This window comes from Coffea arabica, chromosome 5e (assembly GCF_036785885.1).
Source record: "Coffea arabica cultivar ET-39 chromosome 5e, Coffea Arabica ET-39 HiFi, whole genome shotgun sequence".
Lineage (NCBI taxonomy): Eukaryota > Viridiplantae > Streptophyta > Magnoliopsida > Gentianales > Rubiaceae > Coffea > Coffea arabica.
The window spans coordinates 37979845-38051933 of record NC_092318.1 but is presented as its reverse complement, the minus strand read 5'-3'; the positions used below and the strand labels follow the sequence as shown (position 1 = coordinate 38051933).

Below are 72089 nucleotides of genomic sequence, written 5' to 3'. Positions count from 1 at the left end.
TTGTCCAAAAATCTGTAGCCTACCTCAAGCTGACGAATCCCTTTTGCTCAGAGTCTTGGTACCTTTTTAGTCAAAGAAAAATAAATCTCCTTACAAAATCTTTTCTGTTAAAACCGTATACAAGATTCCCTAAAACTGACAGCAAATTCAATTGTTTTAGTCCTACTTGCAACAATGTGTACTAATTTTCCAAGATAACATCTTTGGATAAGAAAACTGACCCCGAAATTCAGAAAACAGAAAGCACCAATTTGCTGCATTTGCCTTTCATGATGGGACCGGTGTTCTTCAAAGAAACTGAAGCTTTCGACACAAAGAGGAAAAATTTCTATCTGCGTGTTTGTTTGATAAAAACTGCTTAAATATGTATCAGTATAATATAGAATATTAGTTGAGCATTTGTAGGTGAACAATTGGATTTGTCGTAGTGTTGTCTCGACTCTTAACAAAATGGAGTCAATTATTAGATAAAAAGTGGTCGATTTCAATTTATCTTCCTTACTTTTTTTTTTTTTTTTTTATCAACACAGGAGTATCCGGGTCAATCTTTACGGGGCCCGACTAATTCCCTGCGGCCCGGGAGAGGAGGCCCCACTCCACACCGAGCACGTTATCCTAAGGAGAAGGAGCAGACCGCTCGAGCTATCCCATAGAGGCAGAAGACCAGCCACGTAAAGTAGCAAGTTTGTGGACCAAATGGCCAGTGGCTTATCTTCCTTACTTAATTGCCTAGATAATGAGGAAATATCCACTGACTTGCACACTTTTGCAGAGTGTTTGAGCCATTGTTTCTTCAAGACTTGCTAAGAACATTCTTGTTCTCTTGTCCAGATTAGAGCAATTGAGAAGTACAATTCAAAAGCTGAAAAGACGTATATATTATGCACAATATCGAAACTATCCTTTCATTTATCTCCTAATTTGTGGGAAATTGTTCAAAGAATTATGGAGAGATAAATGCTTCTAAAGTACTATATAACAATGGTGAGATGCTTAAATCGATTTAATAAAAACTTTCAGTATATAAGAATAGTGAGATGCTTGAATCGATTTAATAAAAATTTTTCTGAAACTATGAACTATTTCTTTTTCTGAAAATCAACCAGATAGCAATTATTTGAAATATTTCTTAAATGGTCCTTTATTAAGAAAAAATTATCACAACACGTTAAAGTGTTAGATAATGTTGTTACAAATGTTAATAAATAAAAAGATTTATTGGCACGATTGGGCAATCAAAAGGGTTTGCAAGAAAAAGGTTAAGTAATATACAAATAAATAAATTTTAAAATTAACTATTATAAAATCAATCTTGTGCATAACTGATGAAGTAGTAAAATTATGAATAATTTTCTTTGGTAGCAATCCAAAGGCTCTGTTGCTAAAAGAAAATCAAGGATCCTATTTTTCTTTCCCAACAATCTCTAATCGAAGTGAATGTCATTTATTAACAGTTTGATTGGCAACTGGGGATTGACGAATATCATTGTGTGAGGTTTCTAAGTGTTCTAAGCGCCGAAAGAAATTTGAACACAATATCTATCAAATTGGAAAACATGTTTGCCCAACTATGCCACCCAAACAGTTAATGCAAGAGCCCAGTTAGGTTTAGAAAGGTCGAGATTGACTTAGGAATTGAACTATGTGGTTGATTCTTGTTCAGGGCGCCAGTGTTGAATGATAAAATTGCCACTGATATGGAATATTTAATTTCTCAAGTGCTGTGAGGTTCACAATTGACAAGTGAGAGTTAGTGGGAAGTTGCCATTAAAATTGTTAGTGGGATGTTGCAATCTGGACGACGTTGATTGCAGAGCTGAGCGATCACCACAATAAAAGAGCTTTAATTCTTCAATAATAATTAGTGGGGTGCTTGATCCCCAGATTTAAATAGGTTAAAGAGATGGGAGAAAATTGATATTCATATTATCTACATCAAATCTCTCTTTCCATTCCCCTTTTTTCTGTTTATAGGATCAAGGACCTCTACAATTGTTAATAGCAATTGGACCGTATAGTGTCGAGATTATCAGAACAAATGTAGACATTAAAACAGTATGTTTTAGACACTAATACAATGTTTAATACAAGCTTTTACAAGTAAGGTTCCGTTTAATAGAACTGAATCTGAATTTTGAAGTCTGAATTCTGAAATCTGAATACTGAAACAATTAATTTGCTGAATTTTAAGCACTAAAAAGAAATATATGAATGTCTGAATTTTAATGTTAAACTTATTTATATAGTTTAATAAACATCAATAACTGAATGCTTAATAAGTTAAATTTGATAAATTTGCCCTTATATCTTTTCATCCAAAAAAGAAATAGAACCTAGGATTTAATTAGTTTAAAATTGTTAGGTATGAAAATGATAATATTTATTTTTAAATCAAATTAATATAAAAGATGAAATATATTATATGACGAGTATGGAGAAGATGTAAAAGTCATTAAAAAGGGAGAAAAAGAAATAGAAAATCATTAGATAGAGAATATTAGGTTGTTTAATTAGATAAGAATTTTGAACATAATTAACAAACAATGGTAGATTTGGTAGATAAGATAAGGTAGTTAAAGTAATTCTATTGATTCTTATTAGAATTAAACATTCAATTAGTATTCTTGTGTTGAAAAACATATACAGAAGTTCAGCACTACTTAACAAGTTCAGCAAATGGATTTTCATTTATCAAACACTCAAAACATCTGAATGTTTGCCAAAGTTTAGATTAAGCACTTTTTGACGTTATCAAATAGACCCTAAGAAAATTTGTGTCTTTTCTGCATGTTATTGTGTTTAATGTCTACTTTTTTTACTTTTAGTGTATACATTTCTTCTATTAGTGTCTACGGTGAAATTGGTAATAGCCACTGTAGAAGTCTTGATCCATATTTGTCCGTCCATGTTTCAGACTGACTCAGTGTAGCATATAAATACAAAACCCAGTTGTGATTTCTTAGAAATTACTACTTGTGCCTCCCCTGAGATTATGTGACAAGTTTTATGTGCTATGGCTATTATCCTGATTAGACAAAAGTAGATAAAACAATGAATGAAGAAATGTATTAGATATCTAGATTTCCAATGGCAAGCAAACTTTCATTTGGCGGCCCATAAGTACATTTCTCAATTGACCCTGAGTTATCAATACCAAATCAAGTTCGAGTTTATTATAGTTTAATATTAAAATTCTTTTAAACTTCTTTTGTTATTGTTTGTAATATCTGGAATTTATAATAGTTTTGTGATAAGAGCTTAATTTTTGTTTTCGGCATTTAAAAAATTAATGATTAGAAAGTTTCAATTGATTTAATTGTGAAAAAGTAGATACCCTGTTAGTATTTAGTTTTTCATATAGGTTGCTTGATATAGTTTTCTATTTATTTGTCTAACTTGTTTAGCATCTATTCAATTAATTACATGTTGTAGAGGAAGATAAAAACAAAAAGGAGACATCTAATATTAACCAAGCCAGAAATTTTGGTGATGACAAAAGCAACCATAAGAAAATTTCTTGGAGACTAATTTAGATTATCTAACGTAGAGTTAAAGAGTCCCTATAAGGAATTATAACGGAAAAAAAGTTTGTGAATGAATTTAATTGTATTAGTTGTATTATTGTATTTACCAGATTCATATATTGTTCTTATTACTTGTCATGTAATGTAAGCACGAGTTAATCTTATAACGTTATTATTACTCCCACTGAAAAATATTTCCTTTTTGTTTCGGTAATAAAAAGTTTGGATGAGTTCGCTTTCAATCACCACTACGGGTTAATATATGTTTTCGAGATCATAGGTTGCCTACAAAGGTTCTTACAAATTGTCCGCTAATGCAACCCTTACATCGACCGCGGGATTTGAACACACAACCTTTTGTGAGAAAGTGATCCGTTCTTATCAATTGAATCGACTTGTGTTGTCATTGAAAAACGTTTCTAACTCTGTCATTGTATGTCATTAAGTGTCCATATGTTGAAGCTCCATATGTCTACTTTCGTTCTACGCCTGTTTGAGCCGGAGTGCCGGATGTTACCACAGGATTCTACCACGTGTCATAGATCTATTCAACCAACTGCATACACAAAATATTATATAACAGTAGCAAATGATTCAATCTATTGAGGTTAGAGAGAATCATCTGGAATGTGGCTTCCAAGTTGATAGTGGGAAAGATCCAAGTTATGGAGTTGCACCAGATGTGACATCCCAGCAGGGATTTGTCCAATGAAACGGATGAAATTCAAGTCCAGTACAGCACTGATGAAATTGATTAGGAATTTGACCATGTAATTGGTTATTACACAAATCAATTTCATCACAAACATTCTATTGAGCTCTTTCATTTGTATTGTGAGTGCCTGTATAACCATACTGGTAATTGTGCCATGGTGTTAGTGTTTTGACAACAACAAAAAAGACATTCCCTGAAGGCCACTCACATTTGCTGGAATAGGACCAGTTATTGATTTGGATTGTAAATCTGATGTTTCGAGATTGGTAAGGTTCGCAATGGTAGGTGGGAAAGGGCCAACCAAGCTGTTGTCTGGTAATGACAATGGAGTCAATTTTTACACGTGTGTACGCGATAAAATTTTAAGTTTGCAAAAAGACAAGAAAAATATATGATAAACATGCAATATATAAATTTGAGAAAGATATGAGTACAATTTCCAGGATTTTCTTAAATTTATAGACAGATTCCTTCGATTCTTCTCTTCAAATGCTAATCCAAAGAATTCGCAGCTTGTTTTTGGATTGATCGTCGATTCCTTCAAATCTTGATATAGAAGATTTAAAAAACTTGATAAACTCGAATATTTGAAGATTCAAGTCTTGATATGAGGAAGATTTGAAGAATTTGAATATACAGAACCTTTATAACTTAGAGTTTCAGAAGACTTGAGCGTATGAGATATATGGTGTCTGGATTTTGGTGGAAAAACTCCCTATTTATGCTATAGAATATAGTAGAATCTGAAAACATGTATGCTACTTTACTTGTCTTGCAAGACATGCAATCATATAGAGATTTCACCACTTTAAATATTGTCTCTTCATTTTATATTTGTTAATAAAGAGATAATATTAATTAATATTTCCTTGATTAGCCAAGCTTATAAGGATATATGACGTGGCACCATTTAATTAGACGAACCTTTGCAGTATATAAGACATATACATGGATCAAATAAATCTAAATATTATCTCTTTAATAAGAAACAAATATTTAAATATTTATCCATAATTTTGCCAAGTCATAGAGACATGTGACATGGCATAATTTGATTGGCAGAGACATTTTAGTAATTTTGATTGGTCGAGACACCTCAACTTGACATGTAGTGGAGTATAATTGGCCATTTAACAACTAATTTTCCAATTGTGCATGACATATGGCAACATCCCGTTGGGTAGAAGTAAATCATAGAAATGATTTATAGACTAATGGTAATTTTCCAATTTAATTCAAATTCCATTGTCTACAATGTGAAACAATTTGGTATTTGGCCTTGCACTTGGTTGGTTGTAAGGTCTAAAAGTTCCAGTTGGCCAAGATTTGAGATCAGGGATGGAAGAGGCCCCTTGAAACTGTTTTCTTTCGAGTCAGAGACGTTGTATGGAGCACAAAATGGTTTCCAATTGACTCAGGAAGGCGACCAGTGAACTGACGTCCATCGAGCAACAAAACGTTCAAGGACTTCAAGCAGCCAAAGGTGTTGGGAAGTTCTCCAGAAAATTTTGTGCAAGTGAGATCTAAGTTCCGCAACACAAATGAGGCACTACAGTTGAAGTATGGTAAACTTCCAGTGACTTGAGTTCCACCTAGTAAGAGTTGTTGCAATTTTACAAGATAGGAAATACGGTTTGGTAGCTTATCATAAGCTTGTGTCTGACGGAGATTAACTTCGGATTAACCATCTTGATAACGTTGGTATAATAACCCGGGCCTATTGGGCTATCAATAACTTTGGACCCCTAGAACTTTGGTCCTAGTTTCAATTCAAAAAGTTATTGGATTAGTCCAATGGGTCTAGAATGTTACAGAGGACTTTATTTTAACTTTAAGAAGACTTTTCATCTCTTGAGAAAATGTGAACGGAAGATTTTGGAGGCACTTGTTCGATTGAATAGTGAATATACGAATACTCCAACAACTCCGACGTCACCGATTCTCGCCGAATATACGAATATCGTCCTTTTTTTTCCCCTTTTTATCTTTATGGCTCCAACATTATTCCTAGGTCCAATGGTTTTTTTTTTTTTTTTACATAAAAAGGGATTTTATCGAATAGAACATGAATGTATACAAGAGTAGAGGAATCTGCCACACAAAAGTACTGCTACAACCAATTAAGCTATACAATAGCACTGCTACAATGAATTAAACTCTGATTATGCTATCAACATTTAAGGAAAATCTCTTGGAGAAAATCCCAACTAAGGCAAAATAACCAGTTGTCTCTTGTACTCAATACATTCCTTCATTCTGCCACATAGCAGCGAATCTCCTTTAGCACTCTGCGTACAATAGATTTAGCATCAGAAGCTTTATATTGGAACACCCTATAATTTCTCTCCTTCCATATATAATATACAGCTGCTCCTAGTTCCAACTTCTTTACTGTGTTTATAAAGCATTCTTTCTTCCAATGACAACTGAGCCATTCAACTTCAGTATTCCATTCATAAGTCCCTCAATATTGCAAGCAGCATTGCTGTATTCTTGACCAAATATAAGCTTCATACTCACATTGAAAAAAGAGATGATTACAAGATTCATTTCTAGTACAACATAATACACATTTCATTTCAGTCATAATGCCCCATTTAACCAACCTGTCCTTTGTGCCTAATCTGTTCTTGCACAACAACGACAAGGTCAATGAATGTTTTGGGATATATTTTTTGAACCGCACAAGATGATGCCAATAGACCTCAGCAGCGAAATGATTCAACACTTCATTTGCAGATTTGATAGAGAACAAACCTGATTTACTAGGCAGCTATTCATTATATCTGACATTCCCTCGTTTAATGACTGTCCAGAAGGAAGAAATTGTGCAAAATCATCCACTTCAGCTGTTCTCCTCCTACCAGTGGGAATCTTCCACTCTCCATTTTCAATGATAGAAGAAACCTTAACCTGTAGCGTACTTCCAAACTATTGCACCATATTGGGCCCATAAGCTGTCAACAATGGCCCTCTACGGTGCCAATTATCATATCAGAGATAAGTATTTTCTCCACTTTTGATCACTGAGACAATAAAAGGCTGTATAATAGGTCTGATCTGAAGGAGTTTATGCCAAACCCAAGAACAATGGCCCTCTAGGTCCAGTGGTTTTAATGAGGCTCGTAGTGATATATATATTTTTGGATAAGATGGCTCATGGACTAGGAGATATCACTGGTTTCTCGCTGGGGACTATTATGATTAATCATATGTAGACAGTTATTCGAAGTAAAGATCCACAGCATGCTCTTCTTTATACTCATTTTCTTACCTTGGTATTTGAGAAGAAAGCGGTTGATCTCACACATCTTTCCTCGTCCTAGATTGATCCTTCAAATATCTTTGGAAAGACTACTTGTCGTAAGCTGAAGATTACCACAAATTTTGGTAGAGCTCTAGTCCAAGGTGAAAGGTCTAGTGGCACATGACCTCGAGATAGCGAGGGCCCCCAGCAGTAGCAGCAAGGAGAGGGCTTGTACTCCTCAACAACCCTCTTCAGTTCGAGCTTCTTCGTCTTGGTCATCTCCTGTTAATACTTGTCCTACATGGTAGAAGATTTGGGATAGGGTTACAAACGAACCGAGCGGCTCGAGTCAAACTCGACTCGAGCTCGATCAATATCGAGTTCGAGCTGGCTTGAATCGAAATCGAGGTCGAGCTCGATCTCAAAATATTAAGCTCGTTAGCTCACAAGCCGGCTCGCGAGTTCGAGTATATATATATATATATATATTATTTTTTTTATTTTTTTATTTTAAGTATATATATATATATTATATTTTTTTATTTTAATAGTAAAATTACATATATATCCTTAATATTTTATTATTTATTAAGAAAAAGAATATTATTTTTATTTATTTTTTAAAAAATAAAATAATTATTTTTTATTTTTTTCGAGCTCGAGCTTGAGATTGAAATTGTCAACTCGTCGAGCTCGAGTTCGAGTTCGAGTTTAATGAAATTATGTCGAGACTCGGTTCAATTAGGTTAAAACTCGACTCAACTCGACTCGTTTGCAACCCTAATTTGGGATAAGCTACTATGCGTTGATACCAAGGTTGACCAAAGCTTTTAGGAGAATCAAAGGAATGCTGAACATCTCCAGAAGATTGAACGATATCTTGGGATCCGGGCTCCAACTTCACCGCTGCCTTAGCAAGGAGATGTAGAAGTTCGCGAGGGAGAAGAGCATCATCGTAGTGACCGTTGGCTTCAATCTTTTTTATTTTACTTTTATTATTACACTTTAAGTTGTTTGTAGCATGTTACTAGATTTGAACTAACGCTACTCACTAGATTTGAACTTTGTCTTTTCATTTCTTTTCTTTTGTGTCTCAAGTTGGGGAGGACGTCATTACATGGTCTTGACATTCATTTGCTTAAAAAGCGGAGTATTGCATTTCAATTTATTTTTTCTCAATCCTTCACATTGAGGACAATGTGAATTTTATGTGTAGGGAAGGGGAATAGGTGACTTTAAATTTTTGTGGATATGTGATGATGTTTGTTAAACTGAATTATGTTTGAATACGATTTGGAAATACTGCCTTATTGAAGTTTTCTCGAAAATTGAGTTTACCAGTAAAGAGTTTCATTCAATTATAATGGAAGACTCTATATTTTCAAAAAAATTTCCATGTGATAAAGTACAAAAATTTTTGCATTTTTGCATTTCACTATGACCCAAAAGTTTGAAAATGGTTAACGAATTCTTAGCTTCAAGGATTTAACTCCCCTTCTTGTTGGATGCTGGAATATGCTTTTAAAGAATTTATCTTCCATGTGACTTAGAATTAGTTATTATGTGATGAAAATTTTTGCATTTTAGAAAGTATACTTGATAAAGTACGGAGGACTAAAGTTATTGATACAGTCAATTTAATAATACTCTTCCTATTTTATTGCTTGAAGAGAGATTGGGTACTCTGTTGCTTCAAAAAAAAAAAAAGAATTTTACTGCAATAATTCTTGTACTGAGTAATTGAGAGTTTTCATCTAAAAATGTCAATTTTCACGTAAAAAGGTACTCAAATTGGGAGTACTTGAGTGACTTGAGTATGCAAATGCTGAGTAACTGAGGGTCTTCACTTAAAAGTATTGATCTTCGTGTCAAAAGGTATTTTTATAACTTAAATATTTGGTCATAGTACATATGATTAATTCCCTCTTTAAGCTTGTGATTTTTTTTTTTAAAAGATAATTGTAAGAGAGTGTTAACCATCTTTTAACTATATGAGTTGCTTACTTGTGGAGTTAGGATAAGCTGACAGATTGAATTTAAGTATAATTGGCTTTCTTTTACTAGATATTATGAGTATTTTGTGTAATTTGAATGATTGCATATTAGTTGGCACTAAGTTATGAGATTTACAATTTGAAAAAGCATATATTTTGGCACACCTGAGTCATTGGTTGAGTTATTTGTTGCTAATGCTTGAGGATAAATAATGATTCAAGTGTGGGTAAATTTATAAGGGCTAATTTCATGAATATTTTCTTCGGTGTTTGATATTGTTTTTGAGTCAATTTATGGAGTCAAAAGGTATAATTGCTCGTTTTGGCTTTTAAATTGCATCTTGAGCTGATAGTTGAAGTAGTTGTGGTTTTATCATTTTACTCACAAAATCTCTTTGTTTTTGGAGGATAAAATGATCAAAATCAATTGAGAGTTAAATGGTGGGCTTATAAGGTGATGATTACAAGTTTGAGAAGTCACAACAATGGTTAAAAAAAGTGGTGCAACACAAGTATTTGAAAGGATGAAGGAAGAAAGTCATAGAAAATAGGGGAAGAAAAATCCTTGAGGGTTTGTCATTGATTTTGGCGGTTTCTGTAAGGGATTATGAGTAGAAACTTTAATTGGAGGAATAAAACAGAGGAAGACAAACTGCTGGAAGAACCCTCAAGAGATTCCTCACAATCCCTTCACGGTTTCTTAAGAAACTCTCGAGGGTTTCTTATCGGCTACAAGTTGCCAATTTGCTTGACTTTTTGTTTCATTTTCCATCCTTGATATAACATAAAGTGACGATTTGTATCAATATTTTGGGGTTCTAGGAGCTTCTTTTCTTGACTCTTGGACAATAAGAAACACATCACTGAAGGAGAAAGGCTTAGTTCTTGGCAAGAAGAACAACTTTTCTCTCTAACTTAGAGCAATTTTAAATTTATCTCTAGTTTTCATTTCTTTGGAGAGACTTGAAGAACTCTTAGTATAACAATGTATTTTTGATGGCAATGAAGATGATGAAGTTTGGAAATCTTTTTTTTTTTTTATTTGAATGAGAATTTCTTCCTCTTTATTTTCTTTATTGTTGCATTAATGCTTAGTTACATTGAAAATATGAGCTGCTTTTCTTTTATACCAACTATGTCTAGATAAATCTTCTTGTTCAAGGAATAGATAAGGCTAATTGTGTTTTGATTATGGTTGAATGTAGTTGATTATTGATATACCTTGAATTTGCTACTTTACCTATTCTTGTTTTTAACACTTGTAAATGCTTGATCACTATTTGCAAGCTATAATAGTTGTTGCTAATTTATGAAAGCAGTTGACAATGATGGAAATAGAATAGGTGGAACCTAAGGTGGATATTCTTAACACACGAAATAGACACACGAAAGTAATGGCACACTTAGGTGGATATTCTTAACATTTCTTTTGCTTGATTAAGTCTTCACTTGTGATTTCATCATGAGTAAGAAAATTATAGTGTTGACTATATTTGGTTCAATGGCAAAAGCAAGTCCCGATGGCTTGAGTAAAATGCATCTATAACAAGGCAAGAACAACAGTGATAATTGGGTATTTCATCCATAGTTAGATACATTTAGTGGATTTTACACACAAGGACAATTGTATTTACCTGAGTTTCTTCAAGTTTATTAACTTTTCTTTGCATTGTTATACATTGTTGCAACTTTACTTTAGCTAGATATTCTTAATTAGTTTAGATAATGGAATGAACTAAAAGCCTTAGTAATTAGAAGTGATCCTTATTGGATCGATCCTAACACCCTTGTTCTATGAGTCACAGCCTGTATTCTTATAGTGAATAAGTGAATTAGGTTAAAAATTTAGAGCGCATGCTAGAATCTCATCAAAAGATTCAATCTGAAATGCTAAAGAGCTATGACGTTTGTTTCCATGATGTCTTCTCTTCATTTTGGCTACCATTAACTACTTATACGTTTTGTTTTTTCTGCTAACTATCTTTATAAGGCTTTATTACAATTTGTACTCATGTTTTACATTGAATGTACTTTATAGCGGTGGGGTAACACTTTTTAAATAAGAGTAATCACACTTAACAACTGGGAAACATGGAGCAGAAGAAGGTTTGAGCAATTTCTGTTCCAGCATTTGGAGTTAGGTTAGTACTGAGATCAATGACCAGCTACCTCACAATAAATTCAGTCAAGATTTATGGTTTAAATTTAATAATTGGAGATAGTACTTATAACTTTTGGTTCTTCTTCGTACTTAACTTGAAATCTAGTAAGCTGGATTCCAATCTTGTTAGTTAAATGTCAGATATTCTTTGGCAGTGATTTCTTGTCTAGTTTTACATTTCCAATTGTTGAATTGCAATTCTAATTTCGTACTCATTACACAAAACGCACTCATTGCTGCGTTATGCTATTCCTTGTGGGATTTGAGGCGTTTCTTGATTTCCTTTGGAATTAGTTTTCTTGTTTAAGTAAATGTTTCATGCAAAAGTTAGTAACACTTCAGGAAGCTTTTTCTTTTATATGCTAATGAAGCTTCTTTTTTTTTTTTTTAATTACAATATTTGGGCACATATTGTGTGAACATGAATAATAGATGGATGAATTTGCCATGTCCAAGTAATGAGTATAAAGATCGTTTAGAAGGCTATTGAAGGATATACTCAATAGATAGCTCATGAAGAGAATTATAAAGTGTGGTGTTGTCAAAATGGAGCAAAGAATTGAGCAACTAGAATCAGTGCAACATGGAAGACAAGGACAAAGCAAAGATCTACTTCACAATCATCAAATACCATTCTTTGTATTCTGAAGGTAATAAATTGTTCATGGCTAATTGTTAGTTTCATTAGATGCTGATTTTTGGGACTTATTCATGAACTAGTGTTTAGGTGCTAGAGTGGAGTGTAAAGGAATTGGGTGACTGGTCATGGATGGTTGACTTAGTATGATGAAAACAAATGTATGTTGAATGTTTGAAAATAATTTGAATGAAATGGGCCAAAGTGTTATATTGTCCAAAATAGCAAATTGGCTTGTTGGAAAAAGTTTTCCTGCATATGTTACTTAACAGCTAAGTTTCTTTTTGTGGTTGTCATTACTAATTGAAATAGCATAATCATGCTTGTAGTTTTTGTTGTGGCTGTCATTTTTGCTGGGATGATCAAGCAATGAAATTTGGGTTGGTTCTTTTAGTACCTTGTACTTTGTTTTACAAGAACTACTCTCTTATGTTCGGTTGTTAAAGCAGTGTTTTAAAAATATTATGTTTCAAGATTTGGGATAATGTTACATTAGAAGCATGCTTGATCCAAACAAAATTCTGGCTATTGAAGTGGTTAGAAGTTTGGATCTAACTATTGAAGTTGGGAAGACATTATTGGGATCATATTGGTGTGAAATCTATGTAAAAGTGCTTCCGGTCATCTCTCTCTGTTTCCCGTCGTGCTGTCCCTCTGCTCCTACAACTTCTTCTTCTCCAACTTTTTCTCTTCCTTTTTTCCCTTTCTTTCATCTAATTTTTTTCTTTATTCTAACATTACATAGGGATAGATCTTCCATTCATTTTCTCTTCACTCCTTCAAAACTTTTTCTCTCTCTTGCTTCTTTTTTTTTGCCCTTTCTATTCATCATCTTCTTTTCATTTTTTTCTTTGCAAATTTCCTTTTTTTCTTTATACATTTATGAATTCATATTTACTATTAGAGTTTGTTTGAGAGACAAATTTATGGTGGAATATGTAAAGACTTTTGGGAGTAGCAAAAGAAAATTTTAAAAAAACCACAAGAATGAGTCATGGGAAAAGAAAAAAAAAAATGAAAAAACCTTGGTTCCTACCGGTTCTCTTGATTTCTAGCCAAACCTGGTTTTTAATAGGAAGATTGATCGATTGTTCGTCAGATGATTTTCTAGACAAACTCGATCCAGACTCTTGCTTGTTTTCCAGTACAATCGGTTGAACCAACTAGTTTGATCCGAGTTTCAAAACACAACGTGAAAAACCATGAGCCATATTGTTTTCTAAGAATTGTTTATATGATACGAACCCCGTCGAAGACAAAACTTGTATTCACATGCCTCGGATCTAGACAACTAATATCGAAGGTTTGGCAACGGAAAACTTGACCCTAATTAACCCTAGAAGTCACGAACAATATTGATATTATCTCAACCCGTAACCAATCGAATTAATGAACCAAATTTGTAAGGTAGAGGAATGCCACAATCAAGGTGGATACTTAATTGATAAGTTCGATCGAATACTCTCGAGAATCTCAAGTATTCAAGAAAGACTCTCTTGGAGAGAGAAAGTGAATAAACTCACATAATTTTTTATAAAATTCTCATTTACTCCAAAAACATTGGAAAAGACTAGGCTATTTATAAGCACAACCCACAAATCTACAAATAAACTACAACAAATTGGAAACAGAAAAATTGCAAGAATTCGAAAAATGTAACGTATATCCTCAAATCCACCACAAAAATTGCAAATTTAAGCACAACCCATATCAAATTTAAACCCAAATTTCACAACAAATCTGAACTTGCCGTTGGATTCAAGTATTCAAGTATTAATTAAACTTAAAATGCTATAAGTGAGGCATTGCAAATGGAAAAGGCTCACCTTTATACTGTTTGAGAGTCGCAATGGGACGGCAATGCTGGCAAATGTTGGGTCGGCAATGGGGCTGCAGTGGGTGGTCAAAGGCGCAAATGGGTCGGCAATCTGGTGGTTGAAGAAGCTATGAAAACCGGCTGCAATCTGGAGGGCTTGCTTCAGCGAGGCAGAAAGAGAATGAGGCGTGGCTTCCGGCGGAGCAGAACAACAGAGATGGTGGCGCCGCTCCTCCTATTTCTGCCGTCCGGCGTTTGGGCAGCACAAAATAGGACAAATGGTGGCCAGCTCCAGTCTGTGGATGCTTCGATGTGCAGAACCAGCTCTGTTTTCTTTGTTTTACTGTTCGACAGCCGTTCTGCTTCTTTGACTCACTTTTTTTTTTCTTTTTGAAATGGGGTCTTCGCGGTCGGTGAGGTCACACTGAGCTCGCATTCCGCGAATGCGAGCTCAGTGAGCTTGAGCTCGCATTCGCGGAATACGAAGGCCCCATTTGTAGAACAACCCCCAAAAACCGCCCCAGTTGTAGAATGCCTTTTTTTTTCATCATAAACTAAGAATTCTCCCCATTTGTCTGTAACACTAGCATGAAATCATGATCTTTCATCCCTTGACTCAAAATCTTTTTTCACTCGCATAGCATTTGCATCAATTATACAGCATGGCGGGACCAGACCCAACAGAAGCTAAGGAATATGGCCTCCTTGACATGGTAGATGACGATATTTCATGGATTCGAGGCAAGGTCACATATTGTTTGCATAAAAATGGGGAGTCCAGAGACCCCATGTGGAGATTTGTTGGAGGAATTACGTTTGCTTTCACGAGAAATTACTTGGCAGGCAACTCCAGGGATTTGCAGGCTATTAGGGATGGACATCTAACAGCACCTATAGAGCTACAAAATGTTGATTTTCTTGTATAGAAGTGATTGAAATACTTATACAAAATGCAGCACTTGTTAGGCGCAGATCGCTGCTATCTTAGAGAAATACTTGGTGTTAGAATATGAAGAACAGGTTGTCTTTAATTAGATCTGAAATCTCAGTCTATTGGTCTCAGCGGCACTCATTCTCATTGCTGAGGCAGACTTTTTACATGCCAGGAGCGAGAACTATCATAAGAAGTAATTATCTAATGTTCAGATTCAACATATATAACTAAGTAGATAAGCAAAGTCTTGTTTTCGGCTTATGCAGCCCCTTGTTAGGCTCAGAATTAAAAAGTCATGATGCTGATGGATTGCCATGTCGTCATGATGGTATTAATCTTCGGTCAGCAACGTTGTCTCCGCGACAAGTCTTCACGGCATTAATTGATCATGAGTGCTAGACTTGAATCCTTGGAGTTCACGAAAACGTTACCAACACTTTAGTCCCAAAAAATAAAATTTATAAGAATACCAAACAACAACTGAGTCTTCTTTCTTTATTTCTTTGTTAAGACGTCTAGTCATCTATTTTTTTTTTATTAAAGTTCTTTAGAATGATATTGTAACCTAGAGGTCACGAATTTGAATTATTAAAGGGGTAAATGAAATCACTATTGATCCTTAATAAAAAAAAAGAACAATATTGTAATCGAGAGATCATAGTTCGACTCATCAAGAAATAAGTAAAGAATTACTATTGATTCTCTTTTTGAAAAAAAAAAGAATAATGTGGTGGCTTTTGTGATATTGCTATTTAATGATTACTAGTAGATAGTGTAATCTCACTAATCTTTTATGAAATTTAATTCAATGTCATAATTTACTTGTTTTTTTTGGTTGAGTATTTGTGCAACATATCGAATGCCAAATTGCTAATTTGTTCATCTTCTTATTTTCTTTCATCTTGGATACTCCAACACCTTTGCAATTTTCTCAAATTTGCTAAAACATCTCAATTTTCTCTTATCTAACTTTGATATCCCAATCCTCTTTCCGGACTTTGCAACTGTCCAAATCAATAAGTCTTGAGTCTTGCAATTTTGCAAAAATAACTTATTGACTGCGGTCTGTCTCATCCATTTTGGATTATCTCAACTAGAATTTTATCGTGCAAATCCATGGAAGTTGTGCTCGTAGAATAGAATTAGATGCCTTGTTATCTCACTTTCTCATGACTCATGATCCATGACATTGCTGAGTGGTTCAGCAACCGCAAGTCAACGGGTCAACCAACTAAAAAAATTTATTTGAAATGAAATGCATGGCCATGGAAGACAGTTCACTATTACAAAATCCATAGAAATTTTTCTTGGAAGAATCTCAGCCTTTTCATGAAGTAGCTGAGGAGTAACGCCAACGCAAATCAGGAATAAAAAAATACTTAGAAAATTTTTCTTGGAAGAGACCTATGCATTGTAACCCAAAAGTTCTTTCAGTCAAACCAACTATTGAATCAGGGTTGACTTGGTGCTTGACTCTGAGTTGCATGTATTCACTCACACATAGCTAAATGGGTTAAGTATTTAAATGCAATGGAAGTAATAGATATAATTATGAATTTTTCTAACAGGAGTTTTACACTCGTTGGTATATCTATGACTAACTTATCATATTAATACACACACCACATTTATTAGATTCCTACATTTAAGTTTTTTAAAATTAATTTCACTTTTTCGAAAAATTAACATTGAAAAGATGCTTGTAAGCATGCGTTAGTCAAATCCTACAACTATATACGCTCAAAGAAAAGTTAGCTATGAACTCATTGTACTAAAAACCCAACTTATCCACATATAAAAGCAATTGAAATCAGGGGCGGAGCCAGAAAAAATTTTCAGTGGGGGCGAAAGCAATTCTAAAATTTTTTACCTACTTTTTTTTTAGTTTTTTAAGGAAAAAATATTCACCAACAAGTACAAATGATGCATACATTTCACGAAAAATATCAAAAAACAAACTCAAAATTATTAATGTAATAATAATAATAATTTGATTTCAAAAGCAAACTAAACCATTTACAATTGCTCATGACGAGTTTTCATATTTTGATAACGGTTTACAATCTTTTCATTTTGAATTTCACGAAATATATTTTTCTTAATATAAGTAACTAAATAATTATTCATCCAAGTGTCTTCCATTTTATTTTGTAACCGATTCTTCACTATATTCATTATTGAAAAAACCCTTTCTATGGTAGTTGTAACAACAGGTAAAATAAAAAACAACTTTAAAAGCATATAAACCAATAGATACATAACTCCAGGGGACACACTTGAAATTACATCGAATTTTTATAGACATTATAGAAATTTAAGGGGGACAGTGGGGGCCTATAAACCAATAGATACACAAAACTCCAGGGAGCACAGTTAAAATTACATCAAATTTTTATAGGTATCATAAGAATTTAAGGGGCTCCACTGTCCCCAGTGTAAATCCGCCACTGATTGAAATTAAAGTCTTAGATTTAAATTTTACTTGTATGTATTTTTTATTTGTTTTCCCTAAGAACAATTTTTCGTGTATTTGTGTGGGAATCAACTTTTGAGTATATTCATATTAACACGCATCTATTGGTACATGTGAATTTGAACTATCCATTGACGTCGGTATTAAGAAACCGGAAAAGTAGGATTATATTGGCAATTTCTCATCTGCTTGCTCAGCCCTGACGATGCAATGGAAGAGAAAAGGCTAGGATGGGATTGCGACAGAACTTACTACCAAAAAAAAAAGAAAGAAAAGTGACCTGAAAAAGTTTCCAAGTTCGGTAGCCAAAGTTGCATTTTTGTCTCGGGTTTTAAAAATTGGTACAGCAAATAGTAATATTGATTAACATGCTTTTAAGGTATTAAAAGCTGAGAAATTATTCATAAAGTCATTGCACCACTTCATCCAATAAAAATTAATCTATTAAGAAAGAGTAGCTGTTTTTCCAATATTTGCACAATTTAAAACACCTACACTTAATTGGAGTGTTAAATTTTATCCCATTTAATGTTGTTTTTAGGCCCTCAACCTCTATTTCTTTAAAGGGCTTGGCTAATGAGCATCTCGGGGCACTCATTAAGATAGTTTCGGGTGTTTATTTTTTTGGTAAGAATGAAATTAATTCAGAATGTAAATGCAGAGGGAATAACAAATATAAGTGTGTGTTCAAATAATAAGTTGGAATATTTGTTTTTGCAATGAAGCAGACTTGCCAGAAAGCTGGTGTTTGGCATTTATTAGCAGTCGAAAGACTTCCTAAAAAAGATTGATTCAATAATTGAATTTCCATGATGCTTAGCAGCGAAGCTAGAAGTATAGCTCATCCATTCCCATATACAAATTAGAATTTACTGGTTATATTGTATTAAACAGTTAATTCATTGTGCTTTCGGTCTGGATAACATATTAGTCTAAACTCTTTAGAAAAGTTACCATTTCTATGATCTTTTTCCCTTAAAAGCAATCTTCTACTTTGACTTGTTTTCCCTAAACAAAAAAGGTTTATGCTGAGTTGAATCGACTTATATCGCTTAAATTCCTAGGATTCTATCCATCAAGAAATTACATAAAAAAGAAAGTTACTTCATAAATAATGCTATATGATTGCAAACAAAACCATATGTTCTCAATTACTTTGATAGAATACATTCGATTCCTCTTTCTCTTTGGCAGCTTAATTATCCAAACTTTTATGCTCATAAAAAATGGTACCAATAAGTTTCGCTTTTTTGGATTATTCTTTCTCTTTTTTTTTTTTTTTTTTAAGAAACTTCGTTTGCTCTCTAACATAGACGGGGGATGGGCCTCACAAGTTTCATTTTGCACAAAATTATTTCTACATATATAAATATGTTGAAATAATGTGTAAATAAGTTGTATATAGAATATAAATAAGTTAAGATTCTAAATCTTTATAAGGCTACTACTTGTGCATAGAAGGGCTAGTGAACCAAGTCAAAGTACTTTTGGAGCTAAGGATCAACTTTACTCATAATTATAATCAAGAAAATTAAACTTAATTTTTGGAAAAGAATAGATTATGTGTAGTTACATTTTATCCATAACTTAATAAAATCTAATTGTAAACATATTTTTAATACTTTACCCTCTTTTTTGCGTATTTTCATATTCATCTTGTTATTCTTATGAAAAATTTAAGAAATAATAATATTTTAATAGGAATTTTAATCTTTTTTAGGAGAAAGAAATTACAAGAACTACAAAATTACAAAAAAAAAGAATTTTAAAATGTTAAAAATGATTGTTATAAAATTTAATATTCAATATTTTCAAAATTTTTATATTCTAAATCATGGTTAATGTGGTACAATTGACTCAATTGCTTCTTTCCATATAAATATGTAATATTTCCTAAGTTGTAAGGTTAGGAGAGTCATTTGACCATCGATGAGATAAGCATTGAACTCCAAATAACTTATAAGGGAGGTAAGTGATATTTTTAAAACTTTAAGGGAGGATAGTGAAATTGTCAGAAACCTCAAGGGAGGTTTCTGAAATTATTCCAATAAAAAAGCGTATGCTGAGTTGTTCGACTTATATCACTTAAATCCTTCGGATTCTATCAATCAAGAAATTACATAAACAAGAAAGTTATTTCACAAATAATGCCATATGATTGCAAACAAAACCAATGTTCTCAATACTCTGATAGAATACATTCGATTCCGCTCTCTCTTTTGCAGCTTATCCAATCTTTATGCCCATAAAAAATGGTACCAATAAGTTTCACTTTTTTGGATTATTCTTTCTCTCTTTTTTTAAGAAACTTCACTCACTCTCTACCATATATGGGGAATGAGCCTCACAAGTTTATTCTTAAGTATAAATATGTTGAAATAAGGTGTGAATAAGTTACATATAGAATATAAATAAGTTAAGATTCTAAATCTTTATATAGCTACTATCTGCGCGTAGAATGACTAGTGGGCCAAGTCAAGAGTACTTTTGGAGCTTAGGATCAACCTTATTCATAATCATAATCAAGAAAGTTCAATCTTGCGCTCCCAATTCTTTGTTTACACATCCTTATCCTTCTGAGAATTAGTGCATGAACTACCATGAAATAACACTCCCAACAGTATCTTTACTTTTCCTCCATCTTAAGTAATTAATATTCACACTAGAAATTACAAAAGAATGGACCCACGCCCCAGCAAAGTCGTTGCAGCAAAGTCCTTTTTGGATCCCTTATATAATGCGACCAAAATCCGAATTGCTGTACCATCAAATTGTTCTTCAGATCATCAACTTCACGCAATAAACTGATTGAGTGTTCCCACTTCTTCACTTTTTTTCTCAGGAGGAGGAACTTTTTCTCTAGGAACTAGCTAGGAAGGCATTTACATTAAGCACCGTAAAAGAGAGCGTGGAGGCTGGACTGGACATTTTCAGTCAGTCATATACTGTGAGTCTTCCCATTTCTTCACCTTTTTTTCTCAAGTATGTTTTGTTTCCCCTTCTTTTGAATTTTAAGTATATACATAGTATGCAATCCTTGGTTAACTCAACTAAGCTAGAGTTTTTCTCTTCTCTTTTTCCTCAAGAAACTGTAATGTATCATTGCCTACAAACAGACCGAAGGGGGGGGGGGGGGGGGCAAGGCAGCCACCCCCCAAAATTTTCTAAAATCTCTGCCGGGCCTATTTGTTTTTAAGTAAAATAATATTACTTTGTCCCCAAATTTTGTAATAAATTATTCTTTAGCCCCTGCAAGTTTTCTTTATTAAATGTATCCTATGATTAGCCAATTTTTAGTTAACTTTTCTTGTGATTGGTATTAATATTAATGTTAGTAAACAATCATCTGCAGCTAGTATAGCTATTAAATAGCAACTAATCAAGAAAACAATAATTTGCCTCTATGCAAGTGTCTATAACAAAGCAACTCTTAATGTAAGTTTTGACTTGAATTAACAAAGGAATTTTCTTAACGTAAGGATACTCAATAAGACAGTTAACTTACCACATGAATACACACACTCACATTTATTGACCTCCTGTATTCAGATTCTTCTTCGGATAAGTTCGGGTCTTATTAAAAAAAAGTTAGCACATGAAACTATCTTAACAAGTGCCTCCGGGATACGAGTTAGCCGAACCCATTAAAAAAACTATGAAAACTAACTCCAAAATGTAAGATTGACCTGGATTAAAAAAAAGAGCAGGATTATTAATTAAAAACAAACGCAAGTTGTAATATTAGAAATAAAATGACTAGAGAGTCTAATATATATATATTTTTTTTGTATTTTGTCTTTTACAACTAAAAATATCTTATTATTATGATTTGTTTGGTATAACATTTTTTTTATTATATGTTTGACTATTCGCCTTCCTATCCTAAAATCATGGGTCCGTTGCGGGATGTTGAAAAATCAAGGAATTAGCAATTTGGCCTACATTACCGCAACAGCAGAAGAAACTATTATTAGTTACATCTGGCCTTTATTTTCATTACATACTCAAGAAACACATTCACAATATATGCACGTCAAATGTAATTGTTGCTATAATAATTATAGCAACATATCCTTTTGTGATGCAGATATATACTCAATCTGTGGTTTTTCATTATATCAAACAGCAATAATATAACCAACAGCCTTTGGATTATTGGCCACCATCAAAGATTTTAAGTTTTAATAGGGTGGGAGGTTAAAAGTTCAAATCTTGTCTCTCATCATTGTGCCATTATATGTGGTTTTTCCAGAAAAAAAGTTATCTATAGAGTAAATATTACCGTTTGATTAAAAAAAAAGTATCATAATGGGTATTATAATCCCTCTATGGTTGTTGGACAATTCAGTATTTAAGTAGAAGCACTACTAGTATTTCAAGTAATGACATTATAGAGTCTATTTTCTATCAAGTTTTCACTTTACATGAAATCATAAATGATGAAATGGATATTTTAAAACATTAAGAAAGTCATGTTAGCAATAGGTGAACCCATAGGGAGGTTGTGTGTAATTTACCTTACTATAGTGTCTACATCCTTAAGGCAAAAAACAAATCTGTCTAAAATTAAATGCTGCTGTTGTCTAATATCATCTTTTTGAGATTCTAATGTTAATTTTATTTTCTGAAGAAACGATAGATTGCTAATTCTACAATTGTCATTATCACATTTAGTCAAAGTATTTTTCTTGTAATGCCGGACATGTGTGGAATTTAATGAGTTTGTATGATATCATTAATGTTTCTCATTTTTTTTTCCTCTTTTGAACTTTTAGGAGAATATGTCGTCAATAATTGATGCAAACTTACTTTGCAAGAGCTTTGTTAATCAACTTAGTGCACTGAACAGAAGGAGATGGCACTCAGCTTTTGTGACCATATATTGTTCAAGGGCCTTTGAACAAGCTCTCGCCGCTCGAAATAGCAAAGTTTTGCTTATTCCATCACAAAGAGCAACTAAGAAAACAACCAAGATTTCAAGCCTTTGTGACCATGTGATAATCAATGTCAAAGATTACCCCAACTTTTACAATACTTATCAGCCAAGCCTCACAAAGCTTGTCAAGGAGAAAAGCATTCATCAGCTTAACGAATTAGGTGGTGTTCTAGGTATAGCTACTTCTCTCAATACAAAAATTCAGCATGGATTAAATTTTAATGATTACGAAGATATTTCACGTAGAGTTGAAGCTTTTGGTAGCAATACATTTCGTAAACCGCCCAAAAAGGGATTCTTCCCTTTTGTTTGGGAAGCTTTTCAAGATCCTACAATTTCCATTCTTTTGGCATGTGCTGCATTGTCTCTTGGTTTTGGGATAAAAGAGAATGGTCCAAAAGAAGGATGGTATGATGGTGGAAGTATTTTTGTTGCTGTATTTCTTGTTATTTCTGTTTCAGCAATCAGTAATTTTAGGCAGAATCGACAATTTGAGAGGCTTTCCAAGATTAGCAGCAATATCCCAGTTGAAGTAGTGAGAAATGGGAAGAGACAGCAACTTTCAATCTTTGAAATTGTTGTAGGAGATGTTGTTTACTTGAAGACTGGTGATCAGGTACCTGCTGATGGATTATTCTTGGAGGGGCATTCCTTACGCATTGATGAATCAAGCATGACTGGAGAAAGTGATCATCTTGAAGTAAATCACAGTCAGAATCCATTCTTGATTTCTGGCACTAAAGTAGCTGATGGATATGGTCAAATGCTTGTTACTTCTGTTGGAATGAACACAACTTGGGGGCAAATGATGAGCTCTGTTAGCCACGATTTTAATGAGAAAACCCCTCTTCAATCTCGCCTCAATAAGCTCACTTCAGCAATCAGTAAAGTTGGCTTAGCAGTTGCCTTTTTAGTTCTTGTGGTGCTTTTGGTTCGCTACTTTACAGGTCATACAAAGGATACATATGGAAATAAAGAGTTCAATGGCAGCAAAACGAAGGCTGATGATGTGATTAATGCTGTTGTGAAAATTATTGCTGCAGCAGTAACAATTGTAGTTGTTGCAATTCCAGAAGGCTTGCCTCTGGCTGTAACACTTACACTTGCTTATTCGATGAAGAGAATGATGGCTGATCAGGCAATGGTGAGAAAGCTTTCTGCTTGTGAAACAATGGGCTCTGCTACAACCATCTGTACAGACAAAACAGGTACTCTTACTTTAAATAGAATGACAGTTACAGAGTTTTGGCTGGGCAAAGATTCAATGGACAAAGATAGCTACATTTCCATCTCAACCAATGTTCTTAAATTGCTACACGAAGCAGTGAGCCTGAACACCACAGGAAGTGTTTTTGGGTCAATTAGTTCACGAACTGAGGGCCTCAAGTTCTCAGGAAGTCCTACTGAGAAAGCAATTCTATCTTGGGCTGTGATGGAATTAAATATGGATATGGAAAGAATAAAACAGAATTGCTCAATTCTTCATGTAGAAGCATTCAATTCAGATAAGAAGAGAAGTGGCGTCTTGATGAAGAGGACTGCAGATAATTTGATTAATGTCCACTGGAAAGGAGCTGCTGAAATGATACTAGCAATGTGCTCGCACTACTTTGATGCTGAAGGAGAAGTGAAATTACTAGATCATCTTGAGAGAGAGAAATTTGAAGAAATAATTCAGTGCATGGGTGCCAGCAGTCTGAGATGTATTGCATTTGCTTACAAGCAAATATCAGAAACTAGTGACGACATTGGAGAAATACAACAATCATTAGAAGATAAGAACTTGATCCTTTTGGGTATTGTAGGCCTGAAAGATCCCTGTCGCTCCAGTGTGAAGAAAGCTGTGGAATATTGTCAATATGCTGGTGTGAAGATCAAAATGATCACTGGTGACAACGTATTCACTGCAAGGGCAATAGCCACTGAATGTGGGATACTTAAGGTTAATCAAGAGGCCAACGAAGGATTGGTGGTGGAAGGTGTGGAATTTCGCAACTACACAGATGAGGAAAGGATGGAAAAGGTTGATAAAATTGTTGTAATGGCAAGATCATCTCCTTTTGACAAGCATCTCATGGTGAATTGTTTAAAAGCTAAAGGTCATGTTGTAGCAGTGACTGGAGATGGAACAAATGACGCACCAGCATTGAAAGAGGCTGATATAGGACTTTCTATGGGGATTCAGGGAACTGAAGTTGCTAAAGAGAGTTCCGATATTGTCATTCTGGATGACAATTTTGCTTCTGTTGCCACAGTTCTTACATGGGGAAGATGTGTATACAACAACATCCAGAAATTTATTCAGTTCCAGCTGACTGTGAATGTGGCAGCTCTGGTGATCAACTTTGTAGCAGCATTTTCAGCCGGAGAAGTATCATTAACAGCAGTTCAACTCTTGTGGGTAAATCTCATCATGGATACTCTTGGCGCCTTAGCTCTAGCAACAGAAAGGCCAACGAAGGATCTCATGCACAAGCCTCCAGTTGGGCGTACCGAGCCCCTCATCACCAACATCATGTGGAGGAACTTAGTCTCTCAAGCCTTGTATCAGATTGCAGTTCTTCTGACATTACAGTTCAGAGGTGAATCAATCTTTGGTGTCAGCAAAAAGGTAAACAATACCTTGATCTTCAACACTTTTGTTCTTTGCCAAGTGTTCAACGAGTTCAATGCAAGGAAGCTTGAGAGGAAGAATGTGTTTGAGGGGATACATAGGAACAAGTTGTTCTTGGGAATTATTGGGGTTACAATTATTCTTCAAGTGGTGATGGTGGAATTTCTGCAGAGGTTTGCTAATACAGAGAGATTGAATTGGGGGCAATGGGGAGCCTGCATAGGAATTGCAGCTGCCTCTTGGCCAATTGGCTGGATTGTTAAGTGCGTACCTGTTCCAGAAAGACCAGTGTTCAGTTATCTCATGTGGAAGAACTTGAAAGGAATGTAGTATGATCCGCAGTTTGCTCAACGTTCCATCAAAAAATTTCTTATTGGTTCTTTTTCTTTTCTTTTCTTTTTTAAAGAAAAATATTTCTTAGTGTGTTTGAAGTAATGTACTTTTGAAGTTCATTCTTGTTAAGGTCAATATTTACATTATCAATGGCACAAGAAATTTGTTTTCACTTCTGTTAAAACTATCACAGAAACTTATGGTGACTTGCTGGTTTATTTATGTAACTGCCCCTTCGTACAAGAATCATTTTCCAAAAGTTTCTCCTTCTTGCAAGTTTAAAAATGAAAATGAAAGAAATATATGGAAATAATGAGTTACTTACATTAGGTAAAAGATACATTATTGTGATAAAATATCAGCTAATCAACTTGTTGGAACGTAAGAAAATGAAATGGTTATTGCAAAACAAGTGGCCTCTTGTGGAAAGATTTTTATGAATATTATTCTCTGTTGGATAAGATAAGGTTGAGAAAAAAAAGTACAAGGCAAAGCTTATTTCCAGTTAGTCAATTTAGCTGGAAAGAGACTTCAAACCATCACCTAATTAAGGTAAGAAAATATGCACCATAAAATAAATAACTTAATCCTGTATAATGGAACAGAATTCTTGATTTTTTGTGCAGATTTTCAAAAATTTGTTAAACAAAATTATAAAGGTTCATACTAGGCCTGAATTCATAGTAAAATGGCATCATTTTGGCATGCATTCATTTCACCTGTGGCTTCATGGCTGCTGCATTCATTACAAGAATGGCTTTCACATTATTACTAGACTTAGTAATACTTGTGTTCCTTCTGTCCTTTGAAACCGTTGGCAGCTAAAATATTACTACAAGATAAATATTAAATTGATTCCCCCACCAATTTCTGGTAATTTATGCTAAGATTGCAAAATTCAATAGAAATGTGGAAAAGAAATACAAAGGTTGCCACCTAATCTGATAAAGTGGAAAAGGGTGGATAAGTGCCAAAATGATATCAATCGGCTGGTTGTTGGTTTGTTAACAAAGTCTTTTAACTGAAGAAAGAAGACACAAAGATAAACATATGAGGAAACAAAATACGGAGATGAGACCGACAGAGTTAATCAATACAAGTGCCCTTCATTCTGCAGATCTAAAACGATATGAACCTCGTACGTTTCCTCCTCGCCTGATCAGTCCTTCCAGTAAGAGATACCAAACTATCAACATAATTTAAGGCATGTAGCGAATTCAGAAGACCATAAACATTGTACTTTTTAATCCCACCTCCTCATTCATTATCCAAGAGAGTGCATGAGGCCAACTGTCCATTGCTGGTTTCAACAAGGAGTTTATCATTGTCCCAAGAACAAATTACACGGTATATACCTGAAAAAGGCCCTATTGAATATCTCTTAATCCAAGATTTTTCCGCTCCATTGTCCATCATCAACCATACATGAATGATTTGGCCTGAATTGTCTATTCCATGGCCACCAAGGTATTCTTCTGGCAGTTGGAATATTATCAAGGCAAGTGACTAGTCCAAGAGAACAAGCGTTTGTCGTTTGCCACTGATATCTACATCTATATCAGGATACTTAATTTCTAAGTACCTGAGTGCTGATGTCAAAAGAAAGGATCTACTCATGACATTCTGCTTAGGAGGCACGCCAATACAAGGATCCGTTCCATAAGGCGGTTACATTCCCATAGCATGATGCGCGGGATGATGATGTCCAATTCTCTCCGAAAATCAGTATTGAGATTGTAAATTTCGACTCTCCATTTACAAGCAAACCAATAATCATAATCATAGATGTGGAAGATTTTGATAATCTTGTAGTCATTAGTAGTTGGTAATACCCAAATCCTACATTCTAAATAAATATGATATTTAGTTTAGATTTCTAAGGACACATAGATAATCGAGTAAACATGTGTCAAGGTTACAATCATATATATAAAATGATGTTCAGTTTCGATTTTGATAGGTTGTTGAGTTGTCTATTCTCATATTCTGTCAAGTGGACATTTTGTCTTCATGCCACATGACAAATTAAATTGTAAAAACAAGTACGTGTATTTATATATTTGTGGATTTTATTCTTTTATTTTTTGGCAACAATTAATTATAGTTCTTTTTCAGTTCCTTATTTATAGTCAATTTCATTCAATCTACTAATGGCCTACCTTATCTAAGTTTATATTAATTGTAGGGTTATTATTACTTTAGCTACTTAACATTTGGTGTCACTATCAATTTCGTCCTATGGGGGTGAAGTAATTAAAAGATAATGTGCTGAATTGAATTACCTATAGGAGTGAAGTGACTAAAAGATAACGTTAGAGAGTAAATTGATTGTAGTAATATGGTTTAAAGGGGTAAAGTGATAATAACCCTTAATTGTATCTTCTTTATTTTTTTTGTTTCCTTTTAACCCTCTTCAATCACGTTTTCTATTCCTGTTACTGGCTTGATTATTTATTACCATTGCTAAAACTTAGATAAAATATGCAATATTAATGCTCACTTAGATAGTTTTTCCTCTTTGCAGGTTACTAAGTTGGCTATACTAAGAAAAAACTTTAGCTATTCTGGTTTTTTGCCAAATGGAAGTTTTATCTTTTCACCATGTAGACAAATACTGTGATTGCTTATATATCTTGGTGGATTTTATTCTTTTTTTGTAACAACTAATTATAGTCCTTTATTATTTTTTTATTTATAATAAATTTCAAAAAATCAATTAATTACCTACTTTATATACATTTGCATAATTTATGCCTCATTTATTTTTTGTTAATAGCTTTCCTTTTTTAATTCTCTATAATCACATTCTTTATTCCTATTATTGAATTGATAATGTATTATCATTATTCAAATTTGGATGAACTTTCATTTTTTTTATCATTCTAATACTTTTTATTTATAGCAAATTTAAAACTATTAATTCCCTACCTTATATATGTTTACATTGAATATGCTTTTCTTTTTTTAATCAGTCATCATTATTTTTTAAAATTTTCTTCAATTACATTAACTATATTTCTATTATTTGCTTGATTATTTATTTGTAATTCTAAAGTTTTGAAAATGTTCATTTTTCAACGAATTTATATTCCCCAACTTTAACATTTTACTCATAAAAATCCACTTAAATTGTTTAAATATTCACTTCTATTAATTTTTATCCTCTCTTTTCATTGGAATTTAATTTAGGCTAAAATGATATCCATATAAACATAGGATTGTAAAAGTTATCCCAAATTAATTTTTTGGTAGTTTTTAATAATTTGATCAAATAATAAGTTCATTATCTATTAGTTTTCTTTTTAAAATTCTTTTTAGTCGTGAAAGAATTAAATATTAAGTGCATTTATTTCCTAATATATCTCTTTACTCATATGTTGACATACCACCATTAATTAGAGTAAACATAACTGTTTCATGAGGTAAGATTTGATTGAAACTAATTTTTAAGTTGTTATTAACTATTTTTTGTCTATTCAATTTAAATTCTTGTTTTACAATTTGTGTATAAAAATTTTATAAAATAGTATTTTTAGTTATTTTATATCAATTTTCATTCAAAAAATAAAAATGTTAGAGCATAAAAAGTGCCCATGCAAATGCACGGATGAATAACTAGTTACTTATAACAAAGAATTCAAATCAAGTACAAATAGAAAATATGCAACATGAGTGCAAATATTCAACTAAAGACCTGATAGTGGAGATTGTTTGAAACTATGCCCAAATCAATTTCATTAAATACTACAAGTTGTAAGAGTATTCAGCATTAGCAATAGCAAGAGAATCAAAATATCATAATATATACTTTAATGTTTTGATGGCAGACAGATATTTTAACAGAGTTTTCGTATTTATCATTCAAAAACTCAATGAAGTATATTTGAAAAAATGAAATGAAGAAAAGCTAATAAAGAGAATACTTTTCAGGAAAGGCTAATTAAAAAAAATGAAAAGGAGCTAGTGACGGGCTTTTGGTACAAGTGCAAGTTGAAATCGAAAATATATCCATTTGACTGCAAGTATACAAGTCAAATAGTAGTTTAGAACATATATCGTGTCAATCACACGAGGAGCAACTATTGCAAGAAAGAACATAAGTTTATTGCATGAACACATATTGAATCACAAATAAAAGATAGCTAGAGAAAGTGTAGCCAAGTTGATGAACAAGCTCCCAAGATCTTCTATTTCTTCAACAAAATGAGTTGTACAATGGATTCTCCAAGTGTTTCTTACAAGTTCCTAGTTAGAGAGAATAAGAAAAAGCTATAACTAACCTCTTTTTTTTTTAGAAAAACTGACTTTTAACTAATGACTAAGAACTTTTTCTTTTCCAATGATTCTTACATATATAGTGTTAAGAGAGTCAAAAAGTATTTAATGATATGACATAAAGCTTCCTTTGCACTATTCTAGAGATTCTTAAGCATGTGCAGCCGAAATTCTGTGTTGGAATTGAGCTGGAAAATAGTGTGAAAATAGGGCAAGTTGTAGAAAAACAGAAGCCAATACACAACTTCTGAATACGTGACCTGAGCTCGCATATTCTGAGGGTGTGTTTTCTCTTCAGGCTCGTTTTTTTGCTTCCTTTCTGTCCAGTTCACCTCTAAGATCACAACCAAGATGTCCATGTTGATGCTCATGCATTTTACCAATAATACTTGCATGTGATGCTCTATTTCCTTTCCAATTTGTTGTTGAATCATGCACTAGTGGCGCTTAAATGAATTTGTCTTGATTCAATGCTTATATCATGTCTCAAATCCTGCAATTATAGCCAAAATTGCACATTAATCTATTCAAATGAAACTCATAAAATTTAGAGTCTAGGAGAGCAAGTTACACCTTAAAAATCCTCATTTGTACCAAAAATAAACATATAATCCTAGTAATAATCATATATAATACACACTTATCATTATGTAATATGTGTAAATAGAATTTCACTTTAAAATGGTCAAAGGTACCAGAGTTGATGTTATTCGATTGTCATGAACTAATGAAAAATATTTAATTTAGAAAAAGACTTGTACTAGATACCAAATGAATGTACCAATAGAAGAAGATAACATTTGCATAACACAAACTTTTGTATAGGCACTGATATAAAATAAAGTTTACTAAGAAAAGTTTTTCATACTAAAGAAAAATATGTAAAGTGCATTATTAATCAAGGTCTAATTCAGAGCATTTAGACATAGCATGATCAACAAAGTGAATAGAAAAGTGATATTTGTATAGTTCACCGTTTAATTATACATTTCAACAATATGGAAATAAATAATCGCCATGGAATTATAAATATTTCTTTTCATGCAAGATAGATGTGTATCATATGTATTAGGACTGCAAATGGTTATTTGGATTTCTATTTTTTTGACCTTTGGTAGTATATGTATTCTTAAGAACCAAAAAATGTCTATCAAATTACGTTTTATGTAATTTTAAAACAAAATAGAGATCGTGATCCTTTTTTTTTTCTTACACATCACATCCAATTTATGGAACCAAGTTATGTTGGTTACCATGCTAGTAAAAGATGGTTAGGCACTATTGAATGGTCTATTATTCTCATCTCACTCATATCTTCCTACATTCATCATCAAACTTACACAACCTCACATTGGATATTTAACCAAATCAAATTCTTATTAATTATGCTCGACCTTTATGAAGATTGTCATAACGAAAAATGATAAAATAATAACAATCGTTGTCAAAGATCTGGTTGCTGTTGTCTTCTTTATTTCATGTTTTTTTTCCCACAATTCATACTTTGGCACTTTTGATTAACTGTAAAGGAATTGAAATGGCTTTTTCAATTATTGTAGAATATTTACTTTCTTATCTGAAAAAGCTAATTGTTTGGTTCTATCCCATGTTTCCAAACTCAGATAGGACTGATCAGTCCGATGGACGAATCGCGAACCAATTAGGCATTCGGTTCGAGTTTTCCTCGAAAGCCGATTGTCAAAAACTCTGTCAAATCACGTTAAAACTAGGGTTTGATAAAAAATTGATAAAACCGGCTAAAACCTGATTTTTTCATTTTCTATTCTGATGGCTTTTTTTTTCCTTTGACTCTTTGACCATATAAAGAATTTCATACCTCTACAACTTTCCAACAATTGAAAAATCGAAATGAAATGGTGGATGTCAAGCAATTCACTTGGACAATTGAATTGGCTTTAAATCTTTAATGTAGCCGAACATTTTCTCCACATTGTAGCATGATTTACGCCATGGCCATACATCATTTTCTTCTTAACTCTGCTGTCATTTATAGAATATGGAGGAAAAGGAGGAGAACCCTTCTTCTTTGCTTGAATATGAGATCAATTCATGGCTTAAACTTGTTCTTTTATTGAATTTGAAATGTTTCATTAAGAACCCAAATTAAGAGAAAAATTCCATTCTCTTAATTCTTTAAGTTCTTGAAAGATTTCATATTAAATAGGAAAAATAGAAAAAGAGAAGAGAAGAGAGAGGAGGGGAAAAGAAAATAATGAAGAAAATAGAAAGTTTTCTTGGGTGTTTATTTTGTGTGATGAAAAAAATAGAGTTCTGATATAGAGAAAGACGAAGAAAAAAGAAGATTGAGAGAGAGAGAGAGAGAGAGAGAGAGAGAGAGAGAGAGAGAGAGACATCAGGAGGTGGAGCAGACTGCCAGAAAGAAGGAACAAGTAGGAATGGCAATAGGGTAGGGGACCTTTCCACCAACCTCCACCCCGTTGCCCAACCATACCCCCGCCCTCTTTCACCCGTAAAAAGTTTATAATTAATAAAAATATATAGTCAGTAAAAATTTAATTAGTAATTTCCAACAATAGTGCTCTGCAATCCTAGTCCCAACTTCTCAAAATTCAATTTTGTCCTCTTACCCCAAGATAATCCTGACCATCCATCCTTCAGATGGACGACACGTAGCCCCCCTATCCACCGTCCATGTGTCCGCCCTGAGCATCTTACACTGGAAGTAATTTAATAGGGCCATAACACTAGTACTTAATTATGTCCCGGCCTGTTTTTCAATATGAGAAGAATTTTACCCAATTGCCTCCCTAGGAACAAGATGGATTAAGTTTGACATTTGTTAGCATTGATGAATACCCTAAAAGTTTATGTTAAGCCTTTCATTATTTTAACAAAGTGTAAAATAACCTAATATATCTTTCAAGTTACATTTTTACCTATAAATTTTAAAATTTTTGAATTGAATCCTGTTGAACTAAATATAAACTTATCAAATATGTAAATAAAGTTGTAAACCACCAATTTAAGGATAACTTTTATATATTATTTTGATTATATATTATTAATATATATTTATGACATCATCCAATTTGACCCCTAATCTAACCTGTTGAATCCATTGACCTCTGACCCCTGAGTTCAACCGAGTTGCTATCCAATTTGAGTTTCAAAACATAAGTTTTGTCCAACCCAAAAGGATCCATTGACAACAAAAATCCCCGTTTCGAATCTTTTGTCCCCAAATTAGTCTCTGTCCCCTCTGTTCCTTTTTTGTATAGCTGCCACGTCATCTTTAACTTTTTGATAACCCAAACTCAAACAAACCGATAATAATCGGTTGACAAGTTTACTCAAATCCAATTCATCCAATAACTCAAAACTTTTTTTCTTTGGATAAATAAAGTGATTCTGATAACTCAAAACTGTTTTTTTCTTTGGATAAATCAAGCGGTGGTTCCTTAATTAGAATTCCTTCAACTCTAGTTTATATAAAGAAGAAGATTGCAAGTCTGCAACATTACATCCATCAATTGATCCTTGAACTACTTATTCTTTTGATTCAATTGCTCACCAAATACTTATGATATCATTGTCTTTAACTCTGTGTACCATGTTGGATTATGTCGTTTACTCCCGCAATTACTCACGATAATCGTGAGGGCCTATTATTTTTTTGTATAAAGGTGCACACCAACTGCTTGACGTATTGTTTGGTTCCAGTTTTGAATGTATTTTTAGTTTAAACCATTTTTATGGATAAAGATGCATTTGCAATTCGAAGTGCCTTCAGCTCTACTGATGGTACAGAGATTTTCTTTGGATGAAGTAGGCGATGGTGACAAGAAACATGTTGAAATGGACTCTATAATGTTGAGAAAAAAGGTGATTTACTTTACCTGGATAAAGATGAAACTGATTGTTGCTTGTTGATCCTTTGAGCATTTTTGTTGCAAGATTAAAGATATAATGAATGAGTCAAAGTACTTGTTAGGGTTTAAGAAAAAGATGATTTGGGGTAAAAAATAAAGAAGAGTTTTAGTTGATTTTCATGTTTACGACCAACAAGACTTCTTTTGTTCAAAAAGAAAATAAAAAGTTTTGACTTATCCGTTTTAATTGGTTTTGAGTAAACTTGTTAACTGATTATTATCGGTTTGTTTGAGTTTGGATTATCAAAAAGTTAGAGGCGACGTGGCAGCTGTACAAAGAAAGGACAGAGAAGATAAAGACTAATTTGCGGACAGAAGATTAGAAGCGAAAAATCCCTGCCTCTTTGCAACTCCAACTGCAAATCTTCATGCGCCCAATCCCTTCATCTCAGTGGCACTCACATCCGCTCATTCCTTTCCAATTTCTACCATCTATGTACTAATCCTCATCACTTCCCTCGCATAAAAAAATCCTTATCACCTCCCTCATCCATAATTTCCCTCCAACTACTCTCTCCATTATCGCAGCTATGCCAACATATGCTCTTTCTCTTTAGCCAATCCCTGTTCACCATAGTCCCATTTTGGCTTCTCCTTCCTCACTTGTCATTTTTGCTTTCTTTCTCTCTCTCTGTGCTCTGTCTTCTCACCTCTACCCTTTACCTTTCTTTGGCAACTTGGCCTTTGATACAGAGAACAGTGGAAATCCCAAATTCTTGATCTAGGAACTATAGATTTGATGGAGAAATAGTTCGAGGACCAAGAATGTATTGTATTGCATTGATTAGGAGAAAGATACAAGGAGATTATTCAATGAATAGGGATTCAATTCATCAACCAAAAGCTTCCTCTTCCTTTCTACATTTCTTGCTTTATAAGCAAGTTGGTTATTGCTGCTAACTAACTACTGACGTGTACTAATTAATTGCTGATGTCAGCAAGGTTCTTGACTAACCGACTAACTAACTGCAACAACTTTCTCCTGATTACTCTTTATATTGGTCAATATAGCATACAAAATAAGCAATCAAATTTATCAATTAAAATCAAATGCAATAAATACCCAGGTGGAGTCCTCTCCAAATGGTCCTTGTCCTCAAGGATAGAAATTGGGAAACTGCTTTTGTAAATCTTGTAAAAATTCCCAGGTGGAGTTCTCTGGAAAGCTGTTGCTCCATTGCACCAAAACCTGAGTAGCTGCAACTCTTCGTCTCTTGACCAAGCACCTGTCTAATACAGCAATAGGTTCCATCATCAAATGTCCTTGATAAGTGATTCTAGTAGGATTGTGAGCTTGCAAAGATCCTGCCCCAACCTTTTTCTTAAGAACTGAAACATGAAAGATATCGTGTATGCGAACATATGAAGGCAATGCCAATTTGTATGCTACTGGACCAATTTTGGCCAACACCTGGAATGGATTGAAGTATCGTGGGGATAATTTCTGGCAATGATGAGCCTGCAATGAATGCTGCATGTAGGGCTGAAGTTTAACATAAACCCAATCACCTATAGTAAACTACCTTTTTGATCTGTGTTTATCCGCCATCTATTTCATTCTGTGCTGAGCTTTGGTCAAGTTGTGTCTTAACGTATGAAAAACTTTTTCCCTAGCATGCAGGCTCCTGTCAACAGATTCTAACAGTAGTGGCCTCACGTAAGTAGGGAATGTGAGTGGGAGGTGGTTGTCCATAAACTATCTCATAAGGAGTGAGCTTAATAGAGGAGTGATAGTTGGTGTTATACTAATACTCTACTAATGGTAGCCATAAACTCCAATCCTTGGGATGATCACTAGCCATACATCTAAGATAATTCTCCAAGCATATGTTAACTTCTTTTGTTCGGCCATCACTTTGCGGATGGTAAGCAGTGGACATATTCAACTGAACTTGCTGCAACCTAAAAAGCTCCTACCAAAATAAGCTCAGAAAGATTGTATCTTTGTCACTTACAATAGTTTGAGGCAAACCGTGAAGTCTATATATATAATCCATGAACAATTGAGCTACTGAGACAGCAGTGTAAGGGTAAGCTAAAGCCAAAAAAAGAGCATATTTATTGAGCCTGTCTACCACGACCAGAATCACTTTCTTACCATGAGACAATGGCAAGCCTTCAATAATATCCATGGAAATATCCGGCCAAATCTTGTGAGGTATAGGGAGTGGTTGTAAAAGACCTAGATATGCTGTGTTTTCTAACTTATGCCTCTGACAAGTGTCACACTTTGCTATATACTGAGCAACATCCTTATAGATGAGTTTCCAATACAAAACTTGTTTAAGCCTTCTGTAGGTTACCTCTACCCCAGAGCGTCCTCCTTAAGGACTAGAATGCCACAGAGCAGTCAACTTGTTCCTCAATTGCTGATCTTGAGCAACTACTAATTTGCCCTTTCTTCTGAGTGGTCCTTACTACCAAGAATAATTTTTTATTTGTTGAGCATTGTTTGTTACCTTATGAATCAACTCCTGCATTTGTGCATCCTGCTACCAACTTTGTTGTATCTCTTTAATGAAAGAAGTAGTTATGGTAACCATAACACATAACTGACCATTCTCTTGAGGTCTTTTGGACAAGGCATCTGTAGCTACATTATCACTCCCTTTCTTGTACTGCACTTCATAGTCAAACCTCATTAGTTTGGCTATGCATTTTTGTTGTAATGGGGTGTGCACTCTCTGTTCTATCAAGTATTTCAAACTTTGTGATAAGGGTTAATTTTATGTATTTTTAAGTGCATTTTATTAGTTAATTTTGGTTTGATTATTTATTTTTATAACTAAAATAACTAAGATTTTGGTAAAAATGTACATTTTATGTTAAAGTGCCTAACATTGTATTTCTATTGATTTTAATGGTAAAAACTTTATTTGCATGCAGGATTAATGATTCAATTAATGATTCAATCACCAAAGGATGTCAATTGAGGAGAAAAGTGGATAATTGGTGATGAATTGAAATGATAAAGAAGAAATGAAGTGAATTGAAGAAATACAAGTGAACACAACTTTGACACATTTTCGTATTTTGACTATATCTGGAGCTATACATATTGGATTGAGGTGATATTTATACCATTTTGAAGCTAAGAGATAGATCTAAATTTCGTATGAAGACATCAAAGTCCAATTTAGCCGTTTTCTCAGTCAAACAGTCGAAATACCAAAGTTCAACACTGCTGTCCAAAGTTGAAAATAGAGCTCTGACCAGGCTTTGGTATTCTAGTCATATCTTAGTCCACAGAGCTCCAAATGGGATGATTCTTGAAGAATTGTAAAGCTAATGCATAGGGTTACAACTTTTGTGTTTTGTACAAAAGCTAGTTTGGTCTCCATCATAGAGAAAATCGCAGCTTAAGTGAGGCCAAAAGTACAGAATTGAAAACGCGAGTCAACAAAACGTGGCTTGAAGCCGCATTTTGTCAAGTCGCGTTTTGTAGCCGAAATTCTGTAATTTGCTCAGTCATTACTCTTATGTTCACACCACTTTCCAGCTATTCTTGGTAAGGAAATTCGGCTGCACATGCTTCAGAAGACATAAGGAAGAGGTATAGCCAAAGTTCCAAGTCAAAAAGCCATTGTTTTTTACTATCTTAACAAAAGGAGATTTGAAGAATTATAGCAGAAAATTTGGACTGGTGAGAAGAGGAGCTTTTCATCAGTTTATATACAGAGACATTTAGGAGGTCTGACATTATCATACGGGAAAAGCTTGAAGAGTGCAGAAATGTAGTTCTTCCATTTCCTTAGTATAGGATAGTTTAGCTAGTTAGTTTATCCATCTTGTATTTATAGTTAGATTTGGATAAAGACTAAGGAGCAAAGATGGAGAGGTTGATCTCATATGACAAGGGTGATATATCTTCGACTACTTTCTCTCTTGTATTAGATTTCATGTTTAATTATAATACAAGTTGGTTTTGTGTTTTTATCATGTTTAGTTAAAGTTTATGCCTAGAGTATGGATGAACTTTCTATATTTTGTTAGTGACGTTTATTTGGTTATTTGGTGATATTATTTTGAACAAGTTATTTATCACTTTTGATATTCTAATCATAATTAACTGGCCATTAATTGTGATTATCTAAAGGTGTTAAATTTGCAATGAGAATTGGAATTTAATAGTAGTTCAAGGAAGTGATAAACTTAAGTAGTACACTCACGATAGTAGAGGTGCACTTTTGTGGCTTTAGTGACTTGTTTCATATAATTTCAAAGAAGAAATGAACTTGTAATTAATATCATAACCACGAGAGTAGGTATGACTTAATTACAAGTATAGTTGATTCACTTTGAGAGTAGGTTTCACATACATTAGGAAATTACGCCATAACTAACCAAGATAATAACATTAACTTAACCGGTAATTTCATTTGCAAGAGTAGTAAGAAATTCCATATCTCTAGGAGTTTTTTAGTATTATTTTCATTAATTTTATATTTATGGTAGTCTAGATAATAAAGGAGTTCAAAAAACACCGGTAATTGCAATCTTCCTTGTGGGATCGATCCTTAATACCCTATACTCGCTCACGATTCGTATACTTACGATAAATCGCGTGTAGGATATTTAGGAATTTATAAATGTAAAACTTAATTGGGACGAACTAAATGTTATGTGTATACCCCGCGCACGTCACTTTGGTGGTCTGTCTTAATGATGAAATGTCTTCCCATGAAATAAGCTCTCTATTTCAATATTGCAGTGACTATAGCTAACATTTCTTTTTCATACACGGATAAGGCTTGGTACTTGGGATCTAATGCCTTATTAAAGAAGGCCAGAGGTCACTTTACTTGCATCAAGACTGCCCCAATTCCATTTCTAGATGCATCAGTTTCCGCAATAAAGTTTTGTGAAAAATCAGGTAGAGATAGAACAAATGATTGACTCATTGCTTCCTATAACTGTTGAAATGCCTTAGTAGCCCTATCATGCCATTGAAATTGGTTGTTCTTATACCAATCTGTCAGGGGTTTAGTAATTTTTCCATAAGAATCCTCTTAGCTCCTTGACACTCTGAGGTATTGGCTAGCTCATTATTGCAGAGATTTTCTGAGGATCTGCCTGAACTCCTTCTGCATTAATGACATTGATAAGTATATATTTTACGTGTTTTAAGTGTGTTTTATTAGTTAGTTTTGGTGTGTTTTAACTACTTTTATAGCTAATTAACTAAGAATCTAGTGAAAATATGCATTTTATGGTTTAAGTGGTACAAAATTGCATTTCTATGGATTTTAGTGGTGAAAACTTCATGTTTTGTAGGTTTAAGGATTCAATCATCAAATGGAGTGACTTGAGAAGATAATTAGATGATTGATGATGATTTGAAGCAGTTTAAAGAAGACATGAAGTGCAAAAGAGGAAATGCAATCAAGAACAAAAGGAAGCAAGTTTCACAGTTTTGACACATTTTCGCATTTTGACTATATCTTGAGCTACAAGTATTGGATCGAGGTGATCTTTATACCATTTTGAAGCTAAGAGATATATCTACATTTGGTTTAAGGATTTAATCATCAAATGGAGTAAATGAAAAGATAATTGGATGAATGATTATTTGAAACAGTTTAAAGAAGACATGAAGTGCAAAAGAGGAAATGTAATTAAGAACGAAAGGAAGCAAGTTTCACAGCTTTGACACATTTTCGTATTTTGGCTATATCTTGAGCTACAAGCATTGGATCGAGGTGATCTTTATATCATTTTGAAACTAAGAGCTATATCTACATTTGGTTTAAGGATTAAATCATCAAATGGAGTGACTTGAGAAGATAATTGGATGATTGATGATGATTTGAAGCAGTTTAAAGAAGACGTGAAGTGCAATCAAGAGCAAAAGGAAGCAAGTTTCATAGCTTTGACACATTTTCGTATTTTGACTATATCTTGATCTACAAGTATTGAATCGAGATGATCTTTATACCATTTTGAAACTAAGATATATATCTACATTTGGTATGAAGATATCGAAGTCCAGTTCAGTCGTTTTCCTAGTCAAAAAATCGAAATATAGAAGTGCAATTTCAGGGTCGAAAGCTGAAATAAGGGATTGACCAGTCATGGTATTTTGGTCATTTCGTAGTCCACAGAGCTCCAAATTAGATGATTCTTGAGATATTGGAAAGCTAAATCAAAGTGCTACAACTTTTATGTTTTGTACAAGAGTTAGTTCGGCCTCCATCATCACGAAAATATCAGTAGAAGTTGGACAAAAAATAGAGTAAGAATGAAATCTGGTCAGAATTAGCAAACCTGCAAAAAGAGCAAAATGGGGGCTTAAAACGAGGGCATAGGCTGCATTTTATACCCGCGTTTTAACAGATTTTGGTTGCAACTTACTCTGCAACTTGTGCTCTTTTCACACAAGCTTTTTGACCACTTTTTTCGTAAAGATTCCGGCTAGAAATGATCAGATGATGCATGGAAACTTTGAGAAGCAAATTTAGAGAGTTTCAAGAGTAAAAAATGACAACTAGAAACAACTCATTTGGCTCTTGAATCCTCTATATGTAGAAGCCTTTGGAGGACATTTTCACAACTTTGGAAGGCTAGAGAAACTCCACAAAAATGTAGTTTTCACTAGTTTTTCTTAATTCATTAGCATAGTAATAGTATAGTTAGAGTTAGTGTAGTTTATTTTTCTTGTATTTGTCGCTAAACTTAGATGAAGTTGAGAATGGAGATGGAGAGCATGGAGCTCAAGTGACATGAGTGACATTTCTCCTTTATTTCTTGTATTGCATCTTATGTTTAGTTATAATACAAGTATGGATCTTTCTTTCATTTTGTTCATGTTTAGTTAAAGTTTATACCTAGAGTTATGGTTGAACTTGCTATATCTTGTTAGTGATGTTTATTTGGTTATGTGATGATATTATTTTGAACAAGTTATTTATCACTTTTGCTTTTCTAATCACGATTAACCGGCCATTAGTTGTGATTATCTAAAGGTGCTAAGTTTGCAATGAAAATTAGAATTTAAACTAGTTCAAGGAAGTGATAAACTTAGGGAGTACACTCACGAGAGTAGAGATGCACCTATGTGGCTTTAGTGACTTGTTTCATGTAATTTTATAGAAGAAATGAGCTTGTAGTTAATTCATAATCACGAGAGTAGATATGACTTAATTACAAGTATAGTTGATTCACTACGAGAGTAGATTTCACAAACATTAGGAAGTTACGCCATAACTAGCCAAGGTAATAGCATTCACTTAACCGATAATCTCATTTGCAAGAGTAGTAAGGAATTCCATATCTCTAGGAGCTTTCTAGTGCTATTGTTATTAATTTTATATTTATGGTAGTCTAGATAATAAAAGAGTTCAAAAAACATCGGTAATTGTCACTCTTCCCTGTGGGATCGACCCTTAATACCTTATACTTGCTCACGATTCGCATACTTGCGAAAAATCATGTGTGGGGTATTTAGGATGTTATAAATGTAAAATTTGACTGTAAATGAGCTAATTTTATTTTTATACCCCGTGCACGTCAGACATATCCCAAGTAATCGATCTGCTACTGTGCAAATGCACATTTACTCTTTTTCACCTTCAGATAATTGCTTCTCAAAATCTCAAATACAGTTCTGGGATGTTGCACATGCTTCTTCAAATTACAACTATATACCAATATGTCATCTAAGAATACCAATATAGACTTCCTCAGGAAGTATCTAAAAATGTCATTCATCAAATTCTGAAAAGTTGAAGGGGCATTAGTTAAGCCAAATGGTATAACTAAAAACTCATAGTGCCCATCATGAGTTTTAAAAGCTGTTTTTCCCATATCTCCGGCCCACATTCTGATTTGGTGATAACTAGACCTCGAGTCTAGTTTAGAGAAGTATCTTGCACTAAACAACTCATCAAGCAGCTCCTCTATTAATGGAATGGGGAACATGTCCTTTACATTAGCATTGTTTAATTGTCTATAATCAATACACGTCCTCCAGGATTGATGGGCGTAGGGTATACATATAACATTAACCTCATCCTAATCAAGTTTTACATTTATAAACTCCTAAATACCCCACACGTGATTTATCGCAAATATACGAATCGTGAGCGAGTATATGATATTAAGGGTCGATCCCACAAGGAAGATTGCAATTACCGGCACTACTAAACCTTTTCTATTCTTTGTGTGACAGCCCCACCTCCCCCTAAGGCGAACCAAAGGGTTTAGTGGACCGCCTGCCCAGCTCTCGCCGGGACTCAGTCGTTCACTTCAGTTCTTAAGTAAAACTAGAATAAAATCACAGGAATAAATATAGCCACAATCCAAAAATTGAAAGCGAAACTTAGATACATTTCTATCTCAAAAGGAAGTACCAATATCGAATATACAAAGGTTCTCAATTCGTCATACATCCAACCCGTGCCAAGCACTAGGGCGAGAACCATTACAAAATTCAGAGATTTAGACTAAGCTAGTCTACACAAGGCTCCCGTTCTGACTCGCCTTCCCCTGTTAAGGAAAACAACTAAATGGATAAGCTAAAAACTCAGTGAGGTTCCGAACACATAATCAAATAATCAATCCAGTTCAAGAAACATTTACAAGGGAAAGCGATAACAACACATTCATTAAAAGGATACGGGCTCACATGGTGCTATTCGTTTATTCGTTCGTTCTCCTGTCATTCCCCTTATTTCTCCAATTATTTGAAAATGCATTTTGATAAGTAAAACCCTTCATTTCATTCATTGCCACTCGTTCATTCATTCATTTCATTTCACCCCCTTCCGAACGTTGGCCAGACTCCACCCGACAACAAGGTAATACTCGAGTATACCAAACGTTTACCCATGGTCACTAAGTCGCCCGATCGAGTCCGCTTCTGGCTCGAGTCGATCAGTAACGAAGGGCAGGACCCAGTTCAGCCAATGGCTTACATTCATACATATATAATCATTCAATCATTAAAATTTTCACATTCATTTAGGTCGAGTGCGATAAAGTACACACTCGCCTAGAAAACTCGTTTTTAGCAATCATTGAAAGCATTTAACATTCAATCAAATATCCATAACATGGAACAAGGCATATTGTCAAGAGTAACATAACAACAAGGAACATTCACCTATTTAAGCAAAATAACGTCCAAAGTTTCCTTCCGGATACACTCTCAATCACCAAGGTATCCTAATATAATCAAACGAACACATTATGCTTCAACCATCAAAGATGTAAGTGAGTCAAAGACAAGTCGAATACGTACTAGTACAAAGTACAAATATGATTTTGGTAGTAAAAAGAGTATATTGAAACCAAATGACATAAGTAAAATATTTGTAAAACTTAGGGGGCGTTTGGTAAGAGGGTATCGGAATGGGGTTATGGAATAAACCCCATAACTCATTTTTGGTTTACTGGTATTGGAATTGAAATATTGGAATGATATCTAAAAATTTGTCATTTCTCCATTCCTGACTAAGTTCGTGGGTTTTGTCCAAAACCCAAATCTTATTCCCGGTCCCTCTTCTTCCTCTCTTTTTCATTATCTCCGTCGCCTTTCTCCCCCCAATTCTCTGCCCTAATTACCCCTTAAAAACACGACAAGCTGGAGCTTTTGCCGTGGGAAGAAGAAAAAAAATGAATGAAAACCACATCTGTGCTACTAGAGAGGTACGCAAGTTTTCTTCTGTTTGTTTTCTTGTCCCAAGTTCTCTATTCTCCAAGTCCATAAACAAGAATAATTTGTGCAATAGTGGATCTTCTTCTGCTGATTCTCAATCTTCCATTTCCCTTGTAGATTGCTCCTTAAAAGGTTTGTATCTCTAGTTTCTTTAGATTTTTTGCTCTTGGGAGCAGTACGTACTATGCTTTCTGTACGGTCCGGCAAATTTGCACACTTTTCTTATTTTGTTTTCTCTTCTGATATTAGCAGTTAGCAGATCTTCATGATTCTTGAGCTTTAGTGCTTCTTTTTTGTTTTGTCTTCCACTATTGACTTTGTGGGGTCAAAATGAAAATCATATTTTATTCCATCATCTTCTTGAATGCTGATCTCAAATGCAACCCAAAAAATGTAAAAGAATCCAAAACCAATAAGCATCAGATTTGTATCAATAGGATGAAGTACGGATCTGCATCATATCACCAAAGGTTCCCCACTCGCAAATCGAATTGGAATTTAGGCGTTACTCAAACCATTGATTTTGGGAGTGGAGTTATCACTTGAAACCCACCTACTTCATATTGGTGCAAGATTAGAAGTGCATACCGTAGAATATTATAAATTACATTTTCGTACTCAAAGCAACATACGTAGCCAACCATTAACTGACCAGAGATAAGTCTTTGGCCGTGGTGAATTGGGCAGGGACTTGCTCGGCAGACCCCACTAATTGGAAGTTGTTATTGGGTGATGCATCTATGGTTAAGTTCATTGAACTTGAGAATTGACTCCTAAAATGTCATCTGCCATTATCTGTGTTTTAGCTTCAGGGATTATTTTAATATAGTTTCCGAACAGCCTGGCAATAAGTAAAATGCAACAAGTGCAGAATTTTCGGCTGGCACTTGTGGCTTAAATTTCCTATGTTTCTCTGCTTTGTTCTTCTAAATTCCTGAAGGGTACATTATGCCTCACTTGTAGGGAGAAATTCTTGAAAACCTTAATTAATGGAAACAACTATGAATATGAGTACAGCCGAATTATAACTACATAATTATAACTACGAATGAAAACCTTATTGTGCTTGTTCTCAAGTGTGCCTAGTTCGTAACTAGTTATGATGTTTGACCACCTAGATCTAATAAGTACAGAATTTTCCTGCTTTTTCTAGGTAATATTGAGGTCATATAGCACAATATTCTAAAAAAGATAATTGGTCAAACGAAGTTGGAATTCATTTTTCTATAAGTTTTTATTTACTCTCCATGTATGTATCATTCTCTTTGGACATTAATCCTCCTTGGACATGTAATTTTCTTCAATACAATCATTTAGATCATAGAATTATATATTTTTTGAAATAGAATTTTACTTATTCTTGTAACTTTCTATTGTAGATAAATGGCACGTCTTCCTATTACAAATAGAAGACGGAAACGAATGCGCAATTTTTGAATTATGTCTGCAATGCTTATGACTTTCATTATGGTTTTCATGATGTGGTACCATGTGACTTTGGTGTATTTGTACAATGTGAGACGTACAATAAAATCTAAAGAAGAAAAAAAAATGAGAGAATGCAGTGGTTATTTAGAATCAGTAGAGAAAGTGATATTCATTGTGTGAGTATACTTCGCATGGATAGACGCACATTCGGCATATTATGTGACATGGTTAGAGATTTTGGGGGTTTGAGACCCACAAGAAACATGAGTTTAGAAGAAATTGTTGCCATGTTTGTGTACACTTTGGCTCACCATGAAAAAAATAGAACGATTGGCCTTACATTTTTCCGAAGTGGAGAAACAGTGAGTCGCCAATTTAATATTTGTCTTCTAGCAGTATTAAAATTACATGACTTGCTACTCGAGAATCCTGAGCTTATTACTGATGAGTGCACAGACGACAGATGGAAATATTTTAAGGTACTGTATATTGTAAATTGACATAAATATTTTGAATTTTAATGAAATTTTCTTTGATTTACGACATATTTTGTTACTAATTTGATATGTTTGGTTCTATAATAGAACTGTCTTGGAGCTTTAGATGGGACTTTAATTAAAGTGACACCACCTAGTAATCAGAAGCCAAGATATCGAACAAGAAAAGCAAGTATTGCAACAAATGTATTAGGAGTTTGTTCCCCAAACATGAGATTTATATATGTTTTGCCTGGTTGGGAAGGTTCTGCACATGATGGTTGTGTGCTTCGAAATGCTATCTCTAGACCTAATGGTCTTAGAGTACCACAAGGTAAATGTATCATTAGAATATCCAGTATCATAATATGATTATCTTCAAGAAAAATTTTATTAATTTCTATATGATTTAATCTTGAAGGTTGTTATTACTTGGTGGATGCTGGATATTGCAATGCAAAGGGATTTCTTGCCCCATTTCGAGGGCAAAGATATCACCTTAATGAATTTCATGGTCATCGACCAGAGACACCTGAAGAATTTTATAATATGAAGCATTCCAAAGCGAGAAATGTGATAGAGAGATGTTTTGGACTACTAAAAGGAAGATGGAAAATTCTAGCATCACCTTCATTTTTTACAATTCGAACACAAGTACGAATTATAATGGCTTGTTGTTTATTGCATAACTTGATTCGAAAGTTCATGTCCTATGATCCACAAGAACAAATGCCATGTGAAGTGTCAGACAGTGAAGAGGATGAAAGTGATGTCGACGATGGAGAAATGGAGTATATAACAACTATTACACCAAGTGATGACTGGACCAATTTTAGAAACAATTTAGCTGAAGAAATGTTCACCACCTGGCGAGCTACATTTGATGGTTGATTTTTAAAGTGTATCACCCTTTAGCCAATTTAGCCCCGAATGCAATCTTTGGTGTATTATTTGTTACAATTTCAAATTTTTTATTTACCTGTAGTTTGAATGAACTTTTGCTTCATAATTTGACAATTTCTTTCTTGAAAGTTTGTTGTAATAAATATGTAAATATATCGAATTGATATTTACTTTTAAACTAAAGTTTATTTGTTGACATTACGGTTTATTCTTATAATTATTTAGAGTGATATTTTATGATAGGATGGAGAAAGATGAAAGTATTCGGGGACGAGGAAGAAACAAGTGCTTCTGGAATGATAATGAAGTAAAGGTATTGATTGAAGCATTACAAGAGTTAGCTTGTGATCCCTTATGGAAGACGGATGGTGGATTCAGAAACAACTACATGAATGAGTTACACAAGATAATACTACGCAAGCTGCCTACTTTTGAAAAACAAGTTTCTCCACACTTGGAGTCAAAGGTAAAATGGTTGAAATCTAGATATCATGCAATCACTGACATGTGTAAAGAAAGTGGCTGTCAATGGAATGATGTTGAAAAAAAAATTCAATGTGAAAGGCAATGGTATGAAGATTGGTGTAAGGTAAAAAAACTTCTAACCATAAATTTTTAGTAATAGTCTATTATTTATATTTTCAATGGTATGAAGATTTAAACTTCTGCTTATTTATTTGATTACTATGTTTTAGATGCATAGAGAAGCAAAAGGCCTTTGGGATGTTAAGTTTTCATACTTGGATGATCTTGACATAGTATATGGGCGAGATAGAGCTACTGGAGATATTGCTGAAGGTTTTGCAGATGCTGTCCACAATATGAAAAAAGAAGTGGAAGAGGTTGCTGCTCAAATAGACTTAACGAATGATAATAACGGTGATGATGATGATGAAGCAAATTCAGTAACACAAACAGATTCAACAAGTACAAGAAACTCATCAAAGAAGCAAAAGAAAGCATCACCTACAATAGGAAATCCATCAAAGAAGATGAAATCAACTTCAATACAGCCAACCATTGATGTTCAATTTCGACAATTAACAGGACAGTTTGGATCCTTCATGGAAGGTATTGCCACTAACTTCACCACTATGGCAGCTGTCATGGCAAATGAAGATAAACGTGAACAGTTGGCTGTAGATAGAAGCAATAATTTGCCTACTGAGTTGGTCAATCTTGGATTACCGAGTGGAGACGTTTATAAAGCAGGCAACATTATAGGAGCAGATACAGCAAAGCTAAATATGTTCTTTAATCTTCCTGCTGACATGAGAAGGCAATATGTCATTAATCTCCTCTATCCTTCGTCTAATTTCTGAAGTGTGGCTCCTTATTATGAATGTTTGGAAAAGTATAGCTAGTAAATATGGTGATAAACTCGATGGAAACTTTTTGTCTATCTTGGAAGTGACTCTGTTCATGATTTTTTGGGTTATGCCATAAACATGTTGATTTTTTGTTTGGATTCTATGTAATATCTTCTACTTTTGATAAAATGAAATGACAATATATTATTTATGTCATTTGATTATTTCTAAATAATTATTGTTATGTTACATTATAATGCTCACAGTTACCCTCTCACTGAAAGTGGACTTTTTTTTTTTGACTCCTTTAGCTCTTGCAAGATAACTAGGTAATAATATGTAAAGAAATACATAGGATTGTCACTCAGTGCATTAGATTTGCTGTAACAAGAGGCCTAAGTTCCGTCCATGATTGAGACAGACTATACCAGTATGCCACCAAGATCAATGAAAAGTGAAGAACTTTTATTCTCGTCATGGATAAGTTCGGCCAGCTACGTATTTGCCTGTTATAACATGTCAAGGAGAATATGAGCATATGCGAACTTTTGACAAAATGAACACCACAATAGGATTAAAAGTACAAAAACCTGCATAACTCTCCCCAGCATATGACAAGATTATTAATAAGATTTATGTAATTTTTCTTTTGAAACTTTAAGACAAAGTTTATTGTCAATTTTACAGGTAGGGTTAAAATTGGAAATTTATTAGATTCCATTCCGAAAGAACCAACGAACCAAACATCAAATATAGTAATGATACCCATTTCAGATACTTGAACCAAACAGATGTATTGGAATGAATGGTTTCATTTCAAACCCAAGATATCCGATTCCAAATTCGAATCCGATTCCAAGTTGCGAACCAAACGCCCCCTTAGACTCACTTGTAAAACTTTAAAATCGCTATTTGAGTCGAAGTGGCAAAGAAAACGTAAATACCCTAGATGGTTCATGTGATATTCGCTCTCAAACCTTACTCAAGTCACAAGTATACCGACCTAGTTCTCGAGCGTAAATTTGGGCAGCACGCCCTTTGTATTTACCTATTTTCCAACCATTTATGGCTTCATTCTTTTCCTCAATCAAACCCAAAGTCATATACAAAATCATCTCATTTCAATAGTCATTCCAAAGGCTCCAAGTCATACAAGTACAAAATCAAGTTAGGAGCATGTGCGGAAATGAAGGTTGAGTCAAGAAACAAAAGACAGATTTGACGTTGTTTTACGTAACAGACACAACCGAAGCTATGCTTACCGAATTGGGGTGAAATTGATACCGTTTCGAAGCTAAGACAAAGGCCTACAACTTTGATGAAGACCACTCAGTCCAGTTTGTAGTGTATCTAAGTCAAAATTGCCATTTACAGAATCAGAATCTCACATTCGGGCTAGTTAACTGCACTATATGTAAACAACCATAACTCAGGCTACCAAAATCCAAATGAGGTGATTCCAGGGGCGTTGGAAAGCTAAGACATAGCGTTACAACTTTCATATTTTGGCCAAAGGCTAATTCAATACACATCAGGGTGAACAGACATGGTTAGTGTTGTGAAATATCAAAATTGTCCACTGGACTAAACCTATGAGAGTCAGGGGTATTTTTGTCTTTTCACAGGTTACGTTGCTCCGATTGAGCTGAAATTTTGTAGGAAACTATAAAACATCATTCTCTACAACTTTTATGTTTTCTGCTAAGTCTAATTCGGCTTCTAACATCACAAAATGGAACCGGGTAGAACTGAAGCTTGAATTTCCAGAAATCTGGACTTTTGTTGTAGTCAAGCTATAATTCACATTTTTACCTTAAAATTACCACTACCTTCTCCTTTACAAGATTATATACCATATATATACACCATATAACACCTAACCCACAAGAAATATGAGTGAATAAATCAAAACCCTAACTCAATATTCCTCCCTCCAATCATCAAAACCATTTGAAACAAGCATCACAAGCACAACTCTAACATTAATACCCAACTTAATCATGATTAATGGAGAAAGAAAGAGTGATCAGCCATTATACCTCAAGACAAGACCTTGCAAGAATGATCCTCTACTACTCCTTGAAATTTTTGGTTCCTTAAACTTCCCAAACTTCCAAACTAATGATTAATCGGTTTAGTTTTTCTTGTTCTCACTAAATCAAGCAAACCCAAGATGCAATTGAAGTTTTCTTTCCTCTTGGTTTTCCTCAAGGCTCACGGCCCTCTCTCTCTATTTGCTATGAGTTTTTTCTTTGTTTTCCTTCTCATTTACTAACATCCTAGATATTTAAGCTAAGGTCAAAGGTCATTTTTCCTCCACCGATCAAAATTAAACTTAGGAAGACCTTAGAAGCTTCAAGGTTACTAATATCTTACTTTGCTAAGTCTCACACTATGGCCCCAATAACTTTTAATCTTTGCAATTAACTCCATAGTTCACCAACTAGTTGTAAAAAAAATGTTGCGTGCATCGCACTAGCGGATCCCACATCGATAATGCGTTTCAAATGTAACGTACACTAACTCATACTAGGAAAATGAATTTAAAACTGTACTTGCTTGTAAAAATGCATAGAAATTTTAATATTTCCAAAAAAAGTATAAAATGTAGACAAAGGAATAAAATAATGCTGAGAAAATGTGAAAATTTTTGGGTTCTCACACTCTCTCCCCCTTAAGAAATTTCGTCCTCGAAATTTTTACCTCCCGTTGCCTCAGAGGACCCCGGAACTTGTTGCTGATCTACGGCATAAACCTGTGCTGATACTTTTGTTCGGTTTCCTCTTTCATTGGTTTGTTTTGGTTTGGTTCCTTCCACTTGTAGAGTACTACCCTCTCGTGGCTGTTTTTTCGGGCAATTGCTAAGTTGATGATTGCTACTCCCACAAATCAAACATTTTTCCCCTTTCCGCCAGCAATCATTATCAGTGTGATTTTTCTTTCCACAGTATCCACAGGCCAATCGAGGAGCTACTGTTTGACCTTCTCGAGAAATGTCCTTTGATCCGATCTGACTTTCTTTCATAGACCTTTCATCTAATGCTCTTAATGTCCAAGGTGGGCGAGGTGAATGGTTCATTTTTTGCACTTTGGAGAGCATTATCTTTTCTCCGAATTCCTCAGATATGCTGCTGGATGTATCTCTTTTGCGCGTTTGAAAGGCTTTTACTTGGTTTTTCGCATTCTCAATTCTTTGAACCTTCTCAAAAGCCTCTGTAAACGTATTAACTTGAACCGCCGCTAATGCCTCATGGATTTCCAAATTTAGTCCTTGTATAAATCGTCTTATTCTCCTTCGCTCCGTAACCACCAATTCGGAAGCGAATTTAGACAGTCTAGTAAATTTGGTCTCATATTCGGCCACACTCAGGGTTCCCTGACGCAACCCAATAAATTCGTCCTCTCTTCTTTCTTGGACCAAAGGTGGGAGATACTTTTCGTTAAATTCCCTTACAAAGTTCGCCCATGTCCATACCGTCTGTTCTCTTTCTCACTTGGCCTTAATTACATTCTACCACGCGCGGGCTGGTCTTTCGAATTGAAATACAGCAAAATTTACTTGTCTTTACTCCGTGTAATTCAAAGCCGTAAAGATATTAATCATTGCCTCCAACCACTGCTCAGCTATATCCGGATCAGGCCCTCCTTGAAATTTCGGAGGTAGAAACTTTTGGAACCTCTCAAGAGCCCTATCCTCTCCTATCTCAGGATTCCGGGGTTGATTTACTGGCATTTGACCTTGTTGATCTACCAGTCGTGCTAGGATATTTGTCATTTGTTGCATCGCCGTCGCCATTTGATCTCCGGCCTCAATCCTCGGTCCATGTTCTTGCTCGGCCACTGTTTTTCTTTCTTCTCTCGGTTCTTGAGCTTGCCTAGTCTCACGGCCACGACTAGCTCCACGTCCACGACTACGTCTCCCCTCCATTCCTTGTTTTCTTTTTTTTTAAAAATTTTTCAAAAAGTGATTTAGTATGTAACAAAGTAAATTGACTAGAACGGCAAAATTTACCACACCAAATTCACAAAGAAACATATCAAGTAGACAAGATCAAATGCAACAAGTACTATACATGTGGATATTACCATGCCACAAGCCAAATACACACGGTAGCAGTACAAAGACAAAACAAGAAGATAACACGACAAGCCGTTTCACACTTGGTTAACATAACCCCCGTCCGATCTCTCACTTCACTTTCTATTTGAACTAAACGTCCGTTGATTTCTTGTACTCATTCTAGTCAAATAAAGCCTGTTAATGTTTCCAAATTGCAAGTCTTAAGCACTTAGTACCGCTTCAACTCTGGAGTACTCGGGCACGAGAACCCGAAATAAGATAATTCACATTTCGAGCTGGCCAGTCCCAAGAGTAAACTATCTACAATCGAGATTCCTATCTGACGTACCTATCAATTGTTCTCAAATATTGGGAGAAAGATTTAAGGCCTAATAACAATTCATGACTCCATAACTTAAGCTCAACGAACACTTAATCCTTCATGCTTATTCACCACTTAGCCCAAACTCACTCCGCGCAGAGACCACACAAAACAGGCTCTAATACCAACTGTGACAGCCCCACCTCCCCCTAAGGCGAACCAAAGGGTTTAGTGGACCGCCTGTCCAGCTCTCGCCGGGACTCAGTCGTTCACTTCAGTCCTCAAGTAAAACTAGAATAAAATCACAGGAATAAATATAGTCACAATGCAAAAATTTAAAGTGAAACTTAGATACATTTCTATCTCAAAAGGGAGTACCAATATCGAATATACAAAGGTTCTCAATTCGTCATACATCCAACCCGTGCCAAGCACTAGGGCGAGAACCATTACAAAATTCAGAGATCTAGACTAACCTAGTCTACACAAGGCTCCTGTTCTGACTCGCCTTCCCCTGTTAAGGAAAACAACTAAAGGGATGAACTAAAAGCTCAGTGAGGTTCCGAACACATAATCAAATAATCAATCCAGTTCAAGAAACATTTACAAGGGAAAGCGATAACAACACATTCATTAAAAGGATACGGGCTCACATGGAGCTATTCGTTCGTTCGTTCGTTCGTTCATTCTCCTATCATTCCCCTTATTCCTCCAATTATTTGAAAATGCATTTTGATAAGTAAAACCCTTCATTTCATTCATTGCCACTCGTTCATTCATTCATTTCATTTCACCCCCTTCCGAACGTTGGCCGGACTCCACCCGACAACAAGGTAATACTCGAGTATACCAAACGTTCACCCATGGTCACTAAATCGTCCGATCGAGTCCGCTTCTGACTCGAGTCGATCAGTAACGAAGGGCAGGATCCAGTTCAGTCAATGGCTTACATTCATACATATATAATCATTCAATCATTAAAATTTTCACATTCATTTAGGTCGAGTGTGATAAAGTACACACTCGCCTAGAAAATTCATTTTTAGCAATCATTGAAAGCATTTAACATTCAATCAAATATCCATAACATGGGACAAGGCATATAGTCAAGAGTAACATAACAACAAGGAACACTCACCTATTTAAGCAAAATAACATCCAAAGTTTCCTTCCGGATACACCCTCAATCACCAAGGTATCCTAATATAATCAAACGAACACATTATGCTTCAACCATCAAAGATGTAAGTGAGTCAAAGACAAGTCGAATACGTACTAGTACAAAGTTTAAATATAGTTTTGGAAGTGAAAAGAGTACATTGAAACCAAAGGACATAAGTAAAATATTTGTAAAACTTAGACTCACTTGTAAAACTTTAAAATCGCTATTTGAGTCGAAGTGGCAAAGAAAACGTAAATACCCTAGATGGTTCATGTGATATTCACTCTCAAGCCTTACTCAAGTCGCAAGTATATCGACCTAGTTCTCGAGCGTAAATTTGGGCAGCACGCCCTTTGTATTTACCTATTTTCCAGCCATTTATGGCTTCATTCTTTTCCTCAATCAAACTCAAAGTCATATACAAAATCATCTCATTTCAATAGCCATTCCATAGGCTCCAAGTCATACAAGTACAAAATCAAGCTAGGAGCATGTGCGGAAATAAAGGTTGAGTCAAGAAACAAAAGACAGATTTGACGTTATTTTACGTAACGGACACAATCGAAGCTATGCTTACCGGATTGGGGTGAAATTTATACCGTTTCAAAGCTAAGACAAATGCCTACAACTTTGATGAAGACCACTCAGTCTAGTTTGTAGTGTATCTAAGTCAAAATTGCCATTTACAGAACCAGAATCTCACATTCGGGCTAGTTAACCGCACTATGTATAAACAACCATAACTCAGGCTACCAAAGTCCAAACGAGGTGAATCTAGGGGCGTTGGAAAGCTAAGACATAGCACTACAACTTTCATGTTTTGGCCAAATGCTAATTCAGTACACATCAGGGTGAACAGACACGGTTAGTGTTGTAAAATATCAAAATTGTCCACTGGACTAAACCTATGAGAGTCAGGGGTATTTTTATCTTTTCACAGGTTACGTTGTTCCAATTGAGCTGAACTTTTGTAAGCAATTACAAAACATCATTCTATACAACTTTCATGTTTTATACTAAGTCTAATTCGGCCTCTAACATCATGAACTGGAACAGGGCAGAACTGAAGTTTGAATTTCCAGAAATCTGAACTTTTGTTATAGTCAAGCTATAATTCACATTTTTACCTTAAAATTACCACTACCTTCTCCTTTATAAGATTATATACCATATATATACACCATATAACACCTAACCCACAATAAATATGGGTGAATAAATCAAAACTCTAACTCAATATTCCTCCCTCCAATCATCAAAACCATTTGAAACAAGCATCACAAGCACAATTCTAACATTAATACCTAACTTAATCATGATTAATGGAGAAAGAAAGAGTGATCAGCCATTATACCTCAAGACAAGACCTTGCAAGAGTAATCCTCCACTACTCCTTGAAATTTTTGGTTCCTTAAGCTTCCCAACCTTCCAAACTAATGATTAATCGGTTTAGTTTTTCTTGTTCTCACTAAATCAAGCAAACCAAAGATGCAATTGAAGTTTTCTTTCCTCTTGGTTTTCCTCAAGGCTCACGGCCCTCTCTCTCTATTTTCTATGAGTTTTTGCTTTGTTTTCCTTCTCATTTACTAACATCCTAGATATTTAAGCTAAGGTCAAAGGTCACTTTTCCTCCACCAATCAAATTTAAGCTTAGGAAGACTTTAGAAGCTTCAATGTTACTAAAATCTTACTTTGCTAAGTCTCACACTATGGCCCCAATAACTTTTAATCTTTGCAATTAACTCCATAGTTCACCAACTAGTTGTAAAAAAAATGTTACGTGCATCGCACTAGCGGGCCCCACATCGATAATGCATTTCAAATTTAATGTACACTAACTCACACTAGGAAAATAAATTTAAAATTGTACTTGCTTGTAAAAATGCATAGAAATTTTAATATTTCCAAGGAAAGTATAAAATGTAGGCAAAGGAATAAAATAATGCTGAGAAAATGTGAAAATTTTTGGGTTCTCACATTTAGACTATCAATGTATTATAAGAAATGAAACCTACTAAACTTATGTAAAATAACAAATGAAAGCTCCTTAGATTATGGTATCCCTAACTACTCATGCAATTACCACTTTTGGATCATTGAGTACTACTATCTAGGCTAGTTATGGTGTAATTTCCTTAAGCATGTGAAACCTACTTTCGTAGTGAATCAGCTATACTCATAACTAATCCATACTTATTCTCATGGTTATGAAATTAGCTACAAGTTCATTTCTTCAATGAAATTACATGAAATTACTCACTAAAACCACATAGGTGCACCTCTACTCTCGTGAGTGTACTCCTTATGTTTAGCACTTCTTGAACCAGTGTTAAATCTCAATTTTCATTGCAGAAACAATACCTTAGATAATCACAATTAATGGTACCAGATTAATCATGATTTAAAGGGCCAAAGTGCTAAATAACTTGCTCAAATCATAACAATCAAATAACTAAATAATAAACACTAACAATCATAGAAAGTTCAACCAAACCCAAGGCATAAACTTTAAAGATACATATTAAACACAAAATTCAGAACTTGCATATTAACTATACTTAAGAATCTGATACAAAAGATAAAGAGTTGGAGAAGAGATAACCCATGTCACTTGAGTTTCAACTCCTCCGTTTTCATCTACATCTTCATCCTAATCTAGCCAATATACAAGAAATGATGAACTACACTTACTCTATACTAAACTAACCTAACACTCAGAAAATGCAAGAGCTACATTTCTGCACTCCAAGCTTTCTCCCGTATCTCCCTCTATTCCCTTCAATCTTGCAAGTTTTGGCTATATAAAGATGAAAAAAGTCAAGAAAATGTGGCCTACACCACTCTTTTACAGCTGCAAAGTAGTTCTCACATGTCTGGCATTGCATGTGACTTGTTGGAGGCGAAATAAGTTTTCCGCGTAAAGATCAGCCTTCTCTGACCACAATCCGGCTAAGTTCCGGTCGGATTGCTACAGTAACATTATGGTGCACTTTTGTTCAATTTCCAGCTCTGCTTCGATTTTGTGTCAACTTCAACTAACATTTCTTGATGATAAATGCTGATTTAGTTCTTGACCAAAACATAAAACTTGTAACTTTTTGAGTTAGCTTTCCAATGTATCAAGAATCACCTCATTTGGATCTGTGTAGGCTGAGAAATGACCGAAATACCTTTGACTACTCACTGCCCTGTTTCAGCTTCGACTAATAGAAATTAGCTACTGTAATTCAGCTTTTTGACCTGGAAAACCTTCAAACTGGATTCAGATGTTTTCACCAAAGTTGTAGATCTATCTCTTATCTTCAAATTGGTTTAAGAATCATCTCAATCCGATCATTGTAACTCAAGTTATAGCCAAAATACGAAAATGTGTCAAAACTGTCAAAATGCACAAAATCCAAGTAAAAAGTGATAAAAACCTCATTTAACCACTTAAAAGCATTTTTCACCAATTATAGCCAAAATGATTCATTTTATTTTAATAATATACCCAAAGTGACTAAAAATAATAGAAAATGTCATACAATTATTGCGTAAATTAGTCACTTATTAAACTCTCCCACACTTAAATCATTGCTTGTCCTCAAGCAATCCACACATAATCAACTATAATGATTCAAGAAGTGAAACAATATATGCACTTTGTCAAATTTGATTCCTCGTGACTTGAAAAATAATCATTATACAATTATTCAATTTACACTAAATACTCATAATATCAGGTAAAGGAAAGATAATTATACCTTAATTTTAACAAGTTAAACTTAATCTCCCACCCTAATCTAATTTCACAAATAAGCAAATCACATAATCAATTTATAGCGTTCCTCCTCTTATAATCATCTTTTTCTCAAAATTTTACAACTAAGAGGGATTTATTCTCACTAATTTTACTTAAATAGTGAAAATGCCTTTTGATGCGAAAATCGACACTTTTAGGTGAAGATCCCCGGTTACTCAACATTTTACCTATTCAAATTGCTATGCATGCTCTTAATTCAAGTACCTTTTTATGCGAATGTCAACATTTGTAGATGCCAACCCCCGGTTACTTGGTATGAGAATCATTGGAGTAGAACAATTTTTATTTACTTTCTTTTCTCTTTTTCTTCTTTTTTTTATATTTTTCTCTTTTCTTTTTTTATAAGAAAATAAATAGATTTTCCCTCATAGAAAATTATATAAAAATAATCAAAGGAGGAGTATAACCTTTATTGACTATATCAGTCACTTAGTTGCAAAATTAAGTAAATAGAAGAAATCTCATTAAACATTTAAAATTATAGGCATAATTTTTCTCACTTTACCGAATATACTTTCTAAAATGTAAAAATCCTGATTGTATAATAACCATTTCCAAGTTAAATGAGGACTAAACTTTCCAAAATACACATAAAGTTTCAACAATTGGAAGAATTAAACACTTAGGTTGGAATACTTTGGCCTTTTTTGAATAAAAATGCAAATATTTGAAGAATTTTTGGGCCATAGTGAAATATTGGAAAAGATTTGAGAAAAATTTTGATGGAGTTTCCTCTTATAAATGGACAAAACTCTCTGCCAACAAACCCAATTTCAAGCAAATTATCCACATGGCAAATAATTCAAACACAATTCCAACATTTCTAAGCATTTAGATTCACAAAATATCATCACATGGCAAGTAAATGCAAGTCCAATATTTGCATCCCTCACACTTAAACTTCACATTGTTCTCAATGTGAGAAAAGGAAAATAAATAAAGAGTAAAAGAAAATATTTCTCAATTGAACTTGCGCAATTCGAATCCATGTCCAAGTGATGAATTTCCTACCTTAAGTAGTCTGAATCACTAACACCACAACAGAGATGAAGATCACTTGGATTAGTTTCACACAAAAGAAATAAAGAAAATCATTAAAAAGGTAAACATCATAAGTACTACGAAAAATAAAAGAAAAAAAAACTAGCGACAATGTAACGTAGTGACGAGCACTCTCTCAAATAATCGCTTGGTCAGGTGAAGAGGGTGGAGTTGGAAGAGCTTCAATACCCAGCTTGGTCTCAATGCGACGAAGACGCTTGGAGTTCCGTTTGTTCTCTTGTCGACTTTTCTTCACCTCAGTTTCGACACAAAGCAGCTTATCCATTATCTTCTTTAGAAACGACCGAGTGTCTTGAGATGAAGATAGACGCCGTGAGGAAGACGTCTCAGTTGAGACCGGTGGGGTGGCTGTCTCAACCCCTTGAGCTTCTTCAATTCGTTCAATTTTAGCTTTCTCCTCGTGCCTAATGTCTCCCTGAGCACCTCCTTGAGTCAAAGGACCACCTACATCTCTACTCTTCAAAATAAACCTACAAAAATCCAGTGTAAAGACATCCTTTTTCTTAAGACCTGTAGGGATAGCGTTAGAAAAATCCACTCCAACCCTTTGAAACTCTAAGGTCAAGAAGCGAGGATATCGGAAAGCATGTTTAATGTCGTTACTGCGAACCACTGTCCACATGTGGTTGGTGATAATGCTTCCTAATGGAATACCTTGGATGTTGCCTAGACCATGCTCCATTTTATCCAAGAAATAGATGTCACTTGTGTGCGCCTCATTGGTTCCACTTGCCCTCGGAATTATGTTGGAGGCAAACAAGTAAATTAGAAGACGTTGCGACTCCGGAAATGATGAAGTCAATACTGAATATCGCCTAGTCTTCCGAGTAGTCTTGTACTCAACCCCCAAGCGTACAAGTACCTCTAGCATGTTCCAAGAGTCCAAATCGCTGGGTTTGAAAGCTTTTTTCAAATCTACCTTATACCTCACATCCGAAACATGAAGATAGCACTCCAAATCAGCTCTATGGACTTGAACTTTTTTTCCTCGCACTGTACTGGTAATCACTTCTGTGTCGTAGTGAAAAACCTTCTTGTCCTCCACATTTGCATAAAATTCTCGGACAAGGTCCTCATAATAGAAGTTTGGAATGTTAAAGAAGTTTTTCCATCCCAATTTGGCAAAGGATGCTTTGAGATGGTAGACCTCCTCAACATCCGGAGTGACATCTTTCTCCACCAATACCTTAACTCCCCTTCTAGAATTATACCATGCTTCATTTTCGGCGGAGGTGAAGCGCGACTTATCATATGGGACTTGCTCCTCTTGGTCCTCTTGTGCCTCTTGTTCCTCATGTTGTTAAGTCTCCTCTTCGGATGATGGCTCGTCTTTAAGTACAAGACGTCTACTTGCTTTTCTTTTCATGCGTAGTGGTCTAGACGTCGAACCTTCTCCTCTCCTATTGAGAGGTGGAGATTTCACCGCACCTTTCTTAGTGCGAGCCATTGTACCTAATTAAAATTATTAAAAGTTAACTTCATTTAATCGATACATTGTTAAATAATGATAACAAACACTTATCTTTAAAGAGACAACTTATCAACTTATTTACTTAATAAGTAACAATTAATACCATCAGTAAGTATCAAAATTGATTATCAACAACAACAAGTGCTCTATCATTTTCCCAAATAAAACATTTAAGCAAATAATGTTTAAATAATTAGATAAAGCAACTAATCACACAACTCACTCCCAACTTAATGACCTAAATAAGCATAATGAAATGCTAAAAAACACCTTAACCATGAGTTTAGACTTAAAAAGGTCATTAATTCACCTTTAACCAAAATTTCTAGAATAAACATGCCAAAAATAAAAGGATAAGCTAATTAATCCTAAATTTAGAATGTAAATATCTTAGAGTAATCCATTAATCTCCTACATTTTTCTTTAATCCAATTAATAAGAATTTAGCTAATAAGTATCAAATCAAATTAATCCTCAAAATTAGCTAAAATTGCTAAATTCACCAAATAATCACAAACCCATGAGTTAAACATCACCAATAATAATCAATAAGCTCAATAAGCACAATGTAAAGCACCAAACTTCACAAAATGAAAAAAATTCGAAATTGCCCAAAAATTAGAACAAAGTGATAAATGGCAAAATTCAAACGACAACATTTGATGAAGATTTGTTACCTCAAACTTGTTTGTTGATGATTATGGATGCAAATGGTGAAGAAAACGCAAAAAATTTCACTCCAATTCGGCCTCAAATGGAGAGTTCAAAAATTTGAAACCTTTGTTCTTCACAAGCTCAAATGCGAATTTAAACTTGTTTTTGTAGAAATTTAAGTTATGGAATCATCTCTCAAGGGAAAGAGGAGTGTTTTGGTGTATTTAGTTTGGAAATTGGATGGTGAAAAGATGGACTTTGGTGAGTAGTGTGTGTTTAAGGTGTGAGTGTGTGTGAAGGTAAAAGAAGAAGAGAAGAAAAACTTGGGGAATCCGTGCGCGGATTCCCCTTATTTCGCGCCTCTGGCCAGAATCCGGCCAGTTTCTGGCTGGATTGATGGCCGGATTCTGGCCAAGCAAATTTTTTAAAAAAAAAAAAGTGCATATCCTGCTGGAATCTGGTCGGATTTCTGATCGGATTCAAGGCAGTAGCCTCAAAAATCTGTGTTTTCTTCCCCTGTTAATCCGGCTAAGTATTCGGCCAGTTTGTGGCTGGATTTGCTGCAGAAATGTTTTTATTTCTACAGTTTTTCCTTCTTTTTTCCATTCAACCAAGTTTTTAACTCACCCTATTTTCCACTTGTTTCATTTTCTTCAAGAAAAATTGCACTTTAAACACGAAACATGCTCTTTTTCAACCAATTGCCTTTCGGAACATGAAACCATGCATTAATATAATCTTATCATAAAGTACTTTACATATATGAAAGGCATCAAATGAATTTGAAAACTCCCTTTTGCACTTGAACAATTTGGATAAACCATTGCCATTGCCACCTATAAGATACACAAAAACCTAGTTTAAACAACTTAAAAGCTACTAAAAACAAGAAATCGTTGGGTTGTCTTCCAACAACCGCTTCTTTATAGTCATTAGCTTGACTATATCACCTCATTTTTCAAGGAGGTTTAGTTAACGAGTAATCCACCGTTTTTGGACATGGTGGATCATTAAATGGTGACTTTATAGCAAAAGTCACATGATCTAATAATGTGAGAAATGGAAGTGACTTACCTATCCCAAGTGTTTCATAGATATTATCTTGAATATGCACCACTTGAGAATTCATCAAAGGAGATGCCATGAAAATATCCTCGGTAGCAATACCCTTAGAACCTAAACTTTCAATGCACTCCTCAAGAGGGGTGAAAAATGAGTCATTAAAACTCACCTCTTGAGCCTCAAAATTAGTTCTAAAGATATTATCATGAGAAATGGATATTTGCTCATTAAAACACACTTGAGATTCATCATTTTCATTAAAATGCAACCCATTTTCACGTGTTTTATTCCCACCATTCATGCTAGGATCATTTTACAAATTATTAGAAGAAATAACTTCACTCAATGCATTCAATTGCTCATGTATTCTACCAAAGTGAGAAGCTAATTCATTTATTTTTTCCTCAATCCTATCAAAACGGTCGGAAGTTGCATTTGCTAGCTTTTCTATTGCTAAATCAAATTGATTAGAAAAATTTTCTACAACTAGCTCCCAAGATGCATTAGAATCATTAGCTAATGGTTCACTTTCTAACTCCCAAGGTAGAGGTGCATTAGCTAACTTCTCTATTACCAACTCCCAAGATGGTTTTCATTTATATTGGACACTTTCAGGTTGGTAATCATAAAAATATGAATAATCACTATAAGTACATTGATTATCCCAACCATAAGCAGGAGAATTGTTCCAATTAGCACTATATCGATCAAAACAAGGATTGTAATGCTCTAATTCATCATAATAATCCACATTTTGTACTTGCATACATGTATTAGTAGCATGATAATTTCCACACAAGTCACAAATCACATGATAAGAATTAAAAGTATTGACATTCCTCCCTTGCTCAATTTCATGCATAATTGTGTCCATTTGAACTTGTAACATCATAACATCAAATTTAGTTATTAAGCACCTTAAACCATCTTCAAAAGACATACATTCAGTAAATTCTTGGTTACCTCTGTTGAAGGAGTTTTGCACTTGGTAGCCATCCATTGCCAAACTTCCATTTCTCAAGCATTGTCCTCCAAATTGATCTACCCTCCTCATTACCTAAAATTGCTTTTAAACAATTTAAGAGCAAAATTAGTAAGAAGAATAGGTGATAAAACACATACTCTCATAAAAAATTAAAATAACAGAAAATATCATTCACACTATAACTAATAAAATGTCTAAACTAATAAAGTTGCTCTTCACATCGATATTGCCAAATCTTCCCCGGCAACGGTGCTAAAAACTTGACGGGCGTAGGGTATCCATATAACATTAAGCTCATCCTGATCAAATTTTATATTCATAAACTCCTAAATACCCCACACGCGATTTATCGCAAGTATACGAATCGTGAGCGAGTATAGGGTATTAAGGGTCTATCCCACAAAGAAGATTGCAATTACCGGTACTACTAAACCTTCTCTATTATTTAGACTATCAATGTATTATAAGAAATGAAACCTACTGAATTTATGCAAAATAACAAATGAAATCTCCTTAGATTACGATATCCCTAACTACTCATGCAATTGCCATTTTTGGATCATTGAGTACTACTATCTAGGCTAGTTATGGTGTAATTTTCTTAAGCATGTGAAACCTACTTTCGTAGTGAATCAGCTATACTCATAACTAATCCATACTTATTCTCATGGTTATGAAATTAGCTACAAGTTCATTTCTTCAATGAAATTACATGAAATTACTCACTAAAACCACATAGGTGCACCTCTACTCTCGTGAGTGTACTCCTTATGTTTAGCACTTCTTGAACCAGTGTTAAATCTCAATTTTCATTGCAGAAACAACACCTTAGATAATCACAATTAATGGTACCAGATTAATCATGATTTAAAGGGCCAAAGTGCTAAATAACTTGCTCAAATCATAGCAATCAAATAACCAAATAATAAACACTAACAATCATAGAAAGTTCAACCAAACCCAAGGCATAAACTTTAAAGATACATATTAAATACAAAATCCAGAACTTGCATATTAACTATACTTAAGAATCTGATATGAAAGATAAAGAGTTAGAGAAGAGATAACCCATGTCACTTGAGTTTCAACTCCTCCTTCTTCATCTACATCTCCATCCTAATCTAGCCAATATACAAGAATGGATGAACTACACTTACTCTATACTAAACTAACCTAACACTCAGAAAATGCAAAAGCTACATTTCTGCACTCCAAGCTTTCTCCCGTATCTCACTTTATTCCCTTCAATCTTGCAAGTTTTGGCTATATAAAAATGAAAGAAGTCAAGAAAATGAGGCCTACACCACTCTTTTACTGCTGCAAAGTAGTTCTCACATGTCTGGCATTACATGTGACTTGTTGGAGGTGAAATAAGTTTTCCGCGTAAAGAGCAGCCTTCTCTGACCACAATCCAGCCAAGTTCTGGCCGGATTGCTACAGTGACATTTTGGTGCATTTTTGTTCAATTTTCAGCTCTGCTCCAATTTTGTGTCAACTTCGACTAAACGTTTCTTGATGATAAATGCTGATTTAGCTCTTGACCGAAACATAAAACTTGTAGCCCTTTGAGTTTTCTTTCCAATGCATCAAGAATCACCTCATTTGGATCTGTGTAGGCTGAGAAATGATCGAAATACCCTTGACTGTTCACTGCCCTATTTCAGTTTCGACCAATAGAAATTCGCTACTGTAATTTGACTTTTTGACCTAGAAAACCTTCAAACTGGATTCAGATGTCTTCACAAAAGTTGTAGATCTATCTCTTATCTTCAAATTGGTTTAAAAATCATCTCAATCCGATCATTGTAGCTCAAGTTATAGCCAAAATACGAAAATATGTCAAAACTATCAAAATGCACAAAATCCAAGTAAAAGTGATAAAAACCTCATTTAACCACTTAAAAACATTTTTCACCAATTATAACCAAAATGATTCATTTTCTTCCAATAATATACCCAAAGTGACTAAAAATAATATAAAATGTCATATAATTATTACGTAAATTAGTCACTTATCAAGGACCTATCTTTCTTCTTAATCAGAACAACTGGAGAAGAAAAAGGACTAGTACTGGGTCTAATAATACCACATGCAAGCATCTCAGCTACCAATTTTTCATTTTCTCCCTTTTGAAAGGTAGAGTACCTATAAGGTCTCACGTTGATAGGTTCTGTCCCCTCCTTTAGAACAATCATATGATCATACAACCTCTCTGGTGGTAATCCCGTAGGTTCTTGAAACAAGTCCTCATAATCATTCAACAACTGCTCAAGTTCTATAGAATTACTGACCTGTTCTTCTTCTATTTCAGCTGAAACGACACACAAGGATAATGGTTTTGGCCTGACTTCCTGCACTACTTTGATGAGGCAAATCTATGCTGAAGCCACTTGTTATGGTTTCTAAAGTATCTTCTGCATTTTTTTCCTTTTTACTATCTGTAATCCCTACTGCTTCATGCCCCTTAATACTACCTTGTGTCCATTCTGTGTGAACTCCATCCTAAGCTCTCCAAAGTTCCACCTTACATCTCCAATAGTGGTTAGCCGTTGCATGCCAAGCACCAACTTGTACCCCCTACAGGTAATACCAAGATATCCACCCTGAAGGTTTGGCCTTGCATTTTCCATAAAAAATTTGGACAAAGCTCATGAGTCGTTAGTTTGTTCCCATCTGCTACCTCCACCACCAATGGTTCTACCTTTTGTGTTACTAGTCCCAATTGCTGAACTACATTGGGATGAATAAAATTGTGTGAGGTGCCATAGTTTATGAAGACATTGATAGATTGTTTTCCCATATGCCTTGTAACTCTCATGGTTCTAAAGTTGGGCACAACCATGCTAGAAATAGCATTGATGGACATATGAGCCAATTTGCCTTCATCAGTTTTACATTCTTCCACTTCTGTTTCACCTTCATCCTTCTCCCCACTGTCATCCCTAACTTCCAACCTATGGAACTGCTTGTTTCCGCATTTATGCCCCAATGTGAATCTTTCATTACACCAGAAACAAAGCCCTTTTGCTTTTTTCTCATCCATTTAAGCTCTACTCAACTTCTTGAAGGGTTTCTTGGTTACTACCCCCTTTTGCTTTTCATTATTGGGGAGGCCAGGAAAAGTCAGTAAAGGTAACAATGGTTTAGGATCCACTTCCCACTTACTACCAGAAGGACCAGTATGGAACTGAGATGTGTTCGTATGGCCTTGATAGTTCATACAAATCTTAGGTAATGGTATACCTTTCTGGTGCATTAACAATTTAGCTTCTTCAATCTTGGGCAAAACCCTTGTATGTTGCATATTCTTAAGCATAAACATCCTCACGGATAACTAAATTTTTGGTTTTAGGACACTTAAGAAACAACTAGTGCCATAATCTTCTAAAAGATCCAACCTATTAAGGTGTTCTTAAACAAATCATAATAATCCTGTACCAAACTTGTTTGCTTCAAACTCATAAGTTCGCCCCTGAGATCATCATATAACTAATCTCCAAACCTAGTTGAAATTCCCTCACACACTCCTCCCAAGATGGAATTTCCCACATCAATCTCAACTTCATAAAAAACTTGATGCCACTGAAGAGCGCTGCCTTCCAAGTTCATAGCAACTATCTTAACCTTCACAGAACTGGGAGTTTCATCCACCTCAAAAAACTAATTGCTCTTGTACAACCAACCCCTGAAATCTTCACCATTGAACTTTGGAAAATCGATGCATGATAAGCGAGATGGAACCTGATACCCAGCTCCATTGCCTGATGGAGTTTCAAGTTATGAGGGATCCAGCCATTTGCTTGATTTTTTTGTGTATGCAACTCAATAACCAAATTCCTTAGCGCCGGCATTTCTTTTTCGAACTGTTCCTTCTGCTCTTTCAACATTGCTCTGACATGTTCTTCCATCTTCCTGGCATCCTGAGATCTAGTGCCTTCTGCCATTGCTGAATTGAGCTGGCGTAACCCAGCTATGATACCATTGATGCAGAGAACAGTGGAGATCCCAAAATCTTGATCTAGAAACTATAGATTTGATGGAGAAATAGTTCGAGGACCAAGAATGTACTGTATTGCATTGATTAGGAGAAAGATACAAGGAGATTATTTGATGAATAAGGATTCAATTCATCAACCAAAAGCTTCCTTTTCCTTTCTGCATTTCTTGCTTTATAAGCAAGTTGGTTATTGCTGCTAACTAGAGGTGTCAAAATGGGTGGTTTGGGCAGGTTTGGGTTGGGTAAAATGAGTAATGGGTATAAGTGAGTCAACCCATTTATATCCATTTAATTAGATGGGTATAAATGGGTAAGTCAAAAATGAATTGGGTAATCCAATTACCCATTTATAATCCATTTATTTTAACTTTTGTAAACTCATTTAAATTCATCTTTGCAAACTAAGTTATCAATTTATACCGCTCTTTGCACCCATAATTAGTTTTAAATATTTACTTATAATGTTCAATAAACCTAATTATCAATTTTTTTCCTATCCGTACTTTATGCCACAAAATTATATGCTATTTAATAATTGAATAATAAGAATATAAAAATTTGAACTAAGTACTATAAAAGTTAACATAAAAACTTAATCCAAAAATTTTGAACCCCTAACATTTTTTTCATGTATAAATTTAAATTTTCATTTTGGAAAGATAGGAAAAGAGGTTAAAACTTATCATAAATTGGTAATGCTGAAAAATGAGTAAGTTGACAAACTAAGAGAAAATAAAATGATAAGATAAAACCAATAAATAATAATAATAATAATAATAATAAAACAAAAGTAGTTAACATCATGACAAAATGAAAAATTTTTAAAAAAAAATGGGGAAGAGAGGAGACTTGGGGAAAGACAATTTTAAATGGGTTTGATGGGTTACCCAATAATACCCATTTATTAATTATTGGGTAACCCATTTATATTCATATGCAAAAATTTAAGATACCCATACCCATTTATTCATGGGTGGGTATGATTAAATTTAATTAAATGGGTTGATTTGCCACCTATAGCTAACTAACTACTGACGTGTACTGACTAATTACTGATGTCAGCAAGATTCTTGACTAATTGACTAACTAACTGCAACAACTTTCTCCTGATTACTCTTTACATTGGTCAATACAGCATACAAAATGAGCAATCAAATTTATCAATTAAAATCAGATGCAACAACCTTCGGGACAAAGATTGGAACTCTAGTACCCAATTACAGTCTCACCATCACAACCAACTTCACCACTAATGCCTCTCCGAAGAGGCGGTCACACATTTATATGTCCAACTTCTGGTTTCACATGGTGCAACGGGTAGACAATGGAGGCCAATCTACTGACGCTGTTGTTTTCAAAGATTTTCGATTGGCTTTGTTGATATCAATTGGCAACAAATTAAAAGAAAACCAGAATAAAAATCTAGAATCTCTCTCAATAAAACTACAAATTAAAAGAAAACAAAAGATTGTAGGGTTTGGAAATCTAACAGAAGGGTTCGATAGATTCTAGGTGAAAAAAAGCGAAGAGGGATAAAGTTTCGGAAAGAGATGGCATTTTTTTTTTTTGAAGTATTAAAGTCAGCAGTGATAGACTTAGCTTACAAAGGCCTAGGAGTACTTGCCATTGCATCTTGCTCTAATGTTATTGGTATATCGCCTTCCCTAACACAGATTTAGTTTTAATGGACATATGATCCATTTAGTAGTTCTAACGTTCTCCATTTAATATATTAAGTGATACAAAAAGGATATCTCCAATTAATATAGTGACATGCTCTGCATTTCCAAAAAAAAAAAAAAAAAAAGTCGACAGTGATAAGGTGGTGAACTGTGAACCACTCGGTCTACAGGCGGACCCATAGACCAAGCCTACACAAAATTTTGCCTCTAGCAATTGTTGATGACACCTTTCCAAAGTTCAATAATAATTTATTGAACATGACCGGATGAGTATTAATTTCCAGGACTAATGACTAACCAACTTGAGGAATAAATAAGTATCATTTGACAAAACTTTTAATTGGAAGCTTGACAACAATAATGGACATTCACATAGCAACCACACATGAATTAGCAATAATAGTGGATGCTAGAAAAAAAGGGCCACTTTAAATTGCCTATATTATTGATAACATACCTATTCATTGGACAAAAGAAACTAAATTTTGGAATTCCGAAGATTTACAGGGACTAGTATATCTCCCATTCCTATCCCACGTTGTGTCATGAATAAAACTTCATCGTGCAACCTTTAACTGTTAATCTTTTGAAAGGAAAAAACCTCTTCATGCCCAATACTATGAAATGCTAAGTCAAATGTACAAAATTTAATGTGATTTTGGCAATAAACTTTAGAGCCAATAAACCTTGAAATTTTAAAGTGTTCAATGCTTTCTGACCATGAATAAAGATTCATCTTGCAAGTTGCTACATTAACCCGCGTAATTTTTTGGAGCGAAAAAAAGTTTCCATGGCCAATACTATGGTTATGGTTAAGAAGTTTGCTTTATGATTAGAAATTATTGTTGCAACTATACTTAGCACAAGACTCTAACACATTATTTAAGATTATTTATCATTTATTTAGGACTATTTATTACAATCTTAATGGAATTGCAGAATTTTATTTTTAATAGGATTCTAGCTAATAATTGAGGATGAAAAATCCAATTAGTAGGGGTATCTTAGACATCATGAAAAAGAGAAGAAACACGATTATATTATATATTAATTAATGAATATATTTGTACATAAAACCCAAAAAGAGGCTTTTTCCTTGCTAACTTTGGAGGCTATTGTTGTTGTGTAATAATATAAGGTCTACCTTTCTTTTTCTTACATTATGCTGTGCTCCTTGCCCACCAATTTAGGTTTGAGACTTGGTGGAGTTTTAGCTCAGTTGTATTCATGAAGTACCTGTTGTGCGTTTAACAAATCAATGTGGCGTACACACACTGATTTGTTAACATCGCTTCCCCTGTTTACAAATGTGTCATGCTCCCACATCTGGATAAAAGTATACTTAATATTTCTTCATTACCCTAATTAGTTTTTCAGTCCTATTATAAACTCACCGGCATACATCCAATACATCACTATTCCCCTACCACTCTCCAAATCAAATCCCTAGGTACATTTTTTAGTCCATGTTAGTGTTTTGTGTAACACTTTTGGTTTCGAAATTTACATGTTTGCAACTTCTTTTAATTGCATTGCAGACACTTCCAAGCACAAAACAAAGACAACTACAAATAAATTTTCTTGAATTAATGCAATTAAGTGAATTGTAATTATATATGATTTATGAGCCATGTTTACATATGATTTATAACTTTTGATAGTTGCATGTGCAAATCTTTGTTTGTTGGTATTGATATTAAAGAAATACAAGGAGAAAAAAGAGAGAGAATTGCAAAACGAGTTTGAATACAGGTTCTTTTTTCCATTTTTTATTGCATCTCTTGGAGAATGTTCTTAATAAACAAAGCTAGTTTAATTGACTAAATACCTACAAAATCAAGAAAAACAATTCGTTAAAAACGTTTGAATAGCCCACCCCTTGGAAGTGTCACATCTACTTGTGTTAAGATATTGTAAAACTTTATTTCAAAAGTTCGCCCGTGTGAATTATGAGAAAGTTGTTTTAGTGTAGCAAAAAGTATTAAACATACATGACAAAAATGAATTTTCAATAAGGTGAACTGCTACTATTACCACGCTATTGCAACTTATGAAATCATGCCTCAAGGATAAAAAAACTATAAGCATTCTATTGACATAAAAAGAGAAAACACCTAGGCAGGTTGAGCTACTGGCTTTCCACAAATAGTGTTGTTATTAGGGACCTATATTATGTGTATCCAAGCAAAAAAAAAAATTAAATGTAGCATATTGTTCATAATTTTCTACAAATAACCAGCAGACGCTATCTTTTTTGCATTTTTGGCTATGTTTTTTCTAATATTACATGTCAAATGTAACAAAAGATTTTAATAGAATGGGTCAAATGTGGACGTAAGAACTTGTATAGTTTCAGGTGGAAAACTTCATTGTCACCTGATTCTTTTGAATTTTAAGGTTACATACAAGTACGTAATGTGGTATCTGATTCCAAGTCATAAAGCATAATATAAGTTGCTTAAGATGGAAGCTTATCTGCTATATCACAAGAAAGGGAGGTCTACCATAATTTAAACTTAATCCATAGAAAGAAACCAAAAAACTTATAAGGGAATTCCTACTCTGAATCCTAATGATTTTACCAAGAGACAAAGTTTCAAATTGTCAATTAATACCATCAACCATCATAAAATCCAAATTGTCCAATGCAAACGCTCCACTCTTCTTTGCATCTGGAATTTATGAATCATTCTTGGGTGTCATGGTTTTTTAATCTCAAGTTTTTGACTCTTCAGATTAAGCAGCAACTAAGTTATTAACATGATATGCGTAAGGGAAAGACCTAAATTGAAGGGTGAAAAAGATAGATAAAGATGAAGCGGGGAAACATGTTTATCTATAGGTGTTCCACCTTATAATTGAATAGCGAAAAAGATGTGTGTGTTTGTGTATATATGTATGTATGTATATATAAACATATTCGACATTAGCCACTACATACACTACTAAATAATACTGTAAAATTAATGTGGTGGACAAGTCTATTTACGAATGATTTGCTTTGTGAATTTATAAAAAATGAAATAAATGACGTTTCTTATTGTAGCATTAAGCTTCTTTGCTAAAATTAGGAGTGTTTACTGCCTGGTAATTGGAACTATTAACTATTAATTATTTTCAATTTTTTTCCAATTAAATTGTTAGAATATATATGGTAACTCACTATATATATTAAGTTGGCATAGGACTATAAAAGGTAGGGTTAATTACATTTAGGGTTAAATACCAAAAACCCCCCTGTGGTTTGACTAATGTTCACTTTATCTCCCTATGATTTGGAAACCTACAATTTAACTCCCTGTCATTTCAATTAAAGTGAAAGTCTAACAGAAAACATCTACAATAACGGTATTTTCGTCAGACTTTCACTTTAGGTAAAACGACAGGGAATTAAATTGTAAGTTTCCAAACCATAGAGAGGTAAAGTGTACATTTGACAAATCACAGGGGGGTTTTTGGTATTTTACACATTCTCAAATGCACGAAACATTCTTCCAAGGGTTTGACTAATAGAGGAGCAATTTTGACATTTTTCGTTCAGATATTAGTTTAGATGTTTCCTGTCAGACTTTTACTTTAGTTGAAACGACGTAGAATCAAATTATAGGTTTCCAAATCATAGGGAGGTAAAGTGAACATTAGTCAAACCATAGGGGGGTTTTTGGTATTTAACCCTTACATTTACCTCCCTTGAGGTTTGGACATATTACTAAAGAAACCTTGTAGTTTGGCAAAATAACAAAGAACCCCTAACAGTAACATCTGTTAATTTGGTCTAACAGAGCTGGTTAAAAGTCCAAAATGCTATTCCTAGAACAGGGAATTACGAAAACATCTGTAAAATGCTAGTAAAACACTCCTCTCCCACAGTGATGGCTTTACCCAATAATCACACCCGCTTTCCTTCCTCTCCTGCTTACCATGAAAAAGATTATAAACAATTCTTGCTCAACAAAGATGATGCAATAGGAAAAACACAAAAGAGATAACCCAATTGGATTTGCTCCAATCATGGTTAAAATTCATAATGCAGAAACCAAAGTCTGCAAAAGCATCTATAAATTTTCAGGTGAACCATACATGGTTTGGGACCTCTTCATCTACACCCAAAAGCCACCTCAAATACCATCAGATCAATCTCCTTAATTTTCCGCCAATTGGTTAGCCATTAGTTTATTATAAAAAATATATATATGACCCTCTCTCACGAAATTTTATTTTCAACAAATACCACAAAGGTGGTCATCTTCTCTTGTATGAATATGATCTGCCATCAGTAGAGTCAAGAGGAAATCATAATTTGTATAGATTTGGCTAGTAAGGAGATTTTGTAGTGTAGTTTTAATTGGTAGAATTTGAAGGAAGTTGCTTTGCTAATTTTTGGTTGATGTTCTTAGAGGTAGGGAGGGAGTTATGGACTTAAGGAGATTGGGAAGGGGTTGTGGATGAAGTTTGGTACTGGAATTTGTGGAAGAACGATGCTATGC

General features: G+C 34.3%; 2 protein-coding genes across 2 annotated transcripts; both read left to right on the top strand.

Annotated features, from left to right (window-relative positions):
* Positions 1-20293: 20293 nt before the first annotated feature.
* LOC113687876 (putative calcium-transporting ATPase 13, plasma membrane-type) lies at positions 20294-25534 on the top strand. The gene is made up of 2 exons (XM_072048550.1): positions 20294-20448; positions 22277-25534. The coding sequence occupies exon 2, from the start codon at positions 22283-22285 to the stop codon at positions 25379-25381; it is 3099 nt and encodes a 1032-aa protein (XP_071904651.1). The 5' UTR covers positions 20294-20448; positions 22277-22282; the 3' UTR covers positions 25382-25534.
* Positions 25535-44877: 19343 nt separating this feature from the next.
* Positions 44878-46020, top strand: LOC113687298 (protein ALP1-like). Its single transcript, XM_027204940.2, has 3 exons — positions 44878-45132; positions 45238-45463; positions 45551-46020. The coding sequence occupies exons 1-3, from the start codon at positions 44878-44880 to the stop codon at positions 46018-46020; spliced, it is 951 nt and encodes a 316-aa protein (XP_027060741.2).
* Positions 46021-72089: the final 26069 nt, after the last annotated feature.

Bases quoted from the DNA above. Each gene is read 5' to 3' on its own strand.
- LOC113687876 (XM_072048550.1), top strand. From the start codon at position 22,283: ATGTCGTCAATAATTGATGCAAACTTACTTTGCAAGAGCTTTGTTAAT.
- LOC113687298 (XM_027204940.2), top strand. From the start codon at position 44,878: ATGGTTAGAGATTTTGGGGGTTTGAGACCCACAAGAAACATGAGTTTA. The intron at 45,133-45,237 runs GTACTGTATATT...GTTCTATAATAG, and splicing joins ACAGATGGAAATATTTTAAG to AACTGTCTTGGAGCTTTAGA. The intron at 45,464-45,550 runs GTAAATGTATCA...TTAATCTTGAAG, and splicing joins TGGTCTTAGAGTACCACAAG to GTTGTTATTACTTGGTGGAT.